General features: G+C 41.4%; 2 protein-coding genes across 2 annotated transcripts; both read left to right on the top strand.

The window, feature by feature from the left end:
* The first annotated feature begins 45316 nt into the window (after positions 1 to 45316).
* On the top strand, positions 45317 to 56278 carry LOC131332246 (uncharacterized). The gene is made up of 12 exons (XM_058366358.1): positions 45317 to 45507; positions 45664 to 45791; positions 45904 to 45966; positions 47887 to 48008; positions 48208 to 48320; positions 48409 to 49216; positions 51461 to 52192; positions 53514 to 53735; positions 53818 to 53913; positions 54014 to 54208; positions 54353 to 54466; positions 55523 to 56278. The coding sequence occupies exons 1-12, from the start codon at positions 45413 to 45415 to the stop codon at positions 55781 to 55783; spliced, it is 2949 nt and encodes a 982-aa protein (XP_058222341.1). The 5' UTR covers positions 45317 to 45412; the 3' UTR covers positions 55784 to 56278.
* Positions 56279 to 59198: 2920 nt separating this feature from the next.
* On the top strand, positions 59199 to 60835 carry LOC131333163 (U-box domain-containing protein 25). The gene has a single exon (XM_058367532.1). The coding sequence runs from the start codon at positions 59269 to 59271 to the stop codon at positions 60283 to 60285; it is 1017 nt and encodes a 338-aa protein (XP_058223515.1). The 5' UTR covers positions 59199 to 59268; the 3' UTR covers positions 60286 to 60835.
* Positions 60836 to 72089: the final 11254 nt, after the last annotated feature.

The raw sequence follows: 72089 nt of genomic DNA, 5'->3' as shown, positions 1-72089 counted from the left end.
GAGTGTTTTTTATTCGGCGATCTTATCGCCAACAAACTGCCTGGACCAGTCACTTCACATGTAACTGGTCCTTTATCAACTACTTGGACCAATGTCTTGTCAGGAGCTCTCCTCCCGTTCGGCCTTCTCTTTGCCAAACAAGTTACTTGGACCAGTGACTTCACATGTCATTGTCCCTTTATTAATGTTGTATTGGTCCAACAACTTCTCATATTTACTGGACCAAAACTTTGTACAACCTTCCTGGCCCAATGACTTCTCATGTCGTTGGTCCTTATCCCCGAGCACCGTTTTGCATGGCGTCTGTTCTGTCTTTATTCAAAACAGGTTCTCACTACCACCTGTTCGGGCATTATTTGCATCTGTTCGGGAATACCTCCCTACAATTGCTCCCCAACTTTTGCTTGATTCCACTGTTCGGGGGAATGAGTAAAGCTTAGTGACGAACCATAGGCCGAACGCCTTGGATCCCGTGCAGATATAGCATCTGAACATTTTGGTGTTTTCTGGCTGTTTTAGTCATTATTTTCTCGAAGTAGTGACTCCACGTGGCACATTTCGTATGCTCCTCATTAAATGCGAACTGACGTTTTAGGCAAATGGCATCAGAACAGCATCCGTTCAATCCCAATTTCACGTTACTTTTCATATAACGTTGTGAGTAGAGACGTTTCGTCTCCATCTCTTACCGTTAAACCCCAAAAAGAGATCTTTTTTGGGTTTTGTCCCAAAACTCGAATCTCATCTCTTTCTCTTTCTAAAACCAGGCGTAATATACCCACCTCACGTCCGCCATTGCCGCCGTCTGCAAACTCGATTGCAATCCAGGGAATCTTCACAGTACCCTTGTAAGATTCTCATTCTTACTTCTTTTTTCTTTCTATTCTGAGATCTTGTTCTCAGACTGTGTATTGCTCCTAGGGTTTCGATCATACCCATTTCTATTTTCTTTGTTCTACTTCAAATACATCCATGGCGGATGATGGTGATAATGGCCCCAAGCCCAGTAAATTTAGGAAACTTTGTGAGACCCCACTGCCATGGCGGCATTTAGGGCTGAATACCATGTTCCAGATAATGTGGGGCTCGAACTCGCCCCGTTAGGAGTAGATAGGGATGGTGGCACTTGGGATAGAATGTGTATCCCCATTGTAGCCATTGTTGAAGGTGAAGTTCGTTTCCCCCTTCACCCACTACTCCTTCAAGTCCTGAATTGGTATCGTCTTACCCCCATGCAAGTTTCTACGAACGTATTTAGAATAGTAATGGGAATTATAGCCTTGAATCGGATCCTGGGAACTCAAATAGGCTTATGGGACTGTGGGCAGCATGCCTTCGAAAATTTCCAGATTTCTGAACGCGAGGGCCCGGGAATCGAGGGAGCGCGTGCACGGATGGCGAGCGCTCGCAAAATACAGAGTCGCCACTCGGGTTTTGAAGGTCGGACACCCAAGGAATCGTATTTTGAAGCACCTGCCACGCTTTATTTGATTTGAAAAAGTTAAGGAACCAGTCCGTCATAACCATATCTGGGTTCGGGAGCCAGGTTACGAGAGGGAAAGGGTTTTAAGGCACCCCTCTCGCCCAATCTGGAGATCGGTCTCTACTTAAGCATTTTGCGAAAATATTTGCGATTCTTCTTTTATTAAACAATTTTTAGCCAGTTAGGGCGGGGGAACAGTTAATCGGGGATTAATACTGTAACGCTCTGCACGATGTAAACAAGATTGCATGGATGAATGATATACGAGAAAATAAATGGGATGAAATTCAACACTGTGGCTGGACATTAAAACAGTGCGTTGGAATGAATCTGATATAGGCAGTAGCCAACTTGCATGCATGGATCTGCCAGCATGCAAGTCAACCGTTGCGCATCAGACTCATACCATCGTGCGATGGTCACGTCCTTCCAGCAGGTTCAATTTTATCTCCTTCTGGGCTCTGGAAGGACCAGTGCACACCCAAGATTAAACCAAGCAGTTTATATGTACTGAAAGTAAATAATAATTACAACAATGGATAACAGAAATAAAATACAACCCCTAAACAGTGGGGGTACCAAAGCAGAGGCCTTTAGACCAAGTTGCCCATGCAAGGGCAACAGCTGGAAACAAGCTGACCATCGCGTGATGGAGACATTTCATTGCGCGAGTGTCATGACTGGCCTTCCAGGAATTGCTTTGCATGCTTGGGTTCTGATACATGTTCAGGAGCAACCCAAGGGCATTGTCAAGCTAATGAAAAAGAGTTCTAAGTTAAACTATGAATTTTATCATGCAAAACAGTGAATTAGTTTTAGTCATGCTTCACAGTTATTTATAACACTGATAAAACAGAAAATAAACTAGCATCCCATCCCTACGAGGACCATCGCGCGCTGACGAGAATCGTCGCACGCGTGACTAGGTCTGTCGCACGTGGGAATGCCAGTGCACGATTTCTTGTAACCCTGCCGACTTTAGAATCATGACTGGTATAGATTACCAGCCTTGGCCCTGACAGCCCCCCTCAGGGATCAAAACAGTAAACAGTAAGGAATTATACATTTGCTTGAGTGTTTTGAAAATGGATTGAACAATGTGGTGTAGCTTGGAAAATGAGTGTATGGATGTGGTTAGAGTAATGGGATATCAAGTGTATTAGGGTTTGTAGAGTCTTTTTTTGCTTGAAAATTGGTAACCTTAGTCTTGGAAGACCAATGGGGTATATATAAGAGATGAGAGAGTTCTTGGTGGGTGGAGGGCTTGGCCTAGCAACCAGCCAACAAGGCTGTCCATCTTCCCTTGGTGGAAGAAGAGGCCAACAAGGTGATGGCAGTGGTTGTGAGAGTGGTGCAACCCATGCACCTGCAAAATGTTGTTCTGTCGACGAAAACAAGGTTCCTCAGGACAGTGGCCCCTTGATCATCATAGAATCCAGCTTGAAAAAGGTGAAAGTGACAGGTGTTGACCATCACGCGACATAGTGACTCCATCGCGCGACGGTCAAACCATACCCCGCGATGGTCAATAGTCAAAGCCCAACACCTGGCAGATGGATCATCACGCGAGAAACCCAATAGATCGTGCGATGGTCAAACCTGAGGTCAGGGTTTTGATTTAGGGTTTTTGGGTTTAGGACGGGCTCCACTCACTCCAAGCTCAAACCATTTCATTCTCAAGACTGTTTTGATCTAATTCATCATCGGGGAAACAAGAAACTGAAGAAAAACAAAGTAAAACAATTGGGAAACCAGATTGGGGTGTCTATAGTAGTCCCTCTTTGACGGCACGCGGAGCACCATTGACTGGTACGGGTAACATCAAAGATTTCTAGACACCCCTCCAATTTACCCAAAAGCCGATAAAATGGAAAATGCAGACGAGTATATACAAATACCGTGCACCAATGGATCGAAGAGCGGATCAAACATTGAACAAACTCTCTTGGGGAATAAATGAGATGGACGGATCGATCGTCGTTGATTTGATATCGGACGGATGGATCGTCGCTGATTGATAGCGGACGGATGGATCGTCCTTGATTGATAATTGGATGGATGGATCGTCCTTGATTGATGTTGGGATTGTGCGTGGGCGGACCACTGCTGGGGATTCAAAAAGTACTCAATTTGAAAGTAATTAAACCCATGGTGACCATCAAAATTGTTGCGGTGTCATAACAAGAAACCATGGGCCTTCATATGAAAGCCGAACATGACCGGGCCTGTCCGGGAGCTGGATTGGGCCTGGAGGCCCACTTGGACCATCGCGCGACAGAGCCACTCCGTCGCGCGAGGAATTTCTGTTAAGGCTTGGATCTGGCAAGAGACCAGACCCGGCCCACACTTATTTTCTTCCATACAATCAACGGGGACATTCTGAAACCGCTCACAGCAGTTTGAAACTCTTTCTAACTCTCTTCTCCCTCAAAAACTCTTCCAAATCCTTGATTTTCTTCCCAAAATCAAAAGCCCCAAACTCACTCACTCATCCACGGCAGACCACGGCAATGGTGGTAATGACGGAGAAGTGGTTGATCGTCCGGAAGACCAAGGAGGACCAATGGAGGTCGAAATAGGAGACCAACAGCCAGTGGAGGCTGTCTTGGGTACTGGTGCAGTGGTAGCAGGCAGCGGTGAAGGCGATCAAAGCCATGTGCAGGAGGTCGATGGCGGCGACAAGCATCGCGCGACGGAGCCAGATCGTCACGCGACGGAGGAGGCTGGGGCCATGGGGTCTGTTTTTCGGCCATTGGACCCGAGCGTAACAGTGGAAGGCTCGGTGGTGATTAGTGGTGATTCTGGAGTCGCCGGCGGCAGTGGAGGTGCCGATGGTGATGGTGTTGGGCCGAGTGGGTCTCCGCTGAGGGATCCGGCGAGAGGCAAAAGTGTGTCAACCGAGGAGGTAGAGACCACAGGGGTCCCTTTTGTGTATAGAGAGGAGGATGTGCTCTTCCGGCCAGCGGCGACATCGTTGGGCCACAGGCCGATCACGAAGCAGGATGTCGCAGAGCTCTTGAGCGATGAGCAACTAGCCCAACTTTTGGAGGATAACCCCACAATAGGGGCTGCTGTTTTGGAAGCCTGAGAGGAGAGAGAGATGGTGATAGCAGCTTCAGAGGCCGTGGCGAGGGCCGAGAGGGAGAGAGCCAGGGAGGAAGAGGCTCTGAGAGGAATGGAGGTTGAGGAGAGGGTCGGAGCTAGGGTGTACAAGCCCAGAGTGACGGCAGTGACAGAGGTGGAAAGTCTGACTCGTGTCCCTTTTACAGCAGAGGGGTACATGCCACCCACCCCACACTTGTTCGTGCCATCGGGTTTCGTGGGGTACAGGCCACGGCGGACGAAGTACGACCCTGAGCTTGTCCTGAGAGACCCTGAGACTCACATTTCGAGTAGCTGGACAGAGGTAAATTTCCAAGAATCCCCCTTTGTAGCTTCACATTTGAATTTGCATGCTTGTGTTCGAATGTTGAAACATATACAGTAATCCTCGAAAGAAAAGACCAAATTGTAATACCATGAACTTCACATCAAATGCCATGCATGTAACATAATAACTTGAACCAACCATCTGTTGCCAGGCTGCATTGATTACCTAGAACTTGAGAATGAAAGCCTTGCATGCTGACATGCCCTCTCGTTGCTTATTTTTGTGTTTGGAACAGGCAAGAGCGAGACAGAGAGACATTCGTGGCTTCGGAGGCGCATGTAGTTCCTTGGCACTGTACCAAGGTTTGCCGGCGAGGGTGAGGCAGTTGGTGGATGAAGCAGGCTTCGGAGAGTTCATCCAAACAATTACTCCGGTCAGAAATGACCATGTTGTCTTAGTTGCACTTGCAGAGAGGTGGAGGGATACCACCAATACCTTTCACCTACCGCCCGAGGAGATGACAGTGTTGCCTACTGACTTTGCGGCGATCACCGGCTTGAAAGTTGGGGGCAGGCCTATCCTATTTGACTCGGGCATTCACGAGGATGAGACGGCTCTAGAGTGGTTCTTGGGAGAAATGCCCAAGATTGAGGAAGGGATGACGAGGTACGGGTAATTCACTAAGTACCTCAATAAAAAGGTGACAACTGAAAAGGAAGCGGAGCAGATGGCCCGGGCATACCTGTTGTACCTTTTTGGCGCAACCTTGTACCCGAACAGGCGTAGCAAAGTCCATTTGTCATACTTGCCTGTGCTGAGGGACTTGAGGACACCCTCACGCTTTGACTGGGGTGGAGCGGCATTGGGCGCGGCCTATGGTTTCTTGGGGGACTCATCGAGGACAGAGATGAGCACTGCTGGTTATTGGAGAATCTGGGAGGTATGATTTCCATAAAGTAAAGCATAATTTCATATTACACTTGTATTCATTTGATTACATAGCCTGCTTGATTGTGTTATTGTATGCACTGTTGATTTGATTTGCCTGTGAACCATGCAGCTCTGGGCTTACGAAGTTTTGAACATGTGCCGCCTCCGCGTGCTCACATCTGGAGCAAAAAGAACATTGGGGAGAAGAAAGGGAGAGGCGACCTAAACGACTTCCGGATATACCTAGACGAGCTCCGTCCCTCACAGTATAAGCTCAAAACTTGACTGAACAAAGTACACATCTCTTTGTATTGCTTTAATGCTGTCGCTGATCAATTCTTGCATTGTTTCCCTATCCTGTGTGCAGATCGAGTGGGATCCTTGGAGGGTGGCAGGGCCAGAGCCCGAGTACTTGGTTAGGAGCAGGGTTGTGACGGCTAACAGAGTGTTGCTAGAGTCATCCTTTGGTTGGCAGTGGTACTTGGGAGATCGGGTGACACGCCAGTCGCTCGACTTCACTGAGTTCCAAGTGCCGGGGCCACTTCCACCACAGGCCTCACACACAGGGGAGTACACACTGGCTAAGCTGGAAACATTTACGCAGCCTGACACCGACCTGACACGCCATTTGCGACCTGTCATGGACTATGCAACATACCAGAGGGAGCGTTTGGCTGGGCCACTGAGGGTCTGGGAGTTCAGAGAGGTCCGGAGTCAGGCTCATGGAGTTGCTGAGGAGAGGAGGGCTGCAGGAGAGAGACAGAGTGGTGGTGAAGGCCATGTGAGACGAGGCCTGAGCGGGCCAGTGAGAGGTGGGCCACCAGAGCTGTTGTGGAAGATAGCAGTGGTAGACTCCCAAGGCAATCCAGCCGAGCTACACCTAGCCCCTGCCAGAGTTGAGCCTACACCAATTACTGTCCCAGTAAGACATTGTTGTTTCCTTTCATTGTATGTCACTAGAATTGAATTATTGTTGAATTGCCCTGATAACTCCCAATTCGCTATTGCAGGTACCAACTGAGTGGGCGAACGAAGCCGTTCGTCATATGCTTGCACTAGAGAATGCAGTAAGAAGAGCGACAAGTGATTTGCCATTGGACTTGCGCTATCCAGCGCCTACTCCACCACCGGCGGCTCAGAGATCTCAGGTATACCTTTCAGAAAATGATACATTCTTGCTTTCGATACTTGATGTATGCATCCCTTTGCTTGACACATATTATGCTTTGATAGCCATTGATTTGAAATTGATCATACCTGCTTTCAAACATACGATATGCAATATATATACTAATGCACAAAAATTATGATGCAGGCACAAAGACAGGCTGCTTCTGGGAGAAAAAGAGCCAGAGACCCTCCACAGGGGAAATTGGCAGAGAGGGCTCCAGCTCCTCCGGTTACTACTAGGCGACAGACGAGAGGCTCATAGCTGACCGCCGCAAGTGAGGAGGCAGCCCGAGAGGCTGTGGCACGCGCAGAGGAGCAGTACCAAATCAAGATGCGCCAAAAGCCCTCATAGGATGAGCCAGTCCGCAAGAAGCAACTAATACTGCCTGAGGCCTCTGAAGAGGAGGACGAAGAGGAGGAAGAAAGGAAGAGGAGGAGGAAGAGGGGTCGTCCGACAGCAGCGGCTCTAATGACACCGTAGACGATCCCAGATTCAAGCAAGATCCTAGAGAGATAGACGACGACGACGGTGGCGACGGAGATTGGTTCGGAGAGGATTGAGGGCTACTACGAAGCCTTATTTACTTCCTGCACTTTTGACTTTTGCTTTTAGGCCTGCGTGCCCAATTAGATAGGTAGATGGTGGGTGAATAGGCCCCAGTTGACATTTGATAGCTATTTCGAGGCATGCGTGCCTTTTTTATTTACGGGCGGGTGTGCCCAAGCAGATATGATGATTTTGATCGGCCGAAGTGCCAGTCATGCATAGTTTTCTTCATCTCGACATGGATAGATCATTTAGCTATAAAATTTGCATTTTCATGGCTTATTTACTCTTGCAATAGATTAGAGGAGATAAAACGCACCACTAATACTAAACTTGCATTGATGACATGCTGAGATTGCTTATAGACACATAAACATGTACAGATGAGACTATCTCAGGAAAAAATTGGAGATACGCCCTAGGACACAACCAAGATACGAGGATACATGAAATAAAATGAAATTTCGGGCAACAACAAACCAAAACTCAAAATACTTCAGTTTTGATAAAACTGATACTTCCATGAGGCCAAATATGTACAACATGACTTGTATAAATCAACAGAACTGAAAAATACATCTCGGAGCAAAGTTTAGACCAAAAAGTGCTAAAAAAGACACAAAAATGGACACAAGACGCAAAACACGACTCGATTATGTCCTGGACTGGAACCGACACCTCCGTACAATCATATTAGGCTCATATGACCTGTATGGCATGAAAGAATGGGGCGAAAGCCTTTGAAACGAATTTCGACCACCCGAAATTCCAATTTGACCTTGAAATGGGCAACCGATGGTCCAAAATCTTTGTTAAACGCGATACTCTAAATTCGACACTTGGATAGAGTCACATATACCAATAATGACTTGCTGGAGTCATCGAAAGTTCAAAATACCCCTTAGAATGGAAAATGACCAAAATTGGTCAGTAGCTGCTGCAAACTGTCAAATTGCAGGCTAAACCATCGCGCGACGGACTGGAACAATCACGCGATGGAAGAAGGATCGCGCGATGAAGTGAGTCTGTCGCGCGATGATAATTTGCTGCTAAGCCGTCTTTGTTTGACCCATCTTGACTCTAAGACGTTGAAAGCCTTGTCACTGTCCTTGGCCGTCTAGGATATCTCTGGGGCAGTTCACAGGTGTGCCCTTGCATTGAAGGGGGCAATGCCACCTTGCTTAGATATTTGCCTTGGAAAAGGAAGATATTTCACCAAGCCTTGGCTATAAAAGAGTACCCCCATGCAAATGTGAGGCACATCCCCCCAGAGCTAGCACTTTCAACACCCCTACAATGGCAAATAACCTTCCAGTCTTGATCAGCCCGTGGCTAACGGCCTTTGTAGCCGGCGATTGGCTGTCATTTTGATTTCACGAGCTGGCCGCTTTTCGTTTTCTTCGAAACGTAAGGGTCCGCCCCGAAATTCTGATGGCAGCGCTACAGTTCTGGGATCCAGAGATTCATGTTTTTAGGTTCGGGGACAACGAGCTGTGCCCAACTGTGGAAGAATTCCAAGCATATCTCCAGGGGTTTGGTTCGAGCGTGATTGTCATACCACCTTATAGGAAGAGCATGCCAAAACTTTTGCAATCATGCCTCGACATTTCGAGGGGAGCAGCCGAAAGTCTGTTAACTGAGGGGCAAATCAACATCATGTGCCTGATGGAGTGGTATGGGCCTGAAGGGAACACAGAGGACACCACCTTGCAGACTCAATGCCGATTTGCCTTAACGATCAGTGTACTGGCCGCTTACTTACTAATATCTCCGAATGAGCGAGTCAACCCCTCGCTGGTGAGCGTTGCTGCTCGAATGGGCGCTCGAAGAATGTGGTGCCCCTGGTTCTAGCAGAGATACTCATGGGCTTGGATTTGGTTTTTACTGGCCAAACAAACGTATTCAGCGGTAGTCCGCTCCTGCTGTAGGTAAATTTTCACTCAACTCACCTTTTTCCAATTTTCGCATCTCTACCTTTTACCTCATCTCTCGGCTTAGGTTATATCGGGGCTCCTCACTTGTTTTCTCGCTCAAGTTTTATATGGCTCCTTACTAGTTTTTTCACCCACTCATACAGCTATGGCTATCAGACAAATTAGGATTGCTCACGACACCGGAGGCAAACTAGCCTCATCTGCCTGGTCGAATGCATCAGCGCAGGATGATCTATCCAGAGATGTCCATGAACTAGTGGTACACGTTCATTAAGGAAATGCTACCGAATGAGATCATCGGGAGGCATGAGGCCCTGAACATTCTAGACATGGCCCTTAATTCTGTAGGTTTCGAGAGGATGGTGATAGCTGGGCTGACCGCTTTCACATTCTACATTCCCGGTCGCATTCTCCGTCAGCTAGGGCTAAGCCAAGGACTGCACCGAGCTGGAATCGAAACTTTCAACATTCCTGCATTCACTGCACGGAACTTGGCCGGATATGAGCACAATTGGGGCCTGCGGCAACTTGGCAGAGTAGAACCGGATTTCAGCACAGAGCTCATGCACCGATACACAGCGTGGTTAAGAAGGGAAATCACAAGAAGACAAAGTGATGACTGACTCCCGACAGACTCTAATGATCTAGAATAAACTGTGAGCCTGTTAAGGCCTCTAGCATTTTATTCTGTTTTTATGCTTAACTCTTTTGAAAGTTTTGCTCAGCTGTGTAATAGAAGTAGTAGTTTAAATAAAATTTAAAACTTTATCTTTTCAATCCAAATATTGAGCTCCACACCACTTTGAATGTTGAAAAAAATTCCAAAATGGCAAACCGTAGATCAAGTTGATAGAATGTGACCGAATTTCACGAAAAGACTGCCTATGTATCCTCTTTCAAGGAATCAGGTCAAAACGTAGTTCAAGCTTACGTTCGCTCGAGTATTTTTGACTCTCCTTTTACGCTCTAACTTTTGCCTAGTGCCGCCACTTCGGATTTTCGGCCTAGCGAGCTTTTGAATATTGCCTATTTATTTTTGCCTGAACCGCCTTCTCAGGTTTTCGGTCCAGCAGGCTTGCTCTAATTTTTGCTTGGAACCACCCACCCTTGTGGTTTTCGGCCCAACGAGCTTCTCTCAGGGGTAGTAATGCTTGAGTTGATCCAGGTTCACCAAAGTGGAGAACTCGTTGCCGTCAAGGTCTATGAGTTGAGCTGCTCCCCCAGAAAGGATGGTCTTGATAATGTAAGGCCCTGAACACTTCAGACAGAACTTGCCATGGGGATTGAATACAAGCGCCCAAATCTCCTTTGTAACCATTTCTCCCTCAACCAAGTCTCTAGACTTCACCTTCTTATTGAAAGCCCGTGCGATCCTTCGCTGATACTCCTGAACATGGTATAAGGCCCGGAGTCTCCTCTCATCGAAAAACATGAGTTCCACAAACCTCCCGCTGAGCCATTCAGATTTCGTGAGTCCGCACTCTGCCATGATTCTCAATGACGGTACCTAAAGCTCGATAGGGAGCACCGCCTCCATCCTGTAAACTAAAGAATAGGGTGTCGCTCCTGTCGATGTTCGAATTGACGTTCGATACCCCCACAGTGCTAGAGGTAGTTGTTCATGCCAGTCCCGGGTAGACTCAGCAGACTTTTTGATAATTGTCTCAATGTTCTTGTTTGCCGCTTTGACAGCTCCATTCGTTTGAGGGCGATAAACAATCAAATGATGGATCTGGATTTTGAACTCTTCGAATAACTCCAAAACCCTGCCTTTGAAATGAGTCCTATTATCTGACACAAACGCTTGAGGTACGTCGTATTGATAGATGATGTTCTTCCAGATAAAATGGGCAACCTGAACTGCAGTTAGGGTTTTGTAGGATTCGGCTTCCACCCACTCGGTAAAGTAATCTATCGCTACCAAAATGAACCTGTGACCGTTCAAAGCAGACGGTCTGATCATGCCTATAACATCAATGCCCCACACAGAGAAAGGCCAATGAAAAGTCATGCCAAAGAGATTAGAAGGGGGAACATGCATTAGATTGGCATGGATTTGGCACTTATGACAACGCCATACATAATCCACACACTGAAATTCCATCGTGGACCAAAAGGAACCCTGTCGTAGGATTTTCCTAGCAAGCATGACACCACTCATATGAGGACCGCAGACTTCTTCATGAACTTCCTCCATAATCCTTGCAGCTTCAGAGCCATTGACACAGAGTTTGTGCATCCCACAATGGGATCTCTTGTATAATTTCCCTCCACAAAGGATGTACTGAGCAGCTATCCTCCGTAACGCGAGTTGATCCTTCTTAGAAGCTTCAGTTGGATACTCCACACTTTCAACAAAATTCCATATGTCGTGGTACCAGGGTAGGCCATCATCGACGATGTAGACATATGATAGGTAGGACAGTCTCGTTGTTCAATGAGAATAGGATGGAGTTTGACACCTAAAGGAAGTTCAACCATGGAAGCCAAGGTTGCCAAGGCATCAGCAAATTGATTCTTCAAGCGGGGAATATGAGTAAAAGTAACCTTATTAAAACGATGAATGAGATCTTCCAAGTCCTGATGATAAAGTTTTAACTTTTCTTCACGAACTTTCGAGTCCCCGTTGGCTTGAGATACAACAAGATTGGAATCACCAATGACCTCGAGTTTTTCCACACCGAGGGTAAGAGCGGCTTCCATACCAACAATACAAGCCTCATACTCAGCTTGATTGTTTGTGACATCGAAATTGAGCTTGAACGCAAGCGGAATATGAGAGTCGTCAGGTGTAATCAACAGTACTCCGATCCCATAGCCCTTCTGGTTGGCTGCTCCATCAAAGTAGAGTGTCCACACGTCTTCGACAACTGTTAGCACTTCCTCATCTGGGAACACAAAATCTGAGTCCTCCGGTCCATCAACGGGGTGATTGGCCAAAACTTCCGCAACTGCTCGTCCCTTGACAGATTTCCCCGTAACATACTCAATATCAAACTCTGCCAACAAGAGCAACCAACGTGCTAACTTACCAGTAAGTGCTGGTTTCTCAAATAGATACTTGAGAGGATCCATTCGAGAAATCAATTTCACTAGATAAGCCAGCATGTAGTGACTCAACTTCTTAGAAGCCCAAACAAGAGCCCAACATGTCTTTTCCAGAGCTGTGTAGCGTTCTTCACATCCGACCATCTTCTTACTTAAGTAATAAATGGCCTTTTCGACACCCTTATCTCCTCCTTGAGCTAGTAAACACCCCATAGACGAAGGATTCACAAACAAATAAAGTATCAAAGGCTTCCCGGGAATCGGCAGCATGAGGACCGAAGGATTCTGCAAGTAATTCTGAATGAATGTGAAAGCCGCTTGACACTTGTCTGTCCATACAAACGGAGTGTTCTTCTTTAGAAGATGAAACATCGGCTCACAAGTCAAAGTTAACTTGGCGATGAATTTGCTGATGAACTGAACCTTCTCCAAAAAGCTCCGCACTCCCTTTTCATACTCTGGTGGCTTCATTTCAAGTACAGCCTCAATCTTCGACGGGTCAACTTCAATCCCACGAGTAGTGATCAAAAAGCCAAGCATTTTACCTGCTGTGACCCCAAAAGTACACTTCTGCGGATTGAGACGCATTCTATACTTACGGAGTCGTTCGAAGAACTTTCGAAGAACAGGGACATGCCCCTCACGAGTTTTTGACTTGGCGATTATGTCATCTACATAGACCTCGACTTCTTTGTGCATCATGTCGTGCAAAATGGTCGTAGCAGCGCGTTGATAAGTAGGACCGGCATTCTTCAAACCAAACGGCATGACCAAATAGCAGTAAGTCCCCCATTCAGTGATGAACGTTGTCTTCTCACGGTCTTTTGGTGCCATGAGAATCTGATTATAACCCTATAAACCATCCATAAACGAGAGCATGGCATGTCCCGCCGTATTGTCAACAAGCACTGTAACGCCCCGAAAATTCGGAGACATTAATAAAATATTTAAAAGATTATTTTCACAAAAGAAATTCATAAGTTTACTTTATCACCATTTCAAAAGCATATGTCATTATATTATAACCGTTTCGAATAAATCAACTATTATAATTTCCAAATAAACTTTGAAGCATTAAAATCCCAAAAGTACGTTCTGTCAATTCCAATCAAATCGCAACATATCGACCTTAAAGTATTTTGTCAGATTCTTTTACTGTACAATGGAGTATTAAAATAGTTAAATAGAAATTACAGAGCAACTAAGGGTGTAACCAGAGTTCGATAATATCTTCTTCGGTCAACGTCAAATCATTCTTTGCTTACGCCCCTTCTGTTCTGTCTTCAATACCTGACGTTCGAGTTACCAGGGCAACATAATACCATGAGCGATGACGCTCAGTAGCCAAAACCCACCCAAATCCATAACTTACAAACAATAGGAATATAATTGACACGCATTAAAAATAACATAAAAAAGAGAACAATCAACCTTTCTTTCATTACTATCCTTTAACTTAAGTGAATTCTAGGGATCTTCCCCACAAGATCCTTTCCTCCCATACCACTAACTTCGCCCGTTTCATGGGACAACCCACCTCTTGCTTGTCCTGCACCGGGGTCTTAGGCGAATATGTTTCACTTAGACCATAACAAGGGGTTAGGTTACCCATGACGTAACCGTCTGTTAGGGTCGCACACAACACATCACACGCTGGGCCTCGGTTAGCACCCTGGGCCCTACCTGGTCACCCATTTCAACATCATAGTACTTTCAAGATCACAATGGCCCTAACTGGTCACCATTTGATCGCTGGTCACCCATTTCAAAATTTCACAACACACACTCTCTCCACACATTATCAGATTTTCATTAACTTAACAACGTCTATCAGTTCTCTCATCGTAAACCACCCCGGGAACCTATTTATCCAATCTATCAGCACAATAACATTTCACACAATTCACATTTTCACAATACAGGCTAACATGCTAATAATGTTTAATCGAGCGATAAAATAAATTTTACTATAGAACTAATCATGCCATAAAAATAATCATGCGATGCCACTAATAAAGCCATAAAAATAATCATGTGATACATTTAATATTGCCATAAAAATAATCAAGCTATAAAATTAATCTTGCGAGAAAAATAAATTAAGCGGTTCCTTTATTTTCTCTTTTCTTTATCAAAACTAAAGTCTACGTTTATTCTTAATCGTCGCGGAGTATTGTCAGTACTAAAAGAATTCATGATCGCAATAAAAACTAGGATTTAACCAAAACTAATTAACTTTGGGGCTTATAATCTTAGATTCCAATACACTAGGGTTAGATTTACAAGCTAAACAAATTTGAGGGACCGAACTGTAATTTTTCTAAAACTAATTTTACATTTCGATTTTCCAGTGACTGTTTTCCGTTGAAAACAGTGGGCTCCCGCCGGACTTCAACCGGCGACGTCGGATTCGATTAATATCATACCGTAACGCTAAAATCATAATAGAAACACGACATATACTTAGGGAGGTGAGTTCCGAACTACCTCTCGTTCGCCAAATGGTTACGGCGGAGAGGTTCGGTGGCGGGTCGGAGCGACAGCAGAGCTCGTCGGTGGTAGTAGTGTGTACGGCAGTGGAGGTGCGGCATTGGTGCTCGGCTGTGCCGATACGAACTAATTTTCAATGCATTCTCCGGGGCTGTTAAGGAACTGAAATGCAGCAGGTTTCGGGGCGGGAACGGGCTATTTCTGTGGCTATTTGGGACTGGCTTTGGGAGCAGATTTTTCGGGCTGCTTCGGAGCCGATCCGAGGTTGAAAAGGGCTATTCTCTGGCTGGTTCTGGAGTTGTTTTGGTGACTGGAAAAGGCTATTTTCTGAAGCTAAAACTAGAGGTTGAAATGGTGGCTGGAGGCGGCGGTGATGATGGTGACCGAAGGTGGTGACCGTCTCTCTCTCTCCTCTGTCGAGAATGGGTTCGGGGAAAAATGGGTTCTATTTCTTTGTAGAGAATGGGGTGGCAGGTATAAGGTGAGTTTGGTTAAGAACCCTTGGCCAAAAACAAAATAGGATCGGGGCTTTAATTTAAGGGTTAAAAGAGAATACTACTCTTAAGTGTTGTCATACTTTGATTGGCTAAGAGAAAAAGAAATTTGCAGACAAGGATGGAAGAAAATTATATATTACTTGGCCGGGTAAAATTGTTTAGGTAAAATGATTCAGTGCACACACATACACACAATAAGGAATTTACACGTCGGACACGCATGCGCACACAATTTACTCGTCGGACATAAATAATTTTTCGCATTTAATAAACTAACGAGCAAAAATAATATTTTTGTTTTGATGATTTTTATTATTTATTAAAAATACCGGGTCTTTACAAGCACATCAATATGCGACAGGGGAAAATTGTCTTTAGGGCTCGCCCTGTTCAAATCCCTGAAATCGATGCATACCCGGATTTGTCCATGTTACCCAAAATTGCAACCTAGAGGGGGGTGAATCGGGTTGCTTAATAATCTCTAACAAATATATCCAAGATAATATGAGCAAGTAAAAGAGAGAGAGTTAGAGAGATAGAACCCGATTATAGTGGTTCGGCCCGGATTTGTCCACAGTCCGGCCTAGTCCACTTCTCCTCAAGCAACTACTTGAAGGTTCCTTTAATCTTCAAAAAGATTACAAGCAGTAAGTCTTGCGGGTGCTTACAACGACCTTATCCCCTAGCTTTCCCGAGGAGCTAGTGCAACCGCCAGAGTTTTCTCCGAAAACCTCTCAAAAACAATAACACCCAAATTCCAACCCGAATTTGGTCTTCTAAGCTTTCAAGTGTTTGACTCAAACACTCACTTAGGAATTACAAGTATGTAGAGAAATTTGAAGCTCTCAAATAACAATAACCTCACAAGGTAGATATGAAAGTGAAAGCTCTCAACTTATACAAAATTTCTCTCAAGATAGATATGAAAGTGTTGGCTTGATTTTTGGAGAACTTGCTTGAGGTGATATGAAAGTTGTAGCTTGAATCCCCACTCATCAATGAGTTCTTGAACCCTTATATAGCCTTTCAATCTCCTACTAGCCGTTTGTAAAGTGATGGAACCGTTGGAGATTTAAGCCATTGGAACTAGCCGTTAGAGGCCATTTTACACTGGCCAGTTGACAGAGTGGTTGTCCGGGTGGTCGACCGGCCGGTCATCCGATGGTCTTCAGTTGTCACAGCTCTGTGTTCAGACAGTCGGCCTGTCAGCCGATTCGTCAACCTGTGGCTCAAAATTTCATCTAAATAAATCCGTTAAAGCATGTATCGAGCTCATTAAGTCTTTGTAAGATTTGAACTTTGAATCCAAGAGACTTTATACAATGTTCCAAGGCCTAAAATATTTAGTCCAAAAAAGACTTTTCGAAAGATTAGCATTTGCCGAAACATCATAATATCATTTTTTTCAACATTCATCAAAATAAATATATAAATGTAATACATATAATTTTTCTCAAATTATTATGCATACATTTTTCAACAGTCCATTCTTCTTAAGAACTGGCACAATGCTGGCGACCCAGGTAGGGTATTGAGAAACCATAAGAAAACCAGTGTCGATCTACTTAGTGACCTCATCCTTGATCTTCTGCACCCAATCCGGCCTCATCCGCCTTAGTTTCTGTTTTACATGTCTTGATGAGACCATGCGAAGATATCACTGAACTCCGTGAGCAGTTCTTTGAAGTCCTGGTATTCCTCTAGGGACAAAGTGGAGCCCACTTGAACCATTCGGGGATCGTTTTCATCTTCCTACTTCTTCTTTTAACGGCTAAGCATGCCTTTGATCTTCCCTTTCTATGAAGGCACGGACTTCCTTGGGAATATCCCCATCAAAATCTATCCTTTCATCGTCAGGGTCGACACAGTTTATGTATAAATCATCAAAGTAGTCAGAAGTAGATTCTTTCATACCAAAAGGCCCCTCAGGGCTACCAAGTACAGCAGAGTCAAACTCAAAATAAAAGCTATGACGTGGAGAGCCAAAAGGCACAAACTTCGACTCAAAGCTAGACTCAGAAGACTCCGTGTCAGACTCAGACTCAGACACATCATCAATACAAGTTAAGCGCGGTTTGAAAATGCAATTTTTAAGGCTACCCTTGGCTTCTGTAATAAGAGAGGTGGGATCCTCGAGGGCATAGGGCCCAAGCATGAGCACTTCGGCTTCTTCAACTTCCTCGGCCAAACCCATTTGGGAGAACTCGTGAAACAGCTACTCCAAGCTTCCCTAATTGAAAGACCCCAACCAGTCAGTCTTGACCTTCGGCTGGTTGAGCTTCTTCTTGAATTCCATCCTTGCTGGCTCCTCATCGCTATCCGACCAGGTGTCATTAGCGAAAATCTCAAAACCCGATAGCAATTCCCCAGTCTTTGAGTCGATAAAGGGCTCAGCCTGCTCTGTGTAAATAGTGTTTCCCTTCTCACAGACGAAGTAACTGTTGGGATCACCATAGAAGGTTCGAGGTTTTCCCCCACATTTCCTTCTTTTGGCATCATTGACTGAGGCGATGTACCCCAAACCAAAGCGGCCCTCGCAGGAAGGAAAGGTAGGGAATTTCGGGATCCCTTGTTGGTGAATCCCTAAGCCTAGCCCAGGTAGATAGGACATCCTCCTCATAATATCTAAAGCAACAGAGCTTATGATGAAGTCCCCATCCACGTTGATGGCCAAAACAGAGCCAAATGTGTCAAAGGAGAAACCTCCGAGATCCACATCTTCTTCACCGTGCATAATCCCCAAAACTAGAGTACCATCCTCCTTGAGCGGGCAGATGCCTAAGTCCCCCCAAATCGTTAACGTGCCAGTAGGAAGTCCCAGTATGACTTTTTGGTGGAAAGTAAATGGCACAGCCATGATATCAGACCTATGGAGCCATGGTCTACCAAGCAGAAGGTTGAAAGTGGCAGGGATGTCAACAACATGGAATTCAACATCCATTTCAAAGCCCTCAGCATCGAGCTTTAGCATCAGCGTACCCTCGACTACACGACGAGTGCTGTCGTATGCCTTAACAGCCAGATTGGAAGGTGCGAAATCCTTTTTAAACAACCCCAGACGGTAAGCCACCCTTAAAGGGCAAACATTGATTACTGAACCATTGTCGATGAGAACAGTCAGAACCTAGAGCCCTCGGCATTTGACAATGATATGCAAAAGGCGATTGTGATCGACCCCTTCAACCGGCAGGTCCTTATCAATGAAGATCACGGTGTGTTTGGAAGTAGGTGGGAGGATGAGAGATATCATCGTTTCGAGAGTGATATCAGCTGGAATCTCAAGACGGGAAAGATTGTGGCAAAATTTCTGTCGATGCTCACGGGAAGGACAAATCAGTGCCCAAATCGATATAACAGAGGGAATCCACTCAAGTTATTTCTAAATCATGTCCGTATCCAGGGTGCCAGCAGGTACCTCAAGTGGTGCCGACCTTGGGAAGGTAGGGGGCTCGTTCCTTTGATTAGAAGGGTTGGACGAGCTTCCAGCCTGCAGATTAGCAGGCTGAAAAATCCGTCCACTCCTCGTAACATTGTGAACGTTTCCCAAAGAGGGCACAACCTGAGGGTCTTAATCAATATCCCAGAGGTCAGCAGGGATTTCACCCAGTTTGCGCTTCCCTTTATCGGTCGCTGATGCCATCGTAGGCACTTCCAAGTCTAAACCCAAATCCTCAGCCAAGTCTTTTACCAATAGTATGTCCCAAAAGTCCAAATCCTTGACCGCCGCGACCTTTGCAACAAGTTCTACGTTGGTAATGAAAGGAACGTCCCAAAGTCCGTCATCAGCTAAAGAACGATTGACAGTCCAAACCTCTGCCCCCACTTGGATATTGACTATATCATCGACATCCCAAAGATCGGCTGGCGGGACAAGGTCCGTGACCATAATACTGCAGTCTTCCCTAGTCAGAAAAGGAACTGTAGGGCGTGGAAGTCCCTCATCGACGATGTTAAAGGTGGGGTCCTGCTCGACATCAGATATCGAGTTGTCGAGCTTGTCAATGGTAGAGGGGAGAAAGCATTCCCCTAAGACGCGGGGTTCTTCTTGAACGAAATCATTATAGGGGGATGAGAACAGTTGATGCTTCGGATCAATTGGATTGCAACGGCTTATTCGTGCCTTTTCACCGGAACCCTAATTCGTCATCGGAACCCTAATCTGCAAAATAGACAAGGGGTGAGTGCACCTCTGCCTCTCGTGGCAAAGGCCCTCCGATGCCAAAGTTAGTATCACGTACTAGTCAATAAATCTTAATTATCAGTAGGAGAATATAAGAGTGCAACATATTGCATACCTTTTTCCTCTGGGTTTACCTCGTATTTATAGATTTGCGTATGCTTGCTGCCCAAGCATCCCTGTTGCCCTAGGATTCCTATCTCGTGTAGGAAACCCTGGATATCAAGGATTCTCGTTTTCCTTATCAATTCATAATAAAAGAGTCCTTTTAGGATTCTTTTCCTTTAAAAGCCGAACATCCCATTCTCGTTTGGTATCTTTCTCAGATCCTATATTCTTGGGATTTCATCCATGACTATTCTGGAATCTTCCAGAGTACTCCCTTTGCTCTTGCTCTTGCTCTTGATTGGAGCTCTTTCCTTGTTTTGGCTGTATCGTAGCCGAACAGTCTGCCTGGACCAGCTACTTCACATGTAACTTGGTCCAATGTAATCGGAATGTCTCTATCTGCCGAACAGTTAGTTTACACCAATGACTTCTCATGTTATTGGCTTTTATCGCCGTTCAACGCACTGATCAGCGATAAGTCCTGTCCAATCTTTCATGTGTTCCTATACATCACGTGTTCGGCAACTAGATGTATCTGTTCGGGAATACCTCCCTACAATCATCCTCGATAAAGTGAGTCATGTAATCTGGCAAAGCGTAGCCTTAAAGAGGATTAGTGTCAAAATCCAACGAAAATTGCCAAGTGGGTTCAGGATCCCAATAGTATTCCTCTTCGGGAAGCTAAGGCTCGGGCTGTTGGAATAGCATATACAAGGAACTACCATCCAAAGGATCGAGCATTGCCTGGTTGTGTCCGACCTGCCATTCTTTGTCACAAGCCTGATAATGCTGAGGGAGTGGGAGATACTCGGGGTGTAACGGGAAGCCTTCTAGCTCAAGCTGGTTCCACTTTGGATTAAAGGAGCGGTATAATCATCACCGTCGGCTATAGACCAACCCACGGCCTGCATGCTGAGTTCAGGCTCTTGCTCAAAGAATGTTGGTAGTGCAGCCCTGAACTGGCTTTCAAAGTTCCGAGAAGAACTAGGATCTGTTATAACCGGGATAGGATCACGATGAGTCGAGGTGGGACCAAGTCGTACAGGCTGAATAAGGTCATCATGGAGATCACTAATGATGTCGTTAAAGAGATCGAAGCCTGTCTGTAGGAGTTGAAGAGTTGGATTAGGACGAGAAGGTTCACCAATGAACATGAGTTCTGCTTCTGGCTCTAAAGGCATGGTTACGACCGATTTGGGTTGATTCACTGGAATTATGTGGTCAGTGGGGTTGAATATGGTAGAGCAAGGGTTGATTTGAGTGGAGCTGGAGGATATGTGGTTTATATGTGGAGCAGCATTGTGCTTTGGCATGGAATTGGAAAGGATGTTCGATTTTTGAAATGGTGGAGGTGGAGCCTGCAGGGTCCCTTCATCTATAAGGTCCTGAATCGCATGGCGGAGATGAAAGCAGGAGTCTGTAAGATGACCAGCCCCTTGGTGATAGGCGCAGTAGAGATTGGCTTTAAAACTGGGTGAAGGATTTTTGGGTAGAGGAATTGGATCAAAGGGCTTCAAATGACCCGATTTGATCAATTTTTCCATAATAGAGGATAATTGAGCCTTGAATGCGGAGAAACTGCGGGGTTGGTTGCGAGGATGGTTGTTCTGTGGAGTCTGCACTTGATTAACGTCGGCGATGTGATTAGTAGTGTTGGAGGAGGCATTGGTGCCACTGGTTGCTGCGTTGGAGAAAGTCCCACCCCCAAACAGTGCATTGGAATTGCTAGAGTATGCCCGAGGTTTCGTTTTTGGAGGGTTAGAGGATTTTCCTTTTGATAGAATACCACTTTGCAGCGCATCCTCGATGGCTAGGCCAGAGTCGAAGAAGGTTTCAAAGTTTGCCGACGCTTGAACAAGAACCAAATGTTTAGCATAATCTGGCTAAAGATTGCGGGAAATGATGCAGAGTTGATCCCTCTCGCTCGGACGATCAGTCATTAGAGCGGCTTTGGCCCTCCACATCTTGACAAAGTTTGCGAAGGACTCTTTGGCTTCCATCTTGGTGGATTCAAGTTCTTGCGTCGTCATTTTCAGCAGGGAGTTATAACTGTATTGCGAAATAAACGCAGCAGCAATATCCTCCCAAGTCCTCCTTTTGGCTATGTCAAGCGACAAAAACCAATGGAAAGCCGGACCAGAGAGAGTCTGAAGGAACAGTTGCGACATGGCCTCGGGCTCAACTGACAAGAGCTTCATAGCAGCGTGATAACTATAGAGATGAGTCTTAGGGTCACCACTGCCATCAAACTTGGCTAGGTCTGGAATTTTGAACTTGTCGGGAAGCTTGGCATTGGGATACAAACATTGACGGTCCAAGTCGATTCCCCCGGCGCTGATCCTTTCAGATTTAGAGACAGATTCCTCCAACTTGGTGATCTTGGCCATAAGAATAGCCAAATCAGGATTTTGAGTAGGCCTAATGTGACGCCCCGAATTTTGGGTACGTTAATGAGGCATTTATTACTTAATAAAGAGAGTCTGGCTCATTATTACATCATAAATACATCATAAGTAAAGGGTACATTTACTCAACAAAGGAGATAGCTAGGGTTCCTAACTACTACTCCGCTTGCTCCTCCATTCTGGCAAGCTCCTCTGCTCCAAAAAGCTTCCACGGTGAACTGTTCATCTTGTACATCTACAAGGTCTGACACATTATACCAACATCACCACCGATATAATATGTCAGGGTCACCAAAGGTAACACCATGAGCTACAAAAGCTCAGCAGAACAATCTCATACCCGCTAACCCATAACTTACAAACAACAGGTTATAATAAAACATCAATTTCCACATGATACGTGTATACACAGCTACAAAAGACAATATCAATAACACATCCGCAATCGTTATATAACTATCGTTGGTGTCCAAGATTCTCCGAGTTTCTCCTACGCAACTCATCGTAGATCGTGTCTCCATTTTCACTTTACTTTTCTAAATCAACATTTCCAAAATAGTTTTTAACACACCCAACCTCAGTTCCGCCGTTCCGGGTTCCCGAGTATCCTCACAATGGTTCCGCCGCACCGAGTTCCCATTGGCACACAATTGCATTGGCTCCATACCGCGGATAACCAAGCCACACACCCAACCTTGGTTCCGCCGCGCCGGTCTCCCGAGTATCCTCACAATGGTTCCGCCTCGCCGGGTTCCCATTGGCACACAATTTGCATTGGCTCCGTACCGCGGATAACCAAGCCACAATTCAAAACCCTCGGTTCCGCCGCTCCGGGTTCCCGAGTATCCCACAATGGTTCCGCCGCTCCGGGTTCCCATTTTGGGTTTTTCACAAATCTTTCTTTTACACACGCACACACACAACAAACATTATGCAACCAAAACCAGTCATAATGTAGTTTCAAAATATTTCCTCCCTCGGAAAACATTTCCTTTCATTAATCACACCCTAGGTGCCATGTTTCTATTTTCTCGGTTCTCGTTTACATGCAAAGACTCCGCGGTAGGACAAAAGTAAGCATGAAACATTCTAACAAGATCGTCCAACTCAATACTACTTATCATGCTCAAACACCGCTTATAGCATAACGCCACATGTACGGACGCCCTTGGAGTGAAATCACTTATGCTTACGAAAAGCACAACGCCACATGTACGGACGCCCTTGGAGTGAAATCACTTATGCTTTATCACACCACAAGTAATACAAGCAACTCATATATGCATACTCATAACCATCTTAAATATCAAAAATACAAATACTTCAAGATAAGTAAGTAAGGATGCACTACATATAATTAGGAGTAGTAGATAGGGAGAATCAACCGTTCTTCTTGGCGGTAGTGACGACTACGAAAGATTTGGTCGTCGGTTTTGTGTTTCGGCGGCGTAACGGCTTCGGTTTGCTTCAAAAGAGAAAGGTTTCTCTTGAAACTTGACCTTGACTATTACTACTACTACTTTTGGATCGAGAGGGTGGTCGAGTGGCGGTTTAGTGGCGGCCTTGGATGAGTTTCTTGAAGAACACAAGAAGAACTCAAGAACATGAAGAACAAAGCAAGAACAAAGGAAATTCTAGAGAGAAGTTGGAGCAATGGTTGAAGGTGTGAGTTGAATGCTTGGAGTGGGGTCCTATTTATAGGAAAAACCTTGGCTCTCTCTCTTCTCTTCAAGGCCGGCCCCCCCTCTCTCCATAGCTCACAATTTGACACTTGTCATGCACTCATGGAAGATCAAAGCCTACCCTAGGCTTGCATGGCTAAACGGTGTACCTTGGATGGATTATGGAAGATTTGTTGGAAGGAAAGGAGACAATGGTACAAGATTTGGTCTTAAACAATAATAGAAGTACAATGGGGAGATAGATTTAGGCTAGGAAGAATATTTACCCAAGGATTTGAAAAGATGAAGAAAGATCATGGAAGGTACAACCAATCTTCCTCTCTCTTTCTTCCTTCCTCTCTCTCCCTCTCGCTCTCCCTCTCGGCTTCTCTCTCCCCTCTCTCTCTCTCACGGCCTCTCTCTCTCTCTCTCTCTCCTCTCTCTCTTTCTCAAGTACTAGCATATATATATATATATGTATATATATTACAATGTGCAAGAATTCAAATAAATAATAAGTACTTTAGTACAAAAGATCAAAGTAGTCTTTAAAGGTCAAGATTTTCTCAATAAACTAATAAATGGGCACATGTGTACTAAGGCAATATTTAAATCATCCAAGTATTTATATAATACATACATATGTACTAATGTACTCTAGGTAGTTCAACTCCCCATTAAACTAATCCAATTGGGTACGAAACCCCAATATAAATAATAAAAGAGTACTTTAAGAATCTTAGGCTTTTAAATCCAAGGTACATACACATAATAAAATATTGGTACATCATCCCATGGGTTTTTAGAAAAGACTAGTTTATTAAAACCCTTGTACTTAGTTGAAAGACCAACCTATTACCCAATGGATAATAAATTTCCTAACTTTTATTGTCCAATGGACAAAAGTTAAAAGGAAACTTTTATATTAAAATAATCAAACTTGTCCTTTAAAGCATGTGACAAAAGTCCTATATTTAAATATAGGTGTGGTACCAAGTACCCCAATTAAATAAAAAAGGCTAGGATTCTCCCCATTAGATTATAATAGAGTACAAGTACTAGTTTAATAAATAAAGTACTTTAGAAATCTAGGGTTTAGATATACCCCAATATTTTAATGCATTAAGGTACATGGGAATCCAAATCTTGATTATAAAAATAAAACTTTGTACCATGTTGGAAGATTAGGGCTATTACCCAATGGATAATAATTCCTCTTATGGTTAATAACCAATGAGGGGTGGGAGAATCCCCAATAAACAATGAATATATGTACCTTGCACATGTGAACATATCCCATTAAAATACTATATCTTGTACTTACCAAAATATTTAAATGGGAGGCCTATTGTACAATGGACAAAGATTACCCTAACATCTATTGACCAATGGGTAAAGGCAAAAGGTTCAAAAGGTCCAAAAGGTTCATCTAGTAACTAGGTGAGTTTGGTTGCTTGGTTCCTCCAAGTAGTCGGTTATAATCTAATTCGATTGGCCCCGAAGGACTAGAATCTAATTACGACGGATTACTGAAAGTAAAAATAAGTAATTCAAATAAAATTCAAATATTTAACGAAATTTTTACTAACCAAAATTCAGGGGCGTCACACCTAAGGACAGCAGGGTTCAGGTTTGCGGCTATTGGGCGAGCTTCTCTTGGATTGGGCTGAACTATGAGCTGCCCTGCATGATTCGGATCCTTGACAAAGATGGGTTGTGCATGAACATCCTCATCGACCTCGCCCCCCACTTCTGCTACTGGCGAAAGACGAGTGTTGAAGAGGTCATTCAAACGGGTAACATTGGCATCTGTCTGAGCAGCCCTCTATTGCATGGTGGTGATGCTGTTCTGAAGGCTTGCGAACGTTGCTTCCATAGTGAGTGGTTGGGGTTGATCTGCCATGACTGGTATTTCAGAGGAACTTGATGAAGATGAAGGAGTTGGCGATGTCGGGGGTTTAACTTCCTGAATAACTGAAGACGAACCTGACTGAAGAGTAGCCAACAAAGAACGCGGAAAGTCTTCCGTTGCGACTGACTGGGATTGTAACCTGACTAGCCTTTGAACCGGATTCTGATGCAGACGTTCCCAAGTGGGTTTGCCTTTCTACTTTGATACTTTCCGTGGTGGTGCAATGATTCAGAACTTTGCTTGCAGTAAAGTAAGAAAAGGCTCAATAGGGGTCCTTCAATAACTTTAATCTAAATAAAAGACTAAAGCGAAAGCACAATCACCATCGTCAATGTCGTCCTAGACTCTAGATCTAGAAAAGAAGTCTGTTTTGAAATGTTCGGACACTGCCAGAGCCCTCGAAAATCCTTTCGAAGGTGTATCCTTTGAATAGATTGACGATCACTAAAAGATGTCAGAATAGCCTAAGCCTTTGACTATTCCATTCTCGAAATTTCAACTTTGAACTTAGAACAACTCGGTGTAGATGACGTGATACCGGAACCGGGGCGGCGTAGGCGACACAGTGCCATAGCCTGAACGGTGTACGTGTTGCACACGATAACCAAGGTGGTATAAGCATCACAGCATTCTATCCGTTGTTCCTTGTTTTCTGTTTGAAACCTCGATTGGGTATATAGGCAAGGACTTAGAAAGTCTTGATTTCCCAAAGTTTTGTTAATCTAAGGGCTTTGAAAATTGACAACATGCACCGTCGAGATGCATGACTCTTCATCGGGTCCGGAGCAGTGTCCTAACATTTTAAAATAGACTTGAAGAATTGAGAACCTAGAAGCCGCCCTAAACATGCTCCTATGCAAACGGCATGTATGTACAGTGCATGCGATAAGGAAAGTGGTAACATGAAGACAGTATATGGGGGCTAGATGCAAGTAAATCTTACCCTGTGGGTTCCTGTCCTAGTTTGAAGAGTGCTAGTGCTCTGTATATGCAAAGGCTAGTTTTGGCTTGTAACGGGTTCCTCGAACTAGAGCCAAGATATACCTCCCACTGCCCGCGTAATCGCAGAGCAACAGTCAAACAGTAGAACGACTCATCATCGTCGGAGGTTGTTGGTCATTCAGGGTCCTGAGCTCCAGTAAACCGTGCCGGATTGCCAAAACGATCCAACGAGGCTTATCCCACATCGATGCAAGTGAAGAATGCTAAAAATTGATTTAAGAAAAGAAGAATCACAATATCGCAAAAAATGCGTTTTCAAATTTGGCTCACTTTATTTAGTCCATTTTAAAAGGAAATTACACAAGTGATCAATCGAAAAAGTCCCAGATTGGATTGGCCGGACACGAGGTCCTGTTAAATCACCATTCCGACCTTCGGCAGCGCGAAGCTCACCATTTTGAAAGACTTTTAAAGGATTGTTCATAAGTGTATTTAAACTTTTAAGCATGGATTAATATTGGTTCGATTATCCCCAGCAGAGTCGCCACTGTGGGCATCATGCCCTTCGGAAATTTTTGAATTTTCGTACGCGAGGGCCCGGGAATCGAGGGAGCGCGTGCGCGGATGGCGAGCGCTCACAAAATACAGAGTCGCCATTCGGGTTTTGAAGGTCGGACACCTAAGGAACCGTATTTCGAAGCACCTGTCGCGCTTTATTTGATTTGAAAAAGTTAACGAACCAGTCCGTCATAACCATATCTGGGTTCGGGAGCCAGGTTACGAGAGGGGAAGGGTTTTAAGGCACCCCCCTCGCCCAATCCGGAGATCGGTCTCTACTTAAGCATTTTGCGAAAATATTTGTGATTCTTCTTTTATTCAACAATTTTTAGTCAGTTAGGGCGGGGGAACAGTTAATCATGGATTAATACTGTAACACTTTGCAGGATGTGAACAAGATTGCATGGATAAATGATATACGAGAAAATAAATGGGATGAAATTCAACACTATGGCTGGACATTAAAACAGTGCGTTAGAATGAATCTGATACAAGCAGCAGCCAACTTGCATGCATGGATCTGCCAGCATGCAAGTCAACCGTTGCGCATCAGACTCATACCATCGCGCGATGGTCACGTCCTTCCAACAAGTTCAATTTTATCTCCTTCTGGGCTCTGGAAGGACCAATGCACACCTAAGATCAAACCAAGCAGTTTATATGTATTGAAAGTAAATAATAATTACAACAATGGATAACAGGAATAAAATACAACCCCTAAACAATGGGAGTACCAAAGCAGAGGCCTTTAGACCAAGTTGCCCATGCAAGGGCAACTACTAGAAACAGGTTGACCATCGCGCGATGGAGTCAGTTCATCGCGCGAGTGTCATGACTGGACTTTCAGGAATTGCTTTGCATGCTTGGGCTTTGATACATGTTCAGGAGCAACCCAAGGGCATTCTCAAGCTAACGAAAAAGAGTTCTAAGTTAAACTACGAATTTTATCATGCAAAACAGTGAATCAGTTTTAGTCATGCTTCACAGTTATTTATAACATTGATAAAATAGAAAATAAACTAGTATCCCATCCCAACGACGACCATCGCGCGCTAACGAGAACCGTCGCGTGCGTGATTGGGTCCGTCGCGCGTGGGAGTGCCAGTGCACGATTTCTTGTAATCCTGCTGACTTTAGGATCAGGACTGCTATAGATTACCAACCTTGGCCCTGACAGCCCCCATCAGGGATCAAAACAGTAAACAGTAAGGAATTATACCTTTGTTTGAGTGTTTTGAAAATAGATTGAACAAGGTGGTGTAGCTTGGAAGATGAGTGTATGGATGTGGTTAGAGTAATGGGATATCAAGTGTATTAGGGTTTGTAGAGTCTTTTTTTGCTTGAAAATTGGTAACCTTAGTCTTGGAAGACCAATGGGGTATATATAGGAGATGAGAGAGTGCTTTGTGGGTGGAGGGCTTGGCCTAGCAACTAGCCAACAAGGCTGGCCATCTTCCCTTGGTAGAGGAAGAGGCCAACGAGGTGATGGGAGTGGTTGTGGGGGTGGTGCAACCCATGCACCTGCAAAACGTTGTTCTGTCGACGAAAACGGGGTTCCTTAGGACAATGGCCCCCTGATCATCACAGAATCCAGTTGGAAAAAGGTGAAAGTGACAGGTGTTGACCATCGCGCTACACAGTGACTCCATCGCACGACGGTCAAACCACACCCCACGATGGTCAATAGTCAAGGCTTTGACTTTGACCAACACCTGACAGATAGATCATCACGCGAGGAATCCAATAGATCGTGCGATGGTCAAACCTGAGGTCAGGGTTTTGATTTAGGGTTTTTGGGTTTAGGACGGGCTCCACTCACTCCAAGCTCAAACCATTTCATTCTCAAGACTGTTTTTGATCTGATTCATCATCGGGGAAATAAGAAACCAAAAAAAAACAAAGTAAAACAATTGGGAAACCAGATTGGGGTGTCTACAGGGGCATCCAATGGTGGTATAGCATTGTGCTTAACCCAGAGTATAACACCTATTACTTTAAGGTTAGAAAGGCAGAGAAGCATCTCATCTTAAACCTGCCAGATTCTGCTCGTGATCATGAAATTGACTTCATCTACGTTACTGGAGCATTCGAGCCAATGGGGGAAGATGGCCAAGTGGTGGCCTCCATTGCCCCCACATTTGGGGCTACCCACGTATGCTCCTAATTTTCTTTGCTCTATTCGGAATTCCTTTTTACTGCTTTTCTGCATTTTTCTAACCCTTGTTGATTTATCAATCTGTAGCGGATAACGCTAACAAGCATCCAAGACGAGAACCCAGCTATGTCTGAATAGAAGAGATCAACAGGATCCTGAAATACACAGGGGAGCCTGGCACTTCGACAATTGGTAGGGGTCGTGACGCAAACGTCTTACTGGGCTATGACCCTGCCAATAAGGGGTTTATCGACAGAAGGCTTGCCAACCCAAGCACCAGTGCCGCCTCAACTTCAACTGCTCCCTAGCCAAGGAACTCAAGATTTAGAGCCGGAGTGACAGTTGCCGGACAACCAGGTGAAGTTTCAATTTCTAAAGGCATTCCCCTCCCTCGCGTGGTTCTCAGAAGGTCCTCCCAACGCTTGGCTACCTCTCAACGACAACCCGAACAGCCTGCTGCGGATCGTGATACTAGTCAATCCTCCTCATCTGGTTATTCCCCATCTCCACCAAATTTTGGTACAATGTCTCGACAACCCATGGACCTAAGCTCTCTCCTGACTGTATCATCACGAGGACGTGATACTGGCCGGGTGGCATCTCCGGGGAACGCTCCTCCTACACCTCGTCGCAACAGAGGAGGTTTTAACCATTCCTCTTCATCTCCTCTGGGAGCGGATACTGCCCTTGATGTCAGTGACACGCACCGAAACAAACGTCCTAGATCTGAAAACCCAACTGGTGCTGCCGCACAGGCTGATACAAGTACCCATCGACCCCCATCACCAACTACTCAAGTACTTCCCCAGACATGGGCTCCCCCACTCATTAGGGGCGACCGTCCCGTCCACATCAAGGATAGTGCTAGTCCTTCGGAAACAACGTTCGCACTTGCTCAAGGGCTGCTGCTTCCAGTTGACATGCAAAAAGAATCTAAATCCCCGCCTGATCGTCTTGTAGCCACTGGTCTTGTTAGTGGTATCAAGGTAAAATAAAAAACTTTTCTTTAATCAAGCTACAACCTTACTCGTATTATATTTGATTATTAACTCTCTTGTTCATATTTGGTACTTTCTCAGTTCATTCAAGAGATGGTGGTGCTGGGTCAGAAGCTTCAGGAGATTGAACCAAAATGCAACAGGCTTCTGAGAGACAATACTAGGCTATTGCAGACAGTCTCCAGACTCGAAAGAGAAAGAGACAAAGCAAAAATAGAGCTTGAAGGGACAAAGAGCAAGCTTGAGACTACCGAGGACAGCCTCAACCAGGCATTATCAGAGATTGATAGTACCAAAAAGATAGCTTTCGAAGAAGGGTACCAAAAGGGTTTCGATACAGCAACGGCCAGCTACGTGGATCAGATGCCTACCATTCAAGATCAGATTTGGACTACGTGCTAGGAGGCGTGCTTGACAAAGGTGGGGGTTGCTCAGGATTCTCCTCTCTGGGAGGACAATGATCTGCCAAGCAGCCGTACCCAGAGCATTCATGATCAAGTAAAGCATCCAGAAGATGATATTGAGCAACAGATTGAAGATTTTGCTAATGCTAGAGAAGATACACCCACTAGTACTCATGATGCTCATCCTGTTGAATCACATGTCCGAGATGAACCTATTAACTTGGAGGAGAATGTAGCAGGAGGTGGTTCTACTACTGAAGTCAGCACAGAGGTCCCAGATGAAATTTCTCCAGAGGTCCAAAACCTGGACTAACAGGTAAGTACTCGCTATGAACCATTGATATTTTGAAAATTCAGTTGGTCCTGCGTGATCGTAAGCATTGGCCCTACGAGGCACCAGTACTTTTATACTTTTTGGTTAATACTGGTATTCGACCCTTCGTGGCATGACAACACATTTAGCTCGGCCTCTCATGGCCATAAACTCTTCTTTTGAAATGTTGTCTGGTAGCTCATACCTATCTCTGTGTATATCTTGTTTTGTCCAAATGCAAATGTCTGTATGCATGGATGTTTATCTAAGTTTACATATCTCATTATGTTTGCGCCCAAGTGTTTCATATCTGGAGAAGAAGTAATTATTTCATACTTGCTTGTAAGTATTTCGTACTTAAACAGAAAGTTAAGTATTTATCGTACTTAGCAATCCTGTGCATATGTACATATGCAAAACTTAAGTTTCTCATACTTTTTAAGTTTCTCGTACTTAAATATTTCTCGGTTTCTCATACTTCCATGAATTTAATTTAAGTTTCTCATACTTAAATATTTCTCAGTTTCTCGTACTTCCATGAATTTAAGTATACTTGGCCAAATCTAGTATTTGGTCATATGCATGTATTTGTATGCAACCCAAATTTTCGTATGTGGATACGTATGTTCGTACATGGCATTCGTGCCTATTCTCTACTCCCCAATACGAATAGAGGAGACCAAGTCTGTAGTTCGTATTTAGGGAAAAACACCAAGAATTTCGACAAATTGCAAAAAGTTATGTTATTGATATTCGTGAAACTCAATGGGGCGTTATTCGTACCCCTTGTGACTTACAAGTAAAAAAACACAAAGGAGTTTTATTCATAACTCCTACACAATCACTTAGTGCGTCTAAAAACAAAGAAATAGGACTAAATTTTCTTTTAAACAAAGAATTTCCTCAAATTGTGGACATTCCAAGGCCTTGGTACTGGGTTTCCATCCAGATCTGCCAATCTATAAGCCCCTATGCCTACAATTTTAGTTACTCGATATGGGCCTTCCCAATTGGCCCCCAACTTGCCCTCGCTGGCCACCTTGGTATTGTCGAGCATCTTACAAAGCACAAGGTCTCCAACACCAAATTCTCGTGGATGGACATTTTTGTTGTAGCTTTTCATCAGTTGCTCCTGATAGGAAGCTAAATGCACCAGAGCTCTCTCTCTCCTTTCTTCGGCAAGGTCGAGCTCAATCTCAAGGGCCATGTCATTACCCCCACTCTCAACTAAAGCGGTCATGTTTTTTGGTAGACCAATCTCCAGAGGTATTACTGCCTCTGTTCCATATGCTAAAGAATAGGGGTCTCTCCCGTAGACCTCCTAGGCGTTGTTCGGTGTGCCCATAGAACCAGGGGCAGCTCATTGGGCCATTTTCCCTTTGCCTTATCCAACCTCTTCTTGATCCCATCAAGAATGGTTTTATTGGATGCCTCTACCTGCCCATTACTCTGAGGGTAGGCTGGGGTCGAATAATAATTTTTTATGCCGTATTGAACACAAAAAGGCTTAAACTTCTTTTGAAATTGGGACTCGTTATCTATAATCAAAGAATAGGGTACCCCAAAACGAGTAATTATACTCTTCCAAATGAACCTTTCTATCATAGGCTCTGTTATCTTGGCCAGAGGCTCTGCCTCGATCCACTTTGTGAAATAATCAGTTGCTACCAGCAAAAATTTCATGTTCCCAGTTGCTTTGTGGAGTGGACCCACGATGTCCATTCCCCATTGAGCAAACGGCCATGGACTCGTTAGTGGCACCAAATCTTCTGCTGGGATTCGGATCATGGGTGAGAATTTCTGACACTTCTCACAAATTTTCATGTACACCTTTGCATCTTCCTGCATGTGTGGCCACCAATAACCTTGGATAATTGCTCGGTGGGCAATGGACCTGCCCCCAACATGGCTTCCACATGTCCCATCGTGGATTTCATGGAGGAATTTTTGCACCATCTTGGGATGTACACAAAGTAAATATGGACCGGTGAAAGATTTTCTATAGAGTTTTCCTTCTGGTGACAGCCAAAATCGCGCAAACTTTGTTTTAATTTTGTGAGCCTCCTTTTTATCAAAGGGGAGTGTTTCATCTCGTAAAAACTCCACAATTGGATCTTTCCAACTTGGTCCTTGGCTCACGTCCAAGACCAACTCCACACTTCTTCCAATGCTAGGTTCACTAAGATAGTCTACGGCCACCCTTCTCTTGAGTTTTGTTGGTACAGCTACAGCCAACCAGGCTAGTGAATCTGCATGGGCAATCTGTCCAGAGCTTATCTACTCGATGTATACCTTTTCGAAAGTATCAAGCAGATCTTTGGCTGCTTCTACGTTGGCTGTCATCTTCTCACTCCGGGCTTCGTACTCCCCGGATAGTTGATTCACCACAAGTTGTGAATCACAATATACCCTAACTCGTGTTACCTTCAGGGTTTTTGCACTTCTTAATCCAGTTAAGAGTGCCTCATACTCTGCTACGTTATTCGATGCACTAAAACCAAGCCGAACAGATAGCTCCAACATTACTCCTTCAGGTGGAAAAAGCACAACCCCGATTCCTAAACCAATATTACATGCTAATCCGTCAACAAACAGCTTCCATTCATGGGTATCCTGTTCGGCTGGTGCTTTCTCCTTCTTGGATGGTGATCCAGTTACCTGCTGCTTTCTTGTAGGAGGCAAGGGTGCTATTGCCGATGAGAACTCTACCACAAAGCTAGCCAACACTTGGCCTTTGATTGCCGTGCGCGGCTAATAATCAATGTCATATTGGCTTAACTCTACAGACCAAGTTGAAATTCTTCCTGAGAAGTCTGCTTTTCGTAGCAGCGATTTCAACGGGAACTCCGTATACACCACAACCCTATGGCTCTAGAAATAATGTGGCAATTTTCTAGTTGTTGTCCTTAACGCCAGGACCAATTTCTCGAGAGGTAGATATCTTGTTTCTGCATCTAGCAATGTTTTACTCACATAGCAGACAGGGATTTGCTCGGATCGCTTATTCTTTAACAGCACTGCACTTACAGTGTGTTTGGAAACAACTAGATACAAAACTAAAAACTCACCTGGCTCTGGAGTTGACAAGAGTGGGGCCTTAGCCAAATACTTCTTCAGGTCCTAGAAGGCCTGCTCAACCTCTGCTCCCCATTCAAATCCTTCCCTTTTCTTTAACAATTGAAAGAAGGGTCTGCACTTGTCACTTGACCGGTTAATGAATCTATTGAGGGCCGCTGCCATTCCAATTAATCTTTGGACCTCTTTCGTTGTCCTTAGGCTCTATAGACTCTGTAGGGCCGTTATTTGATCAGGGCTCGCCTCAATCCCTCTTATGGTTACGAGGTGGCCCAAGAATTTTCCAAAACCAACTCCAAATGCACACTTCGAGGCGTTGAGTTTTAGTTTGTACTTCCTCAGGATTTCAAAAGCCTCGTTTAAATATGCTATTTGTCCTTGTCTGGTCTTACTTTTCACTACCATATCATCTATATAAACCTCCATAGTTTTGCCTAGGAGTTTTTTGAACATGATGGTTGCTAGTCTTTGATATGTTGCCCCTGTGTTCCTCAGTCCAAAGGGCATGACACTATAATAGTACAACCCTCGTGGTGTAATGAAAGAGGTCTTCTCCTGATCAGACCCAAACATAGCAATGTGATGATATCCTCAATATGCATCGAGAAAACTCATCCACTCGTATCCAGCAGTTGCATCAACCAACTAGTCAATTCTGGAAAGAGGGAAGCTATCTTTTGGACATGCCTGTTCAAGTCCGTGAAATCTACATAGACATGCCATTTTTCGTTTTTCTTTTTTCTTTTTTACTACTACAGTGTTGGATAGCCACTCTGGATAGTAAACCTCTCATATTGCTTTAGCTTCTAGCAAATGATCGACCTCTTCGATAACAACATCAACATGCTATACGGCTGCCCTTCGCTTTTTCTAAATCACAGGCTTATGTTTAGGATCTATGTTTAAATGGTGGCAGATTTCATCTGCATCTACTCCGGGCATCTCCTTTGGTACCCATGCAAACACATCAACATGTTCTTTTAAGAAACCCACCAATTCGGCTTCTTCCTCGGCCGGTAGTGATTCCCCAATCAGAAAATACCTTTCAGAATCAGTCTCGTTGATCTGTATTTTCTTTAGGCCTTCAACCACTTTTTCTGTTGGTCTTCTCCCGACATCCTCAATAGTGGGTTGATCTGGTACTTCTATTGTGTGAACCTAGTGGGTCTTTTGGATTTTCTTGACGATGGAAATCAAGCACTGTTGAGCCACCTTCTAGTTACCCTTAATCTTTTCAATCCCATTGGATCCCAAAAATTTTACCATCTGGTGGTAAGTCGAGGAAACTGCTCTCATCTTATGTAACCAGGTCCTCCCTATAATCGTGTTATAGGAGGAAGGAACATCTCTATCCAGAAAGTCAGTCCTTAGTACTATTGACCCCGCTTGAACAAGTAGTGTCACTTTTCCAAAGGGCCACACTGCTCCTCTACCAAACCCAACCAAGGGTGTCATTGATTGCTCAAAATCTGTCTGCGCCAGTCCCAACTTTTTAAAGGCATCATAATAGAGAACCTCTGTACAACTCCCTGAATCCACCAAGATCCTCTCAATGTCATACTCCCCAATTCGTAGGGTTATGACTGGAGCATCGTTATGGGGCACTTGAACTTCTCCCATATCCTCGTCCTTAAAAATTATGCCTTCGTTGCATGTGTCGTTTTCTCGCCCTCTCTTTTTTCCTAACAGCATAACATGCTGGTCATGTTTGACTTGTCTTTCGAATAGTCTAACCTCATTCCTTGTATAAGGCGTGGCCAATCCATGTATCATATGGATTACCCCTTTTGGATTCTGCTCGTAATCCATCTCCATGGCTTGCCCCTTATCTTTGGGTCCTCCTGAATGAATTCCTTGAGATAGCCTTGAGAGACCAGATCATCAAGGTGTCTTTTAAACATCTCACAGTCCTCGGTCATATGGCCTCAGTCCTTGTGGTAGCTGCAGTGCTGATTCGTAGCACGTTTTGTATTTTTATCTCTACCGAGACTTGGGGGCCATTTGAAGTAAGGCTGATTCTTTATTCGATAAAGAATCCTGTAAATGGGCTCCTTCCAAACCGTGGTAATAGAAAAGAAAGATTTGGGATCAGGAGCTTATTTATCCTTGTATGGCTCTTTCTTAGCTAGCCCATAGTCTTTCCTCTCTCGGTAGGTTTTGGGCTCTGGCTTATTTGCTTCCTTCACAGGCCCTTTGACTTGCTCGGCTACCACCTTTTCGTCTTCCCAGAGTATGTCATCTTCATTCCTGGCGTGCTACTCTATCCGTTCCATTAATTTTGCAAGTGTTCCTACTGGACTCATGTTCAAAGATATACGCAGCTCCCCCCGAACAGGCAATCTAGTCTTGAACGTGGCTATTGTGTACTCCTCACTACAACCTTCAATCTCGTTGAAAGTCTCCCAGTACTTCTTCGCATAGTTCCTAATCGGCTCATCCTCTCCTTATTTCATAAAGGAAAGGCTCTCAAAAGTCTTTGGAGCTCTTCTGCTCGTCGAGAACCGAGCAGTGAATTCTTCGGCCAACTGCACCCCTGTTCGAATGGAACGTGGACCCAACTTATGGAACCAAGACAAAGCTACCTTCCCCAAACTCGATGGGAACATCTTGCACATAATCGCATCATCCTCTTCATGCATAAACATTGCTTGCTGGTAGTGTTGTATATGTGCCACGGGATCAGCATCTGTCTCATAGAGGATGAACGTTCCGTGTTTCACTTTGCTTGGCAACCTAGCCTCTTGTAACTTTTTTGCAAAGGGAGAGGATGCAATATTTTTGAGTGCCTTTCGTGCTGCTTCTCGTGCAGTCATGGTTTCATCTTCTTGTCCCTTGGACTTGTTGGGTCTAGTTTTTTTCCAATCAGAATCAGGTCTCTCGTACCTGTCCTTATGATGTTTTCTGGTCCCTTCCTCCTCAGGGGTAGAACTTCGGCCCCTGCTCCTCTTTCTTCTTAAAGAAGCCCTTCGCCGTTCCGATGTTCGGCTCTTACTCCTGCTCTTCCTTTCTCGTGGAGAAGCCCTATGTCCCCTTGGGGTGGGACTTCTACGGCTTCTTTCTCGTGAAGGGGCCTTTCTGTATTTCACCATAGCATACCCGTCTCCCCTGGAATTTCTTCATGAAAGTCCAGAGTCCTCTGGGTGTTCTCGGATCCTCTCTAACTCCCGGATCTCGTGCTCTCGTTTCTTGATCAAACGAGCATACTTCTCGATTTTCTGCCTCTTTTTATCAAGGACATCTTCGTTGTAGTGCACATTTTTTGAGTGTGCAACCGACTCTTCCCTTTGGTGGGAATTACTCCTTCTTGCGGACCTTGAGGCTGTCCTTCCCTCCCTGCTCCTGGAGTTGTTATGATCTGTAAGGTGGTGGCCCCTATTCGTGGTCCTCTTATGTCCGCCTTCGGGCTTTCTCGGAGCCCCTGATGGAGATTTGTTCCCTCCTCCATCTAGCAGATTCTTTGGATCGAGCGGCGTTGTTGGATTTTCTTCCACCATGGTTGTATTTTTAAGAGAACTCTATTGTTTCCCATAGACGGCGCCAATTGTAGGGGGATGAAAACAATTAGTACTTTAAATAGCACTAGATCACTTGCAGCTACTCGTGCCTCTTCACCGTTCCCTAGTTCGCTGTCGGAACTCTAATCTGCAAAACAGACGAAGGGTGAGCGCACCTTTGCCTCTCGTGGCAAAGGCCCTCCGATGCCTAAGTTAGTGTCACGTACTAGCAGAAAAACCCTAATTATCAGTAGGAAAACAATATGAATGTAATGTATTGCGTACCTTTTGCCTCTAGGTTTACCTAATATTTATAGATTTGTGTATACTTGCTACCCAAGCATCCCTGTTGCCCTAGGATTCCCATCTCGTATAGGAAACCCAGGATATCAAGGATTCTCGTTTCCCTTATCAATTCATTACCTTAGTCCTTTTAAGACTCTTTTTTCACAACTGGCCGAGCATCCTACTCCTGTTGAGTATCTTTCCCAGATCCTACATTATCGGGATCTTATCCCATTGTTTCTGGATTCTTCCAGAGTGTTTTTTATTCGGCGATCTTATCACCGAACATACTGCCTGGACCAGTCACTTCACATGTAACTGATCCTTTATCAACTACTTGGACCAATGTCTTGTCAGGAGCTCTCCTCCTGTTCGGCCTTCTCTTTGCCGAACAAGTTACTTGGACCAGTGAATTCACATGTCATTGTCCCTTTATTAATGTTGTTTTGGTCCAACAACTTCTCATGTTTACTGGACCAAAACTTTGTACAACCTTCCTAGCCCAATGACTTCTCATGTCGTTTGGTCTTTATCCCCAAGCACTGTTTTGCACGACGTTTGTTCTGTCTTTATTCAAACCATGTTCTCACATACCACCTGTACGGGCATTATTTGCATCTGTTCGGGAATATCTCCCTACACCGATCAGTTCATGTACAGTATTGATGTGTTTAACGTTTATGCAAAAATCAAATTGATCGAACATCGAAAAGACTTGGTTGAATTATATTTTCCTGAAGATTAATAAACAATCAGAGTTTGGCTATCCATTTCTCTTGGGACAAATAGGATGAGTTCAAAGATATATCTGATAAATTTGATTTTTTGCATAGATATGTTAAATCCATCGTGACTTACAAAATGAACAAAACGGATATTTGAACAAGGGAATCTTGACTCAATTTTTCGATTATGATTTTTTTCTGCTTGAAATGTATGGAAGGCTAGAGAAAGAAAAGAGGAAAAATAAGTGAAAAAGAATAGCAAAAAATAAGGCTACTGATTTTGTCACTTCTTTTTTTGTTAACGCCACTCCCCTACAAGTGTATTTTTGGTGCAAAAATACACTTACATGGGAGTGGCGTTAACAAAAAAAGGAGTGGCAAAATCATTTCTCAAAAAGAAAAGAAAAAAAGGAGTAAATTTCCAAGCAAACCCTACACAGTACGTAGGAGTATTGAAGTAGTATTTTGATAGCTTTTGCTTTTTGTGAAAAATCTCACTACACTCAATACGTTGTACTTCGCTTCATCGAATCATCTATATTGTACTTAGCTTGCCGTATGTAAAATGAGTCCAAATGTATGGGGCTGTTTGATAAAACTGAAAACTGAAAGCTGAAAGCTGAAAGCTGAAGAATTAAGTACTGGAAACTGAATGCTGAAATTTTTAAGCTGAAAAACTGTTTGATAAATATATTAAGTACTGAATTAAAAACATGATGAATTAATTTTGTTCCAATTCTATCTTAATTTACTAACGGTCACAATATACTTTTGGTAATGGTGGTGGACTGGTGGTGGGGGAGTGGTGGAGGTAGTAGGAGTGCTGGTAGTGGTGGTGGTTGAGTGGTGGTGGTGGTGTAGTGATGGTAGTGGTGGTGGAGTGGCGGTGGTGGTGATGGTGGTGGAGTGGTGGAGGTGGTGGTAGGAGCGGTGGTGTGTGGTGGTGTAATGATGGTAGTGGTGGAGTGGTGGTGGTGGTGGTGGTGGTGGTGATGATGTGGTGGTGGTGGTGGAGTGGTGGAGCTGGTGGTGATGATGTAGTGATGGTAGTGGTGGGGGAGTGGCGGTGGTGGTGGAGTGGTGGAGCGGCGGTGGTGGTGGTGGTGTAGTGATGGTAGTGGTGGTGGTTGTAGTGGTGGTGGTGGTAGTGGAGCAAGTGGTGGTGGTGGAGTTGGTGGTGGTGATGTGGTGGTGGTGGTGGTAGTGGAGGGAGTGGTGGTGGTGGTGATGTAGTGGAGGAGGAGTGGTGGTAGTAGAGGTGGTGGTGGTGGAGTGGTGGAGGTGGTGGTGGTGTTGGTGGAAGTGGTTGTGGTGGTGGTATGACGGTTGAATGTAAGTACACAAAAATTCAGCCAGAATTAAGTAGTTCAAAGCTACTTAATTTTTTTTCAACTTTTTAGCCTATATTTTAAGTGGTACTTAATTTGTTAAGTAATATGAAATGTGGTTATCAAACCTACTGAATCACTTATTACTTAATTGATTCAGTATTAAGTGCTGAATTTAGGTTATCAAACAAGCCATACATGAAAATATCTAAAAAATATAAGGTAAAACATATTATGGAAACGAGAGTCTATTTGTCCGTTGCATTATTGTCTTATGCATTTATTATTTCTGGCCTTTAGGTGTTTGACCGCTCATTTCGAAACGGATTTTTTCAAATACACGTTATGAAAAATGAACTGAAGAATGCAAAATTTAAAATTTTCTCCAAACAAACTTTTTCCCATTATATATTTTCACACACTACTATTCTACAAAAATATATTAAGCACATATTGTCGAAACACTTACAAAAAAATAGCTAAAGAACATGCCTTGAGTCCTTATGTATGCAAAATAAATATACATAAAAATAGGTTAAAAAAAAAACATGTGTATTGGAAAGTTTTTTGGAAATTGATATTTACACTCCATTTTCTGTTATCCACACTTCCTTTTTTGTTTTTAGTGAAAAAATACATACACTTTCAACACAAAAAAAAAATGGAGTGTGCATAACAAAAAAAAAAAAAAAAGAGTCTGAATATCAATTTCCAATTTTTATTTTTAATTTTTCAGAATTAAGGGTATCTCCAATGGCATTAGATAGTCAAAACTTGTTATCTCATCTTTTAGTTATCCATTTAAGGGTTCCAAGATTAACAATGTGAAGTCCCATAATGCTCCATAATCAAAAATCTATTTCTACTATAGAGAATTGGAAATGTAGGTTGGTCCTATAACGACCCTAATTTTCGGTAAATAAAAATTTCATTAAATATTTAAATTTTATTTTAATTACTTGGTTTTACTTTTAAAATTTTTTTTAATTTCTAATAATCCGTCATAATTAGATTTTAGTTCTTAAAATTTATATTTCTTAGCTAGAAATCCTACATGGCAAGTAGGGTTAGTTTCTAACCGATTAGTTAGAGAAACCGAACTACCAATCCACCTAATTACAATTTCCTAACCCTAGATGGACCTTTTTTACCGTTTTTGAGCCTTATGAACGCTTCCAACCCTAATTGAACCTTTTAGACCTAGAGAGGTCATCATTATACTCCATGTCTACTCATTTCAACCTTAGTCATCATCATTATTCCTTTATCCATTGGATAATAAATGTTAGGAAAATTTTTGTCCCTTGGATAATAGAAGTTAGTCTTGTCAATGAAAGCCTAGATTTAACAAGACAAGTCATATAAGAATCTTTAGACCATAGGAAGCCATTATTTTTCAAAAGAAGTAAACTTAGTCTTAACCATTTTTCTTTTCATCGAGTAGTCACTTGAAAACTCTCCATGACTTTTTCTCTTCCAACTAGACTTAAGACTACCTAAACCTAAAACTATTTAGTTTTACTCATAGATAACCATATATGTAGATATATTTATATATAGGTAGTACTAGAGAGAGAGAGAGAGAAGCCGAGAGGGAGGGAGAGAGATGGAGTGTGTGGTGTGTTTTATTCACCCCCACAAGCAACCTTTAGCCTTAAGCCTATTTATAACTTGACAACCCATTTCTAGTCAATTTCTAACATAGAATCCTAGCCCTAATCATCCTAGATTTGATTCCAAAGTAGCCTTTAATCATCCTAGAACCTAACCTTAATTACCCTAGGATTTGACTACAATCTAGACCTAGGAAAGACTAAACATGGAAGGCTACTCTTTAGCCTAATCAAAACCTACCCTAGACTTATAAGACTTGCCCTAGACTTATAAGACTTGCCAACCTAGACTATGATCACCTAGATTTACCTAGAAAGCCTAAAATCCTACTTGATTTTATAGTCTTATGCCTAAAGATTGGATTTGACAATACTTGGCATGCTTTCAAGCATGAAATGACAACTCAATGGAGCAAAATCCATGGGGTAAAGAGAGAGGGAGATGGCCGGGCAAGAGAGGGGAGGGAGAGCCCAACATTTTGCTATAAATAGGACTACATTCTCACCATTCAACTCACACTTTCCAATTCTCCAACTTCTCTCTCTATGAAAGCTTGTATTCTTACTTGTTCTTGCTTAGTTCTTCATTGTTCTTGAAGTTCTTCTTGAAGTTTTTCAAGAAACTCATCCCAAACCACTCTTTTGATCCATAAAGTTTAGTAGTTTTAGTCACGAAGATGTTTCGAGAGAAACCTTTCTCTTTCGAAGTTACCGGAAGTTCACCGTAGGAAGTTACTCCGCTCGATCGTCAACTTACATTCCATAGTCATCACTACCGCCAGGAAGAAAGGTAGAATCCATTGTCCACTAAACTCAACATATAACGTATAACCGTATGTTGGAAGTATAAGTAGATTCTCCGTATATAAGGTTATCTATCACTTATAATGTTTTGAAATGCATGATAGTTAACAACTTAATTTCGATAATGGAAGTATGAGCATGTTGGAATAATAGACATTTACTTAAATAAACAAATGTTGTTTTAAACTTCCCATAAAGTAAGAAAGAACGGATTTTGAAAGATAAGAATTTAATGCTTGATTAGAAGTATTCGTATTTTGATATTTAGGATGATTATGAGCATGTATGCATGAATTGTTGGTATTACTTGTTGTGTGATGAAGCATAAGTGATTTTCACTTCAAAGGCGTCGGTACAAGTGGCATTATGCTTTAAGTTGTGATTTGAGCATGATAAGTAATATGGAGTTGGATGATCTTGCAAATTTAGTTTCAAGATTACAATGAACGATTTATGTTTACTTTTGTGAAAAGTCCTACCGCGAAGTTTATGCATGAAAACGTGACATAGAAATCGAGAAAGTTAGAAACATGACACCTAAGGTGTGGTTAATGGAAAAAAGGTGTTTTGCAAAAGAGAAATGTGGTCGGACATGGTAGTCCATTGTGTGGTGTGTGTGTGTTTGTGTGTGCCAATGGGAACCTGGCGCTGCGGAACCATTGTGAGGATACTCGGGAGACTGGCGCGGCGGAACCGATGGTGGGTGTGTAGCTTGGTTATCCGCGGAGAAGAGCCAATGCAAAGTTTTGTGTGCCAATGGGAACCCGGCGCAGCGGAACCATTGTGAGGATACTCGGGAGACCGGCGCGACGGAATCGAGGTTGGGTGTGTTAACAGTTTTGGAAATGTTGATATGGTTATGAAATATGAAAAATGGTGACACGGTCTGCGAGGAGTCGCGTAGGAGAAACTCGAAAAATAATGGACACCAACGTTAGTTAGGATAATGAATGTGGATGTGTCAATGCTAACTGTTTTGTCAAATATGTATGAACTATGTGGAAATCATTGAATTTATGATCGTTTGTTCGTAAGTTAAGGGTTAGTGGGTATGGGTTGTTCTATTGAGCTTTTGTAGCTCACAGTGTTACCTTTGGTGACCCTGACATATTATATTGGTGGCGACGCCGATATAATGTGTTAGATCTTATAGACGAACAGGGTGAACTCTACACCTTGGAAGCTTTTGGGGCCGAGGAGCTGGCCAAGATGAAAGAAGAAGCGGAACAGTAGATAGAAACCCTAGTTTTCCCTTGTTTTGTTGTATAAAAGTACGTTTATTAAAATTATGATGTAATATCGAGCTAGACTCTATTTAGTTTTTTAATGAAAATGTCTATTTAACGTTTTCAAAATTCAGGGCGTTACAGGTCCATTGATAATTTGATAGGGATGATGTAAGAGAGAAAGAGAAAGTGTGTGGACCTTATTAAATTTGGTTATCTAAAGAGAAAAAGCTTGCTAGTTTTAATTATTTAAATGTCAAAATTTGATTATTGGTTAAGAGTTTTGTAAATTTAATTATACCACTGTGAGTCATATTTTAGACCACTATTGTTAATTTAAAAAATCTGATAGTTTTGATTATGCCATTTAGTTATCCTAAGAACATCTCCAACCTTGACCCAAAATTTTACCCAAATTTTGGTTAAAATTTGGATAAAAATTCATTTTGGGTTAGGCTCACTCCAATGGCAAAATGATCTTTTATCCAAATACATTATTTTTTAAGTATTCAATGACAATAATATAAATAATATAAGGGAACAAATTTGATTTGGGGTAGAGAGTGACTGACTTCTTTGAAGAAAAAGATGAAGAACAACTTGGCCCACTTCCATAACCACTGTCAACCACCTAAACAATTTACCACTTACCACCACCCACAGAACCCTTATCTATATATCCTCCTTTCTTTTCCATCTCTAAGAACTCGTTTCGACGATGGCAGCCATGAGAGAGAGAGAGAGAGAGAGAGAGAGAGAGTTGTAGGTATCCAAGCTTGGAAAAGCTGACGTCATGCTCTCAGAATGACATGGAATGAGCAATTGAAAAGAGAAAAAAGCCGTTAGAATATTGGGGAAAAAAATAGGAAAAAACTTGGATTGTTTCAAATTTGGAAAAAGAAATTGGTAAAACCCAAAATGACAAAGGGTTTGGATCAAAAATTGGAGAGAATTTTTTGTGAGTTTTGCCTAAATTTCAAATTTGAGTCTTAAAATAGATCAAGTTCTAAGCACTAAGTAAATGGAAGTCAATTTTTTTACAAGCCAAATATATATCTGCTGGAATTAGAGAAGATCCACAAAAAATTCGAAGGATGTTTATAACATTGAACCACGACAAACTCGAACTTTGGCAAATGGATGTCGTTTAGGTGGACTCTTCGATATTAGAGGCCGTTCAGCTAAATAAGCAAAGTAGTTTATTTTTTTGTTCTTATTTAAATTTTTTTTGCATTTGTTAGTTTTTCGTCAATTTTTTTTTTTGAGGATTATTGCTTCGTCAAAAAAATCTAAAAAGTAAAAAATTACAATCGAAACCTAATTTTTTTGAAAAAAGACAAAAATAAACTAAAAAGTCAATTTTTTCGTCTTTATTCAAAAAAAATTGGATTTCGATCGTAATTTTTTACTTTTTAGATTCCTCTTGTTAGGAAGAAGCAATAATCCCCAAAAAAATTGATAAAAATAACAAATACGAAAAAAATTTGAATAAAGACTAAAACATAAGCCAAGAGCCGAATGGCCCCTTACTCACACAACAATTCAAACACAACAACTAACATGTGGGCTCCACACACATTACTATGTGTGGGCCCCACATATATGTAAGAGGTTGTGTAAGTTGTTGTGTTTGAATTGTTGCGTTTGTACTAATATTTTACTTTACCAAATTTCGTTTAGAGGTGTTTGTAAATCCTCTCCCACTTCTCACAAACCTCGCTTTCTCAGATCTGTTTTACAGTGACCTAGTCGCCTTGAGCATGGCGATTCCTGGTTTTCTTCTTCTCCTACTGTTCTTATCGTGCTCTCCGCCTGCCCTTTCACTTTACGAAGATCAAGTCGGACTCATGGACTGGTTAGTCTCTCTCTCTCTCTCTCTCTCTCTCTCTCTCTCTCTACCGTATAACTTTCCAAGTGGTTTATTCAGTTCCATTTGATTACTGTTCAACCGATCATCGTCAACCGATAACTACACCGTTTGTCTCGAATCAATTACTTTTTGTCATTACAGGCACCAACAGTACATAGGAAAAGTAAAGCAGTCGGTGTTCCACACGCAGAAGGCCGGGCGAAAGCGCGTGATCGTCTCCACCGAGGAGAACGTCATCGCCTCGCTCGATCTCCGGCGCGGCGAGATTTGTATGTACCGATTGATTTATATCCTGAAAGCTTAATTTGAGTTTCTGTAGCTAGAATAGTGGATAGCTGTTAATCTGATTTGGAAACTAGGTTTGATGTTGTATTTTGGCAGTTTGGAGACATGTTCTTGGAGCTTACGACGCCATTGATGAGATTGACATCGCGCTTGGAAAATGTAAATCCCATCATGCAAATGTCTTTTGGTTATTGTTAAGAGTATACGTATGGAAATTTGGGTTTCGCAAATGTAGCATAGGCATATAATTTTAGCTTTTGATATCCTTGATGTAACACCATTCTGATTATCAAAGTCTGTGAAATAGTTGGGTTTCTTTTTCTTTTTTTTTAATAGGAATTTGATTAAATTTCTGAAATCAAACTAGAAAAGCTAGTCTATATTCGGATGCCAATAATCTCGAGTGATAACAAGGCAGAACGAGAGTTTTGTTCTAAGGGTGCCAAATCTTGGAAGTTCAATCATGAGAAATATGGTGCAATTCGAGACTAAAATTCCACAGGATAAATATAGAAAGTTTCTTTTGTGTTGTCAGATTCAATAGGCACAATTTATCTCGTGTGTCAATAGCAAGTCAGGGGATGCCATGGCACTTCCTCCCCATTGTGCCCTCCCTGGAGTGGGAATGAGAAATATAGTTATAGGAACTAGGAAGCAAATAAAGGTAATCTATTGCCTGAGGTAAGATCACAGTATGGAGAGTGGGGATAAGTTTCCTAGTTAATTTATAAATACAATTCAGGAGTTGATAGGAAATCTGGAATCACTTTCATTTTTCAGCCTATTCTAAATGCAAGAGTCATGGGGATCTGTAGTAATGTTCCCATTCCTCCTCAATTGCCCTCCAAACTGAGGCTTAGTGATATTACGCTGATACTTGACAAATATAAAGGCTAACAGTTGCTGCTTTCTGTTTAGACTTTAGGGTATCCACAATGCTATAATCAGAAATTGATAACCAAAAATTGCCGCATCAGCTTTTGATTTTTCATTTAAGAGATTGTTAAGGTTAACAATGTAAATGTCTACAATAGTATAATCAAAACTTGTCACATCATCTTTTCAAATTACAAAAAACTGTGAACAGTAGAAAATAGTTTTTTTTTTCCTTCTAAAAATAGCTTTGAAACTAATAAAAACTATTTACAAGAAATAGAAAATAGTTTTTGAAATTTTGTTTTGGGAAAAAAATTATTTTTAAAAAATTGTTTCCTACAAAAAACATTTTTTTAGTAAAGTGTTTTTTTCCGAAAATATTGTTCAAAAAGAAAGAGAGAGAGGGAAAGGGAAGAGAGATAGATTTTTTGTATAATGATTGGTGTATTTGATTGAGAATATGTAGAGTCTATTAAATTTGATTATTGTCAAAAGATTGCTAGTTTTGGTTATTCAAAACACAAAATTTGATTATTTCTAAGAAGGTTGTTAAGTTTGATTATAGCATTGTGAGCCATATTTTGCACCAACATTGTTAACTTTAAAAACCTTTACTTTTGATTATAGCCCTGTGGATACTCTTAGACCCTGTACTTGTCTTGGATTAACTATTACATTGAACTGTAACATGGGTGAACGAGAGTGTAGGTACTTGCTTATAAAACCATAACCTGCATGGTGCCTGTGCTATTTCTTTTAAACGGTTGTTAACTATGAGTACAACCCCTTTTGGTATCATTAAACTTGTAATAAATGCCATATATGAATGAATTTTACACCTGTTGTTAATCTTTTGCTTCTAGTTCAGATTATAGTATTTGACTAAGGGTGAGTTTCCCCTATTGACTACATGGACTAAATTGAGTAGAACCCATGTTTTCACGGATTTCGAGGCTAGTCATCCTACTCACATACACCACTAAAATACGATTAAGTGGAAAAAACTTGACTATTGCCATTAGTCTAAAGACAAAATTTGCTGAAAACTCACACCTAAATATTGTTACGCTCTTTTTTTTTTTCTTTTTTTTTTTTAAGGTAAATTGTTACGCTCTTGACATTGTGTAAAAGGTGACTGGGAGAATTATATACTTGGGGTAGTCCATTTGTCACTAAATGTAAGATAATTGTTTGCCGTCGCAGATGTCATTACCTTGTCGTCAGAGGGAAGTATTCTGCGAGCTTGGAACCTTCCTGATGGGCAGATGATTTGGGAATCTTTCTTTTCAGGCTCAAGGCCATCGAAGTCTTTGTTATTTATCCCGGTTGGTGAAATATATTCTTTATTACTTGGGAACTTTTGAACAAGTGGTGTTGAGTTTACGTATCTAGGCATTAGATACACACTTTCTCTTGACTTTTTATCATGCCCATGGTCTGCAAGATCTCGTATAAGATAAATCACCGAATGGATTTTACTATTGTACGTTTGGAAAGAGCAATGACTATTAGGCTATTTTGCAGACAAATTTGAAAGTTGACAAGGACAATGTGATCTTTGTTTATGGGAACGGGTGTCTTCATGCCGTTTCAAGCATAGATGGTGAGGTTCTCTGGAAGGAGCTTATTGCTGAGGGGTAAGCCACATTCAGAAGTTAATCCGACTTTATCTTTTTTGTCTTAGCATTGTTTAAGTTGATGAATTTTATCGTTTTGCGTTTGCAGGGTTGAGGTTCAAGAGTTGGTTCATCCGCTTGGAAGTGATATTATATATGCAGTTGGATTTGATGGATTGTCCCAATTTGTTGCATGTCAAATTAATGCTAAGAATGGTGAGTTGCTGAAGCATGAGAGTGCATCATTTCCTGGTGGCTTTGCTGGGAAAATATCATCAGTCTCAAGTAACAGTTTTTTGGTATCTGATGCCACTCACTCAGTTTTGGTATTAGTAAGCGTCAAGGATGGAGGAATTAGCTTTCAACAAACATATATCTCAGATCTTGTGCCAGATTTTTCTGGAACAGCTGTAGTGTTACCGACGAAGCTTACAGGGATATTTGCCATAAAAATCAATGAATTTGTTACGTTTGTTAAAGTGATAGATGAAGGAAAGTTGGAGGTTGTGGACCAAATTGATAATGGAGCAGCTGTTAGTGATGCTGTCGCATTTTCAGAGGGTCAAGAAGCTTTTGCATTTATTCAACATGAGGAGAATAAGATTCAACTCACTGTGAAGCATGGTCTCGAGTGGAGTAGCGATTTACTTAAGGAGAGTATTGAGATGGATTGCCAGAGAGGGCTTGTGCATAAGGTCTTCATTAACAACTACGTCCGAACAGACAGGACTTACGGGTTTAGGGCATTGATTGTCATGGAAGATCATTCGTTACACCTAGTACAACAAGGTGTTATTGTTTGGAGTAGGGAGGATGGGCTTGCATCGGTCATAGATGTGACAACATCAGAGTTACCTATAGAGAAGCAAGGTGTTTCTGTGGCAAAAGTGGAGCAGAATCTCTTCGAATGGCTTAAGGTATGAAGCTTTTAGAAACTCTGAGAAAGTGAAAGTTAACGTTGTATTTCAAACTACTAAGGGTACAACAATTTGATCAAGTTCGTGATAGTATTCAAGCATCTGTCACCTGAGATTTTTGGTGTAGAGTTGTACTTGTGAAATCTTTTGATCTTGTACTCATATATGTTGTGTCTGGAGTTTGTCAGTGAAAAACATAATCTGCATACGGATATTCTTTCTTGCTAAGAAGCACGGACACGTCTACCCCTCCCTCTTGTATCTGTGTCCGATCCATGTCAGTCACGGACATGACACGCTCTGGACACATGTTGGACATGCCGAAACTCTTGTCCAATTTTTTATTATATTCCTTTTACTCAAACACATTGTAGATATGCTATAACATGTCGGCGGCTCTTGGAACATGCTAAGACACATTAAATGGTTAAAATCGAATTTCCAACTCTAAGCTTAGAGTGAAATTTTCGTATAGTTCATTTATAATTATATGAGGATCATTGATTTGTATCTTCATAGTATTGTTCTTAATTCAATAGAAGTAACGTTTTTTAGTTTTATGTGAATTCACAAGATACCTCTATAATTCCTATACATTTTACGTTCAGCGAATCCCCCACGTCTTTGTCCTAATTTGTGAAGAAATGGCGTGTCTGCTTGTTCATGTCGTGTCTGTATCTGATATCCGTGTCCGTGTCCGTGCTTCTTAGCTTTCTTGGGCAAAGAATTCCATAATAACGGAGATGAGGATATTGTAGCGTCAGTCAAAGAGGATAACTATATGTGGAACGGGATAAATGAAGGTCTTCTCTTTCTTTCTGCTATTTTTAGGGTTTCTGGATAGAATTTCGAAAAGAGTATGTTTGTATGTGGAACGGGATAAATGAAGGTCTCGAATCTCGATAGGATTCCTATGTTTATGCAATATGAGAACTCTTTGCATTGCAATGGTTGATAAATTGTGTAGGTATTGATCCATTTAAATTTCATATATATTGGTTGTAACAAAAGAATTCGCAGAAGTATTTGAATTCCTTGTTTGCAGTGACTATATCCGTCAGGATCCAGGTTTAATGTGCTTATACGTCATTCTTCAAGTTTACTTTTTCCTAGATTTTCTTTTTTAACATTTATCACAATGGCCAACCTCCTATCATAATCTGTGTAACCATGTAAATGAGGGTCTTGATAGAATATGTAGCAATATGGGACTCATTTCCTATTTTCCAGTACCCTGCGTGATATTCTGATAGATTGTGGGCATTTAACACCATGTGAATTGTGAATATTTTGTTTGGTTCATTTGAGAAAGAAAAGCAGTTTTCTGATGTTCTTGTCCATATTGATGACATCGATGATGTGTAATGTGCTTGTGCCTTGTACATCTATTAAACTTTTACTTTTTTTGTGGATTTAGTGTTTGGATTATAGTTTGATGGAATTCCTTTGTTTCATTAGAGGTCATGGCATATGAATGGGGGAATATTTGGACTCCGTCAGGCTTGGACAGCATAGATAAATGGCATTAAGTTATTGATAAAATGCTGTTTTGTTCATGATGGTCAGGATTCTGTTTGTAATACGATACTTTCAGTTAAATTGCCAACACATTATATGTGCTTGGTCATAACAAGATTCATGATCGTCCAATTAGTGTACAACTTTCATCAGGTTAGGCACATTGCATGTGCTCTCTAGTAGACAAAGCTACTAAACGAGTGCTCAGAGAATAATCCTCTGTCCGAATTTGTTTTTGACATGGATGCTCCCCCCATATTAGAGTTTAATAGAGCATAGGTCTGTACAAAATCTTAAGTAATATTTGATTTCCATTATTTGCCAGCCTCATGGTTTCCTCGATTTTTGAATGCTGAGAATTAGTCCTTGCATTGAGAATCTTGCCTACCTGTGGCAAATTATGAATCTCTAGTAATTATGTTATTCTGCTTTGATCTCCTAGTCTTTTGTTGTTAGTTTACCGTGTTTATGCTTGATTTCACATTTTTGGGAAGGTGATGGGACTTTTTACTCAGCTTGTGAAGAATCAGATTCAGGTTCCAGGCAACGTCTGGACTGTTTCAAAGATGAAGAGTGTTGTCTGTGTTTTTGTTTCTCTTTCTCTTTCCCTTTCTTTCAGTTAGAGGTTATCTTAAATCTTAATACTGTTTTCTTGGACTACTCCTGTGGAGGCAACTTGTTAGCTGATTTCCTCCCATTTGTTTTGATATGATCTGTCGTTTTAAGGGACATATGCTGAAGCTAAAAGGAACTCTAATGCTCGCAAGCCCTGATGAAGTAGCAGAAATTCAAAGAATAAGGTTGCAAAGCTCAGAGAAAAGTAAGATGACCCGGGACCACAATGGTTTTCGAAAGCTTCTCATAGTACTTACTAGAGCGGGGAAACTTTTTGCTCTACACACTGGAGATGGACGAGTTGTGTGGTCTCTCTTGCTCCATACTTTGCGTAAAACAGAACAATGCAACTCCCCTGGTGGGCTTAAATTATACCAGTGGCAGGTCCCACATCATCATGCACTTGATGAAAATCCTTCTGTTCTTGTACTTGGGAGATGCGGACGTAGTTTGGATGCCAATGGTGTCCTTTCAGTTGTTGACACATACACAGGGAAGGAGCTTAGTTCTGTTGGTGCTTCTCATTCCATTGTGCAAGTTATTCCACTGCCTTTTACTGATTCAACTGAACAGCGCCTGCATCTACTAATAGATGCTGACCAACATGCCCACTTAATCCCCAGAACTCGTGAGGCAGTCAGTATTGTCCAACGTGAGTTTGGAAACATATACTGGTACTCAGTTGAAGCTGATAATGGCATCATAAGGGGTCATGTCTTGAAGGACAACTGCGATCTTGAGGTATCAGAAGGGTTCTGTTTTAACACCCAAGGATTATGGTCCATTGTCTTCCCCTCTGAGTCAGAAAAAATCATTACAACTATGACAAGAAAATCGAATGAGGTAACTTTGTTTCCCTCTCGTAGGTAACTTCGAGGTTGAATCTGAATCTTTGTGGTTCTGAAAGGCTACTATTGTTCCATACGTTTGCTGGAATCAATTTTGATATGCTTTTGACTTCTTACTTATCACTCTGTAGCTACGCATCCGGCTGAGCTTGGACATGGCATTTCATTTTTCATATTTAAGAATGGTGGGATGCCCGTCTAGGATGAGGTGGAGTTTCACTTTTATTTGACAATCCCATCATATATGTCAGCTTCAACCACCTCATCCCCTAACATGATATATTCGACCTTGTTGAGCTTAATTGATTGTGGGCCTTCAACTATGTATGCCTTGTTCGTATCATGTTGTACTATATTAGCTGCTCAGTTATGAAATATGTTGATTAGACACAAACATGGCAGACAAGTAGGACATGAACACAGGAAGGTCACAACTAGGAATCTGTTATATATCTTCGCTATGAAATGGCTAGATTATTTTAAAGAGTGAGTTCTTTCTTTTTTTCCCCCTCTAGGGGTTTAGTCTTTGAAAGTAATTACGGTGAAAGAAAGCCAAAAGATGGCATATAATAACACTAATGATGATGAAAGGGTTGTTGAACCATTTTCCAGCAATAACAACATCAAGAACTAAAACAAAAGGCAAATAAAGGGGCCGGCCAAAATTTGACTTCATTGAATGGAAAGTGTGTCAATTGGTACATAATCACCGCTTCAGTACCGATTCAACTACGATTCATAACCATTTGCGAGTTATGGAAGCTGTTCGTGTAGATTACCCCCTGAATCATATGTAATAGCAAAGTGCGCAATAAAATAAGCAATTCTAACATATATGGTGTCAAACATGTTTCTAGAGTTGTCAGGAAGGAAAGTGTTGGGAGTCTGACAAGTGTGCACGCACTCGCACATGCAGAAACTGTTCTTCCCGAATGTTGTCTCTTGTACTTCAGTTATGAATTTTTAATAAACATACCACTTGAATGTTTATCGTGCTTGCTACACAAGAATATTAATGCAGTGCTATATTGCACTGTAATTTGGGTCTTGTGCCTCCCCCTCCCCCACACCCACACCCTCATCTTTTATCTGCCCTTGGATAAGTAAGCCACACCTCCGGATTATATCCCTCTTTCATCCAATGACCTGGAATGTTCTTACCAAATTATGACTCTTTCGAGGTCTGACACTCATTACATGAAGTGTGTTGCATTCCGGTTTCATGTGGCTGCCATCTCTTCCTCTTTCTATTTGATTCGGGTGTTCATACTGCGTTTGTATGAATATGAAATTCTTTTGTGTCTTGTGTTGTTTAGGTGGTGCATACTCAAGCCAAGGCTATGTCTGAACAAGATGTGATGTATAAATATGTATCGAAAAATCTTCTTTTCGTGGCTAATGTTGCACCTAAAGCCAGAGGTGATATTGGCTTGGTGACCCCGGAGGAGTCATGGTTGGTCGTGTATCTTATTGATACTGTGTCTGGACGTATACTGCACCGCATGACTCATCATGGTGCTCAGGGTCCTGTCTACGTAGTAAGTATGCCTTTTCTTGGTCAAGTCAAGCTTTTTTTCATTGATATAGCAGATTTAAATTATGATTTGTTTCTTTTTGAAGGTTTTTAGTGAGAACTGGGTTGTCTACCACTACTTCAATCTAAAAGCACACAGATATGAGATGTCAGTCATTGAGATCTACGATCAGTCTCGGGCGGTATGTATTTGAACTTGAGGTCCTGCGTTTCATTGGTGTCTATGTTTTCCACCTGATGTTGATCGGTGTGACTTTTCTAAACTGGGATTACCGTCTGCAGGATAACAAAGACGTCTGGAAACTCGTTCTTGGAAAGCATAATCTTACTTCACCAATTTCCTCCTATTCTCGTCCTGAGGTCATAACAAAGTCACAAACTTATTTTTTCACCCATACTGTGAAATCAATTGCAGTAACATCGACAGCCAAGGGCATCACATCCAAGCAACTTCTTATCGGCACAATAGGTGACCAGGTTAGGTCAAATAAAAAATGTGCGCTCGCTGTGTTTTTGTTTTCAGTTGCTTGCTTCACTGTTTCTGTGGTTTGGATACCTTATGCGGTGATGTACTTGGGACATTTTTTTGTGCTCGTACTGAATGCAGCTTGCATTTTACAGGTTTTGGCTCTTGATAAGCGTTTCCTAGATCCTCGTCGAACAGTCAATCCCACGCAAGCTGAGAAGGAAGAAGGCGTTATACCTCTTACTGATTCATTGCCAATCATGCCACAGGTGCATTAACCCTATCCTTACCCTTTTTCCTATAGAGTTGTCTCCTTGCGTTTGAAAATCTCGTCACTCCCTCCCAACGGAATTGGAGTTTATAGCAAAGAGAAGGGCAGAGAATAAGGTTCCAGAGAATAAGGTTCTAATATGTACACCTGGAAACCTTAGACTGCTTTTGCTTAGCTCTTCCTCTGCTCGTAAATGTTGAAATATCTGAAGGTTATGGGCAAATTTTTTAACTGGAAGATCTGGATCTAGTTGGCTAACTTTGGATATGAAAGTGCTCCCGCAAATCGTGATAGGTACAGGTGCTAGTTTTTTAAAGAGTGGATGAATTAGTTAGTTACCCAGATACTAACTGCATTTTAGGTTTGCACCATTTGATCAACAAGGGCCTGTAAAACCAGTGAGAGCTGCCTGGGTAACTGGCTTGTTCATAATTCGGATGTTGTCTCCTGAGGCTGGCTTGTTTAAGTTTCATTCTCATCAATAAGAACTTTGCATGTCTAACAATGTATGCTAACATAAGATGATGAGAATCATATGTTTCACCGTCTCTTTAAAAAAAATGATCGGGTTGCTGAGGAGGGGCACAGCTAGGATTTATGGGGAGGTCATTTAGGATTTGAAGAAAAAGGAGGAACTTTTCTGGGGATTTCAAAGAAATTTGTTTGGCTCTGGAAAAAATTGGGAGGGTCCAGGATCCTTCTGGTCCCTTCTCCCTCTGCTACTGCTGCCGCTGCTGCTGCCGTGGGAAAACAAATCAACTTGTTTCTTTTGTAACTCAGACCAACTTATGGGTTGTGCCATTGAGGTCACCTTTGATGCTTCGTATAGAAACACTGCTACACAGGCTAGCCTAGTTTGTGATTGTATCTTTTTGATGCTTTGTATGAAGTATTAACACACAGCTATACCTTTTTCATCTATGATTGATTAGTTGAGGCAGCACAGCTTAGGTGCCCTGTCAAGGATTTCTGTTCTTGTTATTCTTGAATGCCATTGTCGTACATTTTTGTGATTTGTTCATTGCGTGCTATAATAGTCTGGCAAAATTTGCAGTCGTACGTGACCCACACCCTCAAAGTGGAAGGCCTCAGAGGCATAGTAACGTCACCGGCGAAGCTTGAGTCAACAACCCTCATCTTTGCATACGGGGTGGACCTCTTCTTTACCCGGATGGCACCATCAAAGACATATGACTCACTTACAGAGGATTTCAGCTATGCTCTTCTTCTCCTCACAATTGTTGTACTCCTGGTTGCAATTGTTGCTACATGGATTTTGTCTGAGAGAAAGGAACTGCAAGACAAATGGGGGTGAGCCAAGTCTTGTCTCTGAGTCGAAGATTATTATCCTGTATTACAGGAGCACCAGCATGGCATGTACACGTGCTACTCTTGACTAGGGAAGCTCCGCAAAAGGAAATGGATGTAACTGTCTCTGTCTCCCACTCTGCTAGTGGTCAGGTTCGCGCCATCCATCCCATGACTATTGCTCTAATTGATCGAGGACAACAAATTTTAACATGCCAAGTAGGTGCTATGAGATAACTTAGTGATAACTCACTAGTCCATCTTTGCTCTTTCTAATTTTTCCTAGTCAAGTTTCTGTGAACTTTGTCTTTCAAACTGTCTTTCAATCAGGTGGTATGCTCCTAACCTTAGATTTTGTAGCATCCTCTCCGGTTCAATTTTTATTTGGTATTTGGGTTTTTGGTACCTTATAAATGTTGTAAATTAATGTTTTCAATTAGAGTTCTCAACATTTAGGAGGTTAATAACAGATTTGGGATCGAGCCCTCTGTTAAAACATTCATTCCCCTTCTTTTACTCCCAATCTTTGCAGTAGTTTCTGCTGGAATTTCTTTTAATCAATCCATTTCTCCAGATATCAATTACGACAGTCAAACCTTGCAATATGGGGCTTGGTTAATGTACCGGAGTTTACATAATTTTGAACAGGAACTTACTGTCTTCTCCTACTGGAGAGAAGTTGGTCTCCATATCTTTTGACTTCTACCGTGGAAGCTGGAATGTAAGCCCTTATTCCCAATTCAACTAGACCACGACGACTGTTCGACTTTGATCTAGCATGAAATTGGCGCCCATTTGATTTGCTCACTTATTTACTATTGATGAAAAACTAGCGAAAAGATTCTGTGATGGGACGGGTTGTTTATTTGCTTATTCAAGTAAAATTTTAATATTTTTTCGTCCAAATAAGTAAGCAAGCTAAGTTGATGTCAAATAGTTTGTTTTTTTTTTTTACACTAATTTCTTTCTAACCAGAAATAATGACATGAGCAGTGTAAAGTAACGGACCCTGAGTCGTTTTTAGTGGCAGCTAGTTTATCTTTTAGATTAGTTGAATACTTAGTACAGAAAAATGATTAGTACTCTATAATTTAGAGCAAGAAAATTTCAGCATGCAATCTTTTAGAGAAACAAAAAAGGGGTTTGGGATTAACGAAGCTTTCTTTCAGTACCCGTTTGTCTGGGATAACAGTTGTTTCGAAAGGGGGTGGGAGACTTCAAAAACAGAAATGCTAACCACACAGATTGTATGTGCACAGATCGTGCACATACGGCTATGTGGGGCCCATGATAGGGTCTCCACAAACAATCCAAGCCTTCCATTAGCTTTAAATGATTTTATAAGACATCACGCTAAAAATTAACTCAATCGGATGCCTACAAGTGTTTGATCCAATTGCCTAAATGTTTCTTCAGATTTCGAATCTTAAAAGTATAAGCGAAAATTTGAAAGATTAGATTAATTATTTAGAGATATTCAATTGAGCTGATTTTTCGTGTGATGACTTGGAAAATTATCTTAAAAATGATAGACGACTTGGATCGTTTGTAGGAACCCCGTCGTAAGCCCCTCTGAGCCGTATGTGCACGATCTGTGCACAGTGCACATACTCTGTGTGGTTAGCATTTACAAAAATGCTACTGGTACAACAGCTGCGTACAGATTCCCTTTGCGCCTGCCTCGGGTTCCGCAAAGATGATCGGAGCCGCTCATTTTGTTGGGACCTTAAACGACGTATTTTGAATAAAATGAACGGCTTCGATCATCTTTGCAGAACTCGAGGTGGGCGCAAAGAAGATCTGTACGCAGCTGCTGTACAACAGCTGCTGTATCAGTAGCACTACTCTAGCATTTATGCTTCAAAAAGGAAAAAGAAAGGGGGTGCCGTGGGATTAATAAGTAGGAGGACGATCGCACCCAATAATAACTTCTTGCTTAATTATTTGTGCATGAAAAGTTAGAAGTAACTGTGCTCTGCAACTGATGCAGGGCAGTACAATGCCCCCCAGTCCCACACCATACCTCAATTCAATTCAGACACACACAGAGCATCTCTGTCGACCCATTGAATTTGAAAACCACTCCAAACTCTGTAAATTGACACTTCACTGATCTCTCTGAAACCAACATCTCCCCCACTCACTCACACACTCATATTCTCTCTCTCTCTCTCTCTCTCTCTCGCTCCACCCAGGGTGTATACGATTCTCCTAAGGAAATCGACAGGAGCCACAGACGGGGGGAACTACTGTCAATGATGATTCGAGTCGTTCAATAATTTAAAAAATAAATTGAGTGAACTTGGAAAAAATCAATTCAATTTGATGTGTAAGTCTTCGATTTTATCTTTTTATTATTATTATTTAAAGTTCGAATCCATGAAAAAAATGAAAGCTTGGATCAAAATCTAAACATATCAGATTGAGCTAATTTTTTACAAACTTACTTGATTTTCAAAAAAATAATTGTTGAACGGCTCGTATCATTCATACCTTTCTGGGGCTCATGTTGATTTCTTTCACTTTTTCGGGTTGCATAATGCGTGTACTTGAACACCAGTATGCGTGTGAGCCGGTGCGTGGACATAAAATTGTTTTTCAATAATATTTCAAAAATTTGTGATGGCAAGGATTGAGGTGAAAGCGCGAGCAAAAACTGAGAATACGTGCACATGCATATTGAATAAGCATTTGGAGCCGTTTGATATATGTGGTTTTATATGAATCGAAGACCTTATTTGTTTCTAGAGTTACATTTTACTCTTAGGCTCAGTTTGGATATCCGTAATATTTTGTAGGAATATAAATTTGATTCCTAATAATTCTAGAAATCAAATTTCTAGTAATTCGATACCCGGTGTAATTCTATTTTGACATTTGAATTGATTAAGTAATCTTTTCTCAGAATCATTTATTTTGGAAATATCCTAAAGTCCAATGTTTTTTTTTTATATTGATTGAGCCAGGAATCCAAAATCCCCATGGGATGGGTAGGAGAGATTAGATTCTCTATGTATTCGGGAATGTGATTCTTCCTGAATTGAGAGATCAATAATCTCATTCCTATTTTCACTCTTCATAAACATAAAAATGTTAGAATTCCCCCAAAATACATGCCTTCCAAACACAGTCGCATAGTTATGTTCCTAGCATTTGCCAGTGTGAAACAATCAGAGTGAGGCTCCGTTCCGGAAACGAAAATAAGTACTTATTTTTTAAGAAGGTAATTTCAAGTTCAAAAATCATGTGTTTACGTAAATAATTTTTCTATCAATATGGATCTTGTTTGATAGATCTCATTGAGATTTTTTATACGGTGAAAAAAAATTGAAAAATAATTTTTCATTTATATTATTTTTGAGTTTAAATATGTAAAATAAGTACTTTTTTTTAAGAAGGTGTTCTGAAACGAAGCCAGTCAAATCTACTTTTAAGCCTTCAAATATCTGAAACAGTACTCTCTCCCTCTCTCTCTCTCTCTCTCTCTACACCATGAAAACCCATCCCCCAAAGCTCAAAACTACCCCACGTCCACTCTTCTCTTGCGGCTTCTTCCGTCACTGCACTCAAACCGTACTTAGTCCAACCACCTCCAGCCCTCCTCCACCCCTTCCTCTACCACAATCCCACCAACCACCACCACCTCCTCCTCCTCCACCACCTCCTCCTCCGCCTCTATCTTCCTCCTCCTCTTCTTCCAACACCTCCCAAAGTTTCACCCAGTGGAGGTTTCCTCTCCCAACCTCACCCATCTCCCACCCCCATTCTCACCCATCCCCACCACCTATAATACCCCACCACATTTTCACTGATCCACAGCCACCACTACTAACCCCCGCTAATTTCCAAGAACTCTTCCACGCGGCCGAGATCCAACTCAATTCAGACTCGGACACTGACCGGGTGAACGCCCTCCACATGCTGGAGCGCTCACTCGTGCCCAACCCTCCGGCCGCCGCAGACGGAGGCGACGCGGCGGCCTGTCCGGCGGCGGTGATGAAAAACGTGATTGGGTATTTGAAGGACGGCGGGGCGGGGGCGAAGCCGGCCACCAAAGTTCTCCTGGCGCTGTGCATAGCGGAGGGGAACCGACGGGTGGCGGTGGAGGCGGGGGCGGCGGGGAGAGTGGTGGAGGCGCTGGCGGAAATGGAAGGGGCGGCGGCGGAGAGGGCGTTGGCGGCATTGGAGCTGATGTGCACAGTGGCGGAGGGGGCGGCGGAGGTGAGGGCGCACGCGCTGGCGGTGCCGATGATGGTGGAGGTGATGGGGAAGATGGATGGGACGAGGGGGAAGGAGTATGCGATGAGTGTTTTGGGGGTGATATATGGAGGTGGGTTTGGAGAGGAGGAGCGGGAGCAGGGGGGGGTGTTGGCGCCGCGGGAGGAGGTGGCGCGTGCGGTGGAGCTGGCGTTGCAAGGGGAATGCAGCGATAGAGGGAGGAGGAAAGGGGCCCAGTTACTGAAGATGCTTCAAGAAAGTGGAGGGTTAGATTTGACGGAAGAGGGATGATGAAGATGAAGATGAAGATGATGATAAGGGGCTAGGCTAAGGCTAGGACTCCAGTACTGTTTTACTCCTACTGCTACTATACTATACTATACTAGTTAACAGTTTAACGGAAGAAAGAAAGAAGGATGGATAATGGATTTCAATTTCTTCGCGTACTGTTGGAATATTCGGTGGGTGATATTGGTGCCTGGTCTTCACTCTTCAGGGATTGTACAAAGTTTAAGAATTGAAAATTAGTAATTAAGTATATTATTAGTAAAATCAATCAAAGGGGGGGGTCTCCTACGTACAAAACACGACCAATCCAATCTGCTCCTCCGGGGAGACTGGACGGAATCCTCCCCCAGTTCAATTGACATTAGAGAGAAACTAAACTAGGTGAAGTTTTTATCCTTAATTTCCTTTCGTTTTTTAGGTTGTTTTATGGATCGGTCATATATCTTAATTTGTAAGTTGTAGCAGGAGTAATAGTAGTAGTAGTCGTCTTTTTGTGTTCTATGTTCATACTAGAGTAGTCTTTACCAATCAGAATTTTTAGTTAAAATTTGAACAATCAATTACTGTACTAATTAAAGTTCATGAATAGAAAATTTTCATGAAAAATCCATCTGCTTCCTCTACATTATTTACGTTATAATTTTCATGACAAATCCATCTGCTCCCTCTACATTAATAATTACGTTACATATGTGACGATAAGTTAAATGATATATGGACTACATTGTTGGCTTATCATTATTTAATCCCTCTTTAACTTCTACTGTCAAAGTGGGGAATGGACAAACTGCCTCGCTGCTGCTTCTTTTTTCTTTTCTTTTTTTCAATTCAAGGGGCAAAAAGGACAAGCTTTGCCTTTACCGACGGTACCCATACCAACGGGATACCCCCAGTCACGGGGATCAACTATGGATTCTGCACGAAAAAATTTATTTGTTCAATAATTTTAAAATAAAAAACTAAGCGGGCTTAGGAGAAAATAAACTCAATTCGATATGTATAAGTATTCGATTCAATCTTTTCACTTTTCACTTATTTTTTCTGTTTTTTAAAAATAAAAAGATTCAATTAAATACCTATACAAATCAGAAGCTGATTTTTGCAATACCAACGCAATTTTTTTAAAATTATTAACTGCTTGAATTTTCACTTGGCCCCCTTTTAGCTTTTCTGAGCAATAATCCGGTAAAGAGTTATTCCACGACATGACATGGGAGGGGGTGCCCCGTTTCAGAAATTTTTTCAAAAAATAAGCAATTTATTTCATATTTTTAAATTAAAAAATAATGTAAATAAAAAATAATTTTTTAATTTTTTTTGCTCCGTATAAAAAATCTTGATGGGATCTATCAAATAAGATCCATATCGATAAAAAATTATTTATGTAAATACGTTATCTTTAAATTTAAAATTATCTTCTTAAAAAAAAATATACTTATTTAAAGTTACGGAACGGAGGCTCAGGAGAGGCATTTCTGTGCAGTGTGGTCAGGTGGTGGGTCCGACCCCTGTGGTTTCCTTGCAGATCACGTGCGTTGGGTGCCAATTGGCCATGACCCATTACGGACTCGCGATAGTGCTGTGTTGAATGTGCTATGCATGGTGTTGTACCCAAAATGAATGGAAAAATGACGGTCAATGACATGTTTTGATAATTAATATCCGTTAAGGATATTTTCAGCATTAATAAATATTTTTATATTATTCTTGACGGATATTAATTATCAAAATACGTCCTGAGCCGTCATTTTTCCAAATGAATGTCGTTTTGGGCTATCAAAGGGTTCACCATTTGCGCTGAAAGGTCCTGTTTGGAGAATCCCGGATCCCGCAGTGACGGGAATTCACTGCAAATTACAGCTCCCCAAAATGACATCGTTTAGGGACGTATTTGGATTGTTCACGTTCGGTTAAATAAGTCAACTGGCTTATTTTTTTGTCCTTATTTAAATTTTTTTCGTATTTGTTAGTTTTTCGTCAATTTTTTGGAAATTATTACATCGTCATGACAAAAGGAATCTAAAAAGTAAAAAATTATGATCGAAACCTAATTTTTTTGAATAAAGACAAAAATAAACCAATAAACCAATTTTTTCGTCTTTAATAAAAAAATAGATTTCGATAATAATTCTTTACTTTTTAGATTCCTCTCTTATCATGACGATGCAATAATTCTTAAAAAATTAACAAAAAACTAACAAATACAAAAAAAAATTGAATAAAAACAAAAAAATAAGTCAATTGACTTATTTAGCCGAACGGATAGTCACATGATCCCCTACCAAACTCCCTCTCTCTCTCTCTCTCTCAGTCTCTCTCTCTCTCTCTTCTTCAAGTTCTAAAGTGCGGTGATGGAGTGCCCATAGGCTGTAAAAATTGGACTGGGGGAGGTGCAGGTGCTGTAACGGTGTGGTCCCGGTCAAGCGGGGCCTGCTTCGGTTTCATTCTGATGATTGGAAATGTTCACTTCGTAAAACTCATTTAGTAGAACAATTATGTAAAAAATCAGCTCAATCGGATATCATTAAGTGATTGGTCCGAACACATATAATTTGCCAATAATGGATTCTAGTGGATTTGATCCAGTGTTTCGGATCCATTTTTTTCAAAATAAAAATATTTCAATTAGGCATTTAACGATATCTGATCGAGCTGATTTTTGCCACATATATTCTAATCGATGAGTTCTATGAAGTAAACGTTTTCGATCATTGGAGCAAGATCAGAGCGGACTCCACTCGACCGGTACAACACCGACCTCCCCTCTCCCCCTAAAAATTTGTTCCCCTAATACCCATCTTAGAGCATCCTTACGAGGCTCAGTAAATTTTGTACCAAATTAATCTTGAAAATCCACTTTTCTACTTTAGCTAGTTAGTTTTACATAATTACACAAAATCAAGCTTTGTATTCTCACTTTCTATTCAATTAAATATTCAAATCCACCCCAAGAGGGAGAGAGTAAGAGAGATAATAAAATAAGAAGTGAGTGAAGAGTGGCTAGTCTAATTAGACTAGTGAGTGTAGCAAATGTTAAAAAATAAAATAAAAATAGTGAGGGAAGAGGTGAGCCTGATTTTGGGGTGTTTTTTCTGTTTTGGGTCAGCAATTTAGTTTAAAGGGGACTTCGATGATGCCGATAATGATGCTAGCTCTTAGGCCATTCACAGTGGTATAATAAAAAATGGATAACCAAAAGTTGACACATCAGCTTTTGATTATTCACTTAAGAGATTGCTAAGCTTAACAATGTTGAGATTCACAATGGTCACTTCTAGTCCATAACCAAAATAAGGGGTCCACTACAATTTCACACAATCTCTCTCTCCCCTTTTGTTTCCCGCCATTCACTTCCCTCCATTACGTTTTTTTTTTGGGCAAAAATATATCGAATATATGGTGTTCTTCCTAGTGTTATCTATCAAAACAACACCGATTTTTTTTCTTCCTATTCCTATAGCATATATCACAAATCCACTACTCTCTTAATCTTTCAAAAAAAAAAAATCAGATGTGTTTTTAAATTTGAAAAAGAATGCAAGGTTCTTCCTCTTTTTTTTTTTTTTGCAAGGTTCTTTGTTTACTCAACCATAGGGGGAGGAACAAAAAAATGAATAACCACTTTTTAGTCGAAAAAATCAATTTTTTTTTTGCTAAAAAGTGATTATTTATGAAAATACTAGGGTAAAAGTAAAAAAAAAAAACTTTTCCCGATTCCTCTCGTTGAGACGAATCAATAACCTATAAAAATTTGGCGCAAAACTAAAAAATGTGAAAAAAATTCAAATAAAGATAATTTTCAGATTTAAGTTAAGTTTAAGTTAAATTCATAAGAATGCAGCCTAAAATAGAAACGTAAAAAGAAGAGTAAAAGACCTTAATCCAGCAATGATGAGTTAAATTATAGATGATTGAGAAATATGAGCTTCACTTTTGGAGGAAAAGAAAGAGAAACAGTTTGTAGTTGAAGTGAAGAAGATATAAAGCAAGTGAAGAAGAGAAGAATAAAATAGTAGTTGAAATACATGTGTATATAAATTTTGGAATTAGTTAACTTATGTAGTGTGAGGTTCACAAATTTTGATTATTGAAAAAGGTTGCTAGTTTTGGTTATCCAAAGTCCAAAATTTGATTATTTCTAAGGATGTTACTAAATTTGATTATACCATTGTGAACCATTTTTTGCACAAATATTGTTAACTTTAACAACAATTATCTTTTGGTTATCTTTTGGTTATACCACTGTGGATGGCCTTATGGCCTTCAAGCAAAACTTCATTTTTAGATCAGATCTTATATGGAAAAAAAGTTTCTAACTAATACAAATTTCTTTGAGAAGGAAACAATTAAATATTAATAATCAAGTAGGAGTATTTCGAAAACAAAAATGCTACTTGCACAACGGTTGTGTTGATTGTGTGCGTAATTCTGACCGTCCAGATGTATTTGGACAGTCTAGATTTTCAAAAAATTCTTCCAAAGAAAAGTTTAACTTTTATGGGGAAGAATTTGAGCTAATCCTGGCCATTTATTACAATAACGGACGGCTAGAGATTGATTATGTGTTGTATTTTACACACAAGTTTAGAAACCTAAGTAAAAAACAGGTCTTTTTTTGCTTAATTGAATCTAGAAAAATCTCTGCTTGACCAATCAATTAGTAAGCTATTAGGGGTGTTCCCCTATTTTCAAAAAGTAACTTTTTGAAAAAGAAGGAAATTTCAAGTTTAAAAATTATGTGTTTATGCAAATAATTTTTCTACCAATATAAATATTGTTTGATAGATCTCATTGAGATCTTTTAAACGGTGCAAAAAAAATTAAAAAATTATTTTTAATTTTCATTATATTTAAGTTTAAAATTACTTTCTTTTTAAAAAAATTATTTTTTTAGAAAGCGGAACGGAGTAATCAAATTGCTCCGGTCACTCTTTGATTATTGTTGCAGTTCAGGTACTTCTTGTACTTGAAGGGTGAGGTGGAGGAAGGAACTCGAAGAATAAAACGAATTCATTTTAAGAAGAAGACAGGAGAGAGAGAGTGTGTGTGTGTCGTCAGAGGGGGATTCACGTGACTACATGAGCAATCCAAATACGCCCAAAAACAATCACTCTGCTCGGTTTACCTTTTTTAGAGCAATTTTTAACTCTCAGCACAATTTTCAATAAATTTTTATCTTTATTTCTCTGCACTCATTATCACTCAACTCTAAAAAATAACTTTCTAAGATGTAAACCAAACAAAGTGAATGTCATTTTGGGGCTCTAATTTGCAATGAGTTCCCCCCACCGCTTGGTATCCCCTGTTTGGTACCCATTAAATGAGCAAAAAATTGATTTTTTTTTAAAATTTTTGTGGGGCCTATTATGGGTCCTCAAAGATAATTCAAACCACAAGTTATTCTTAAAATATGTTTTTATGGATTCTTGAAAAAATTAGTTCAATCCGATATCGGTAAAAGTTTTTTCAGAACTCATAGGAGATGTCATAATTTGTAGGGTTCAAAATTCGTAGGGTGCCTAAATTCTAAAACAGCGCTTACAAATATTGAATTGAGCTAATTTTTTTTAAAACTCATAAAATACAATTTAAAAATAACTTCTTGTTTAAATCATCTTTGTAGGATCCGTAACGAGTCTCACAAAAATAAAAATAAAAAATCAACCGATTTCTTGCAATACCCTACGAATTCTGAAACAATCCTTACAGATATCGGATTGAGCTAATTTTTTCAAAAACTCGTAAACAATATTTGAAGGATAACTTACGATTTGAATTATCTTTGTAGAACCCATATTAGGCACCACAAAAATTTTTTAAAAAAATCGTCAATTTCTTGCCCATTTAATGGATACCAAACAGACCCCTTGCAGCACAAATGGTGAACCCCTTGACAGCCCCAAAACGACGTCATTTTGGGACACAACACATTCAACACCGCACCATCCCTAGTCCACACATTACCCAAGCTCCCAAACTACACCATGATAGAAGGCTCGTGACTAGGGTTTCTGGCCTGGGGGGGGGGAGGCACCTCCTCCCCAAGGCGTTTCTTCTTCCTCCACCAACCTTGTAGCGCTTCACCTCTTCACGTATCTACCCTATTCGTCTTCTTCTGCCTTTGTTTTCATCTCCCATCATTTCGGTCACCGTGCTCCACATTGGGGGGGGGGGGGGGTGGGGGGTTATGATTTTGCACCTAACGGCCAGGCGGAACGGTGGGTGGTGGTGGCATGACGCGAAGCTCTTCACGGCCGGGATACACATCTGGGGTTTCTTGGTTTTGGGCCTAACAGCTAGGTGTTGTCTTTCGTGGTGGCCGTCATTTTGTCTCTTGCAGATCTACGTTTCTGGGGTCTTTAAGGGGTCGATCGGTGGTGTGGAGTTGGCGGTGGGTGGTGGTGGTGGAGGGTGTGTGGTGGTGTTGTTTTCTGTTTTGTTTTTGTGTTTTGTTGTAGGTGGCCGGGCGGCAACAAAATTGGTGGTCCGAGAGGTTTCAGAGCTGTTTTAGGGGTTTGATGTGTAGCGGTGACAACAAAGGTGGGTCTGCGCATAGATGTCGGTAGATGCGGCGACGGCGGGAGGTTGTTGGGGAGATACAAGGTGGGCGGCTATGGAGTTTTGGGTCATCAGCAGTGCAGTAGGCGGCAGGAGAATGGGATCTGAGGTTGTTGGCGTCTCTCGGGGTGTTTTTGGGATCGGTGACATACGGCGGGTTCATGGCAATCTTCAGGACGACGGCGGTACGTGCTTCATTTTCTTGTTCTTCATTGGGATAGCAATTTGGGCATGGGTTTGTTTAGGTGTGGTGACAGATCGAGAGATAGGCGGGCATTTCGAGTTTGGGGTTTTTAGGGTTTTGTTGGTCTTTGTCCTTTTAATCTTTGTAATTTTCGAATTTAGTGATTAATAATTTTTTTTGCTAATAAAAAAAAAGGCTCGTGATTAAGTACATGGGTCACACGCCTAGTCACATAATACTTCAAAATGTCATGCACTTGCATTCGTAATCATTGTTCTTGCGAAGTTAATTAGTTTGTGATGTATTTCAAATATGTTTTCACGCCTACGCACCTTCACACAAATTATGTGACTTAGTTTACACGTAAGTAATTATTCAGTGTCCATGGGCAACCCAAACTATGGTAGGAGTATTATTTTAGTGAATCATTTGAACTAATTCACCCAACAAAACAGAGGTAAAATTGTCTATCCGGCCACTAGCTAAATACGTATAGTTTGGGCTCCCAAATAGTAGTACAGTATTCCTTTAGAATCCCGAAATCTGGTGTAGTTTACTTGATAGATAGTCATAGACTTAAAAGTTATACTCAGCTAAATGATGTCAATCAATAAGAGAATTCAAAACCTGGCCAATAAAATAGAGGTCCCAAATTTATGCTAAAAAGAGAGCTGAAAAGGCCAAAACTAGATCAGAAAGTGCATTTGTTTTCTTTTTTTTTGTTAAATGAAAGACATTAAAGGCCAGCTCAATCTTAGTATGAGATTCATTTTAGGCTCCAAAAAAGTCAAGTCTGCCCCCAATGCTACTAGAAGCATGAGCACAACACTCTGAAATTTTTGGCCGAGAGGTAAATGTGCTCTGCAAAATAAAATTTGTGAACACGCACAGTGGAACAAAGTTCTAATATTGGTGTAGACATTAAATCGCGCGCAATGTGTCTAGTAGCTTGTTTCTCGAAAATACGATTAAAAGCCTAACCCTACCCTAAACTGGATTATTCCACTAAAACCTAACTAACCCTATCAAACTTAGCAGTCAGCCAACCTCGGATCAAAAAAAAAAAAAAGACAGTCAGCCAACCTCACTTCAGCCATTCAAACTGCTTAATTAATGTTACATTGGCCCAGCTTTCTCATTTGGAATTAAAATTAGTATAGACAAGTACTGCATGTATTAATATGGCGGGACTTTAAATTGCTATGCACCACGAAATCTTTGAGATTAATTTAATTGATTGGAATATTAGTGGTGGTTTGGGTTCCTTGCAAATTCAAGAAATCGGGAAAAAAAAAAAAAAGAGGCTGTTTTTTGGCATCCTGGTATGCAATGCAGTGGTATTATATACTCCATATATATGGTGCCTTTGGAAAGTCAAAAATGTGCTCCACATGGTGATGCTGCTTAATAAGTTTTACAATATTTTGTTTAATTGGTCTGTTCTTAGGCACTATATATGTTTTTCTTACTTCCGAAGTTAATAAAAGAACTCTGATTCCCGGGAAATGTAATTTGTCCACAGCTACATCTCCTTGTTGATCCGAGCCGTTCATATGATGGGGCTCGTTAAATAAATTGTCCCTTCAAAAATCTATATTAATGAGACTCTAAAAACCACTTCATTGAAATAATTTTACTCAGAAAAAAAAAATCTAACCATGTTTTGCATAAATAAAATATTCTTATCAAGTTACTATGGGTGTCTGATCAACTTGATTTTCTCGGTGGACAAATTATTTGACTATCTCTACATTATAAACGTCTTTGATCATCGGAAAAAGATCCATATGTGTGCGAGCTATACTTTGTAGTCCTAAATCACACAAGAGATATACTTAGCAAGTCTGCCACTGGGCGGATGGGTAAGTGAAGTATTTATTAATGCTAGGTACCCAAAAAACTTATTCAGAAAGTACCCCGAAAAGAAAAATTAAGGGTCCAGATAATCTTTTGATTGAATATGGACCATTGATTTTCCTTTTCGAGATACTTTATGGGTAAGTTGTTCAGATATTTAGCATTACTCGTGTAGTATCGACTGAAGTAGCAGAAGTACGAGTTGATGTATCTATATATACAGATGGAATCAATATACACCAAGAGGGATTAATAGCTAGACTTCAAGGCCCCGTTTGATAACAATGATAGATGAGTGAGATTCGTAAGGAAATGAGATTAGGATTGATAATGAGAAGGGGATTGGTAATGAGAAGGGATTAGTAATGAGTATGTTTGTTTGAGATGAGATTGGATGATGAAATTATTAATATCATATTTGTTTGAGATGAGATTAGATGATGTAATTGAATTGATAGAAAAAATTGATAATGAGAATGAGTTGATAATGAGAATAGGTTGGGTTGGGATTGGCCATCTCCCTACGGTATTAATACTTCCTAAAGTCCACCTTACTAGTCCCTTGAACGAATAGTCCTAACCCATTTTAAGTTTCCAAACAAAAGAATTGGTAGTGCTTTGGGATTGATAGTCAAATCCTAAGGGCTAATAAGTTTATTAAACGTAGCCCAAGACCCCATCTCTCAAGACTTCTCTAGACTCGATTTTTTGGGTCCTATGCCAGACCTAATTAAAGGGCTAAAAACATTGTTCCTAACCGTTAATTTAGTAAACGTCGCAGTAAAAAGGATACTGTAAAAATTTAATATGATCTGACATAGATAGACACGTCTAAGCAAATTAATTATTGCCTTGTGAACCAAAAATATTATTCCAAACTTAAATCGCACAATTTTTAAAGCACAATACAAATTTTTGGGAATTTAACCTGACTTTTTATACGAATTCTTTTTGCTATAGCTACAAAATAAACGGTTTAAATACGTAGTACTATTTGTGGATTTAAAGTGGGACCCACAAACTCGAGTCAGTCTTGAAAATGGGGCCCAGTATGAAGGTGAGATTGTCCCTATAATGCATGTCCAGTGGAGTGTCATGGAAATATTTTTACTCCTTGCTAACACTTTTTTTTGGGGGTCTCTTTTCTCACCTTTCGCTAGCTCAAAAAAATTGTCGCAATTCAAATTGTAATCGGAAAAAGTTGATGAGTTTACTCTTTTACCTTTCTTTTTAAAATTAATTTCTAGGAACAAGAAAAGTTAATGGTGATGTTTCCAAAAGACTCGAAACTTAAAAGGGTAAAAAGAAAAAAAAGACACATGCATTGTTAATCTTTCGATAACAACTTGGAATCCAAAAAAAACCAACAAATGAAAACGAAAGAGGTTCTTTTTTTCTTTCAGTGTTTGGTAGGGAACATGATAGGCTAGCTAGGATGTTCGTATCACCTAAATTACAAAATTAATACCTTTAGTACTAATGTTATACTATATCTACCTCGATGTGCTTAATACTAATGTTATATCAAAGGTGATGTATGGTAAGAGACTGACATATATCGTAAAACAGAAAATAAGTACTTAAAAAAAAATCTTAGCGGAATGGCAATTTTTTTTTTTGTGGTAAATTAGCTTGAAATTAAAAAAGGTTAACCAAATGTACAGCCTATAAGGGACATACCCCAGGAGAAAAAGAAAAGGAAAAAAAGAGAAGATTGAAAAAATTGCAATAACTCATGCACAATCCGCATGGAGAGTAGGATAGAGTAAGAAAATAACACAAGTGCCATGTGATGAGATCATTCCCCGATTACACTATCCATCTAAGAGGAAGGATAGTACAACGGGGCATGATATGCAGTTGTACGAGCAATAAAATCATGAGGCGAACTACTACCTGGCACATTCCGCCAGGCTAGGAAATAATATAAATAGTCACGGTCAGAAATGACCAAATGATAACCATCACTGAGGACTAGTAACAATAAAGTAGATGGACTTCAAGGTAGGTTGAACAGCTACTGCAGAGGAACAAGGCACCAAGAAGAGGCTCGAACCAGAGATGACGGCATCCGACAGGGGGCCCCACCCTGCACACCACGCCCATTCCATCGGACCTAATACTCTCTCATCCAAGCCTGAGGTTCACCAGAAAACAACCCGCTCTCAGCCGACTACCAATGACCACGGACTCCAGAGATGGGATAAGCAATCCAAGATCCTTGTACTCCAACCAAACCCAGAGAACAAGCATAACCCACTTCTAAAAGAACAGCTACTACAGAGGGATTAGGTACCGAGAAAAGGCTCGAACTGGAGATGACGGCATCCGACAAGGTTACCCTCCCAAGTACCCTGCACACCATGCCCATTCCATCCAGACTACTACACTCTCACCCTACTCCCTTAGGCTTGCTATAATCTAAAAGCGGGACAGTTCAAGAACCATTAACAGCGCATAACCACCGAATTATGGCCACTTGAACCGCAGGCGAAACCAAGCTGCCCCTTTCAATTAGAGCATGACCACCAATCTAATCAAAGACAGCCCACGAAGCTACCCCTTTCACTCAGCGCACGAACACCAATCTAATCAATGACAGCAACGAAACTACCCTTTTCGATCAGAGCATGACCACCAAACTAGTCGAAGATAACCTTAGCCACAACACACTATGCTAAAGAACTAGGCCAACGGATCAAAGAATCAAGGAATTAATGGAGCTCCACAACAAATTGCATAGCATTTGAGCCCCAATTTGGGCAATACGTGCCCAATAACTAAACTGGGCAAGATGAACCTAGCATCTCAACTGGGCAAATGAGCCCCAAATTGGGCATGCCCCAAGTTGAGCCCCAAGATGGAGTTTACTAACAGACACTGGCCCAAAGTCCAGTAACAGATATGACACTAAACAGATACATGCCATTGAATTGATTATATGCAGTCAACAAGAGTGCCCTTGTGCTATCTGAAAGCCACATGTAATGAACACTACCAGGGCTTCATATTTCAACCTGGAACAGTTTAGAAGGAACTAAAATACCAGGCCTTCATATAATACCAAGCCTTCATATAACCTCATGGCTATGGAGCTCAGCACGATACACCACGCCCGCAAACGAACTGAGCTTAACGGAATGATTGAGAACCGAGATTTACCTTTGAAAAACCCAGAATTAAGCTCCACCAAATCTGACCATCACAC

The sequence above is a fragment of the Rhododendron vialii genome, chromosome 7a (assembly GCF_030253575.1).
Source record: "Rhododendron vialii isolate Sample 1 chromosome 7a, ASM3025357v1".
Taxonomy (NCBI): Eukaryota; Viridiplantae; Streptophyta; class Magnoliopsida; order Ericales; family Ericaceae; genus Rhododendron; species Rhododendron vialii.
Note: the sequence above shows the minus strand (reverse complement) of the source record. Positions and strands in the feature narration are given on the sequence as shown.

Coding starts and splice junctions, on each gene's coding strand:
- LOC131332246 (XM_058366358.1), top strand. CDS start 45,413: ATGGCGATTCCTGGTTTTCTTCTTCTCCTACTGTTCTTATCGTGCTCT. Junction 45,967..47,886: donor TGACATCGCGCTTGGAAAAT/GTAAATCCCATC, acceptor TTGCCGTCGCAG/ATGTCATTACCTTGTCGTCA. Junction 48,009..48,207: donor AGTCTTTGTTATTTATCCCG/GTTGGTGAAATA, acceptor GCTATTTTGCAG/ACAAATTTGAAAGTTGACAA.
- LOC131333163 (XM_058367532.1), top strand. CDS start 59,269: ATGAAAACCCATCCCCCAAAGCTCAAAACTACCCCACGTCCACTCTTC.